The 69,767-nt window shown below is 45.0% G+C and overlaps 6 protein-coding genes across 7 annotated transcripts; 2 read left to right on the forward strand and 4 right to left on the reverse strand.

The window, feature by feature from the left end:
• The first annotated feature begins 2,073 nt into the window (after positions 1-2,073).
• Positions 2,074-16,261, forward strand: emilin1b (elastin microfibril interfacer 1b). Its single transcript, XM_037491184.2, has 14 exons — positions 2,074-2,578; positions 6,206-6,331; positions 7,025-7,524; positions 7,830-8,092; positions 8,550-8,723; positions 8,844-9,770; positions 10,283-10,589; positions 10,783-11,028; positions 11,119-11,367; positions 11,871-12,062; positions 12,985-13,101; positions 13,262-13,279; positions 13,473-13,607; positions 14,754-16,261. The coding sequence occupies exons 1-14, from the start codon at positions 2,445-2,447 to the stop codon at positions 15,074-15,076; spliced, it is 3,711 nt and encodes a 1,236-aa protein (XP_037347081.2). The 5' UTR covers positions 2,074-2,444; the 3' UTR covers positions 15,077-16,261.
• Positions 16,262-16,556: 295 nt separating this feature from the next.
• Positions 16,557-18,702, reverse strand: LOC119196022 (membrane progestin receptor beta-like). Its single transcript, XM_037451387.2, has 4 exons — positions 18,460-18,702; positions 18,264-18,376; positions 17,311-17,677; positions 16,557-17,083 (listed from the first exon to the last, which is right to left on the reverse strand). Exons 1-4 carry the CDS (start codon positions 18,700-18,702, stop codon positions 16,799-16,801), a joined length of 1,008 nt encoding a protein of 335 aa, XP_037307284.2. The 3' UTR covers positions 16,557-16,798.
• Positions 18,703-19,174: 472 nt separating this feature from the next.
• On the reverse strand, positions 19,175-20,647 carry il17a/f2 (interleukin 17a/f2). The gene is made up of 3 exons (XM_037448042.2): positions 20,615-20,647; positions 19,826-19,980; positions 19,175-19,603 (listed from the first exon to the last, which is right to left on the reverse strand). The coding sequence occupies exons 1-3, from the start codon at positions 20,645-20,647 to the stop codon at positions 19,387-19,389; spliced, it is 405 nt and encodes a 134-aa protein (XP_037303939.1). The 3' UTR covers positions 19,175-19,386.
• Positions 20,648-26,744: 6,097 nt separating this feature from the next.
• On the forward strand, positions 26,745-27,970 carry il17a/f1 (interleukin 17a/f1). The gene is made up of 3 exons (XM_037447974.2): positions 26,745-27,065; positions 27,321-27,529; positions 27,608-27,970. The coding sequence occupies exons 1-3, from the start codon at positions 26,769-26,771 to the stop codon at positions 27,852-27,854; spliced, it is 753 nt and encodes a 250-aa protein (XP_037303871.2). The 5' UTR covers positions 26,745-26,768; the 3' UTR covers positions 27,855-27,970.
• A 509-nt stretch (positions 27,971-28,479) lies between these two features.
• Positions 28,480-32,168, reverse strand: LOC119194014 (stathmin-4-like). The gene is made up of 6 exons (XM_037448030.2): positions 32,026-32,168; positions 31,075-31,131; positions 30,876-30,971; positions 30,471-30,679; positions 29,772-29,930; positions 28,480-29,438 (listed from the first exon to the last, which is right to left on the reverse strand). The coding sequence occupies exons 2-6, from the start codon at positions 31,085-31,087 to the stop codon at positions 29,430-29,432; spliced, it is 486 nt and encodes a 161-aa protein (XP_037303927.1). The 5' UTR covers positions 31,088-31,131; positions 32,026-32,168; the 3' UTR covers positions 28,480-29,429.
• Positions 32,169-34,987: 2,819 nt separating this feature from the next.
• gpn1 (GPN-loop GTPase 1) lies at positions 34,988-43,430 on the reverse strand. Of its 2 annotated transcripts, XR_009956051.1 has the most exons (15): positions 43,208-43,430; positions 42,483-42,576; positions 41,043-41,149; positions 40,123-40,160; positions 38,892-38,970; positions 38,717-38,811; positions 38,320-38,365; positions 38,096-38,242; positions 37,782-37,864; positions 37,195-37,234; positions 36,983-37,073; positions 36,800-36,904; positions 36,380-36,557; positions 35,641-35,713; positions 34,988-35,410 (listed from the first exon to the last, which is right to left on the reverse strand). XR_009956051.1 is itself a non-coding variant. In XM_062561944.1 (13 exons), the coding sequence occupies exons 1-13, from the start codon at positions 43,373-43,375 to the stop codon at positions 36,451-36,453; spliced, it is 1,200 nt and encodes a 399-aa protein (XP_062417928.1). In that variant the 5' UTR covers positions 43,376-43,429; the 3' UTR covers positions 36,291-36,450. The 2 variants fall into 2 exon arrangements, 1 of the variants encoding a protein (XP_062417928.1); XM_062561944.1 differs by lacking the exons at positions 34,988-35,410; positions 35,641-35,713 and having other exon boundaries at positions 36,291-36,557; positions 43,208-43,429.
• Between the last annotated feature and the right edge of the window lie 26,337 nt (positions 43,431-69,767).

Below are 69,767 nucleotides of genomic sequence, written 5' to 3' on the forward strand. Positions count from 1 at the left end.
GGCGGTAGAGGGTTCAGCGTGTTGCTGGAAGGCACTAGGGCAGTCTTCTGTCTTCATCAGGTCCGTAATCCAACCCACCAGACACCTGAATGTGCAGAAGAATCCACTGAGTCCACATGACCACCATCTCAGCCGTGTTCCCAGTGGAGCACTGGAGTCTGAGCAGGTTCATCAGCTGACCTTTCATCTCATATCTACATTTGTAAAATATCTTTTTTTTAAGGTTCACATGAACCATGTTTAAATTTGTCAAAGAACCTTGACCGGATTTAGTGATGGAGAAACCAGGACTTTCTGGTTTGGGTGATATTTATCTCTACAACACAACATTTAGGAGGCAGAAACCTTGTGGAGATCCAAACAAGAGAGGTCATCAAAGAGAACATAAGCAATGTATGGACAAACAATAAATGTGTGTATGTATATACAGTATATATATATATATATATATAATAAAGACCATCTACCTTTGGAAGCTGAGTTCTGGTTTTCTATGGTTTTCAGGTGACTCACCTGAGGCTCCCACTGTGGAATGTGACTCTGTTTAATACAAAAGCTTCTTTTAAAAGCCGCCTCATAAAAGAGAAACCAGTGGTTAGTGTGAGTGATGAGTCTGGGTGGTCTGAGGTGGGCCTGGGAGGGGGGGGTTCACCTCATTATTTATGAGGTCTGATGAAGCTGATTCCCACTGAGTCCTGTTTTCGTTGTCTCGCTGCTGTTTTTAAGGATGAAAACAGCAGAGCTGTTATCAGAGTTTTCTCAGGTGTTCGCTTGTGTTTCCCCTCCAGAGGCGTGTTATGTTTCCACAGAACAAACGTGTGATCATGTGATTGAATTTTGTCCGCAATGATGTCACCTCAGCCAGCGCATTTCTAACAGGAATAAAGAGCGTTGGTGAAACACTACGAGTTGGAAAAGTGATCATATCTGGAGTGCTGGAGCTTCAAAGAGGTGCACTGTGGGTAATGTCGGAACCAGGTTTTGGAATGTAAGAAGAATGTGCTGAGTAGAAAAGAACGGTTTCTGGTTCTGCTGCATTGATTTTACACATGTCATCGAGTCTGAGGGGGTGTGAGGAGGTCTAAAAGGGTCTGAGGAGGTTGGAGGAGGTCGGATGAGGTCTAAAAGGGTCTAAGGAGGTTGGAGGAATCCGTGCGGGTTCCATTCAGTTTGCCAACAAACAGGATATTATTATTAAGGCTCCACCCATTTATCATGCACAGTGACACAAATCAAACACACCCACAAAATGAGAAGCTCACAACGTTATCATTCAGACGGAAGCTTCTTCAGTTATCTACTGAGTGTGTGTGGGGGGGGGTTAGAGGTCATCTAGGGTGGTTTATTTTAGGGAGCAGCAGATACGAAGCATCCTTTGACCCCAGGATGTCTGCAGGATGTTTTCTTCTCTGTGGCTCTCAGGGTTAGGGTTAGAGAGACTTTTCAAGGTTACGGCATTTCATCAACATCTTTAAGCGGTATCTCTTTATAATAAAGGTTCACATGTTTTTAATGAAGAATCTTAAAGAAATGCTTCTCTTCTGTAGACACTCACCTGTATCTGTATATATACTTACCTGTACCTGTAGATACTCACCTGTACCTGTAGATACTCACCTGTACCTGTAGATACTCACCTGTACCCGTACCTAGTCACCTGTACCCGTAGATACTCGCCTGTACCCGTACCTAGTCACCTGTACCCGTAGATACTCACCTGTACCTGTACCTACTCACCTGTACCTGTAGATATTCACCAAAACAAATAATCCTGCTAAACCGACTTAAAGTGAAAATGAAAAGAAGTTTAAAGTTTCAATCAGATTAAAGTACTTTAAAAGTACTTCAAGTACTGTTGTTACAACATTTTAATTACAGAACACGCTTTCATAACATGTATTAATACTTGTAGTACTAATACATCTTTTTATTTATCTGTATTATGTACTTTTAGGATCCTGTCGGTGTTGGCACGCTGCAGGAGTGGGTGCGGAGCTGCACGTGTCTGGTTTCTCCTCCGGGAGGGGCGGGGACAGGGGGGATGTTGGGGGGGGGCGGTGATGAAGAGGAGGAGCAGCTGGTCTCGGGTCAGTCTGTCGCAACATTTTCTTCGCTCTCTTTGTTTCATATGAAAGATTCTGATGGACAAACCCCATCGCCTTGTACCGGGTTAAACCTAGATTAAAGCCGGATTAAAACTGGGCTAAGGGTGAATGAGAAGCGGGACCCGGACCCGGTGCCGGACCCGAAGCGGATCAGTGGAGACTTCATTTCAGGTTTGGCTTCTGGGTGTTTGGATCATGGGTCGGTAGGACGGGCGAACTTTCTGCAAACTTGTATTTCTTCGTCTCCATGGAGATGGGACTTTTCTCCGCCAATTGAGGAGCTGATCACTCTCCGATCCAGTATCCATAACCTGTATCGATCGCGTATTGATCAGCGGGATGGCTGCGCTCCTCCTGCTGCTGCTCGCGCTCTGCACCAGCGGGCATGCCAAGAGCGCGTTCCCGCAGAGATCCTCCTACAGCCTGTACACCGGCGGGAACGCGCACGGAGCTCGGGTCGCCAGCAGACACAGGTAGGCCGACACGTGCACGGAAAGCACGATGATGACGATGAGGGTGGGGATGAATGATGAGGTGACGTCAGGGTTTGGTCACCACCACTTCAGATGTTTTGGACACAAAGAGTGGAGAGGTTGCTGGTTTGAATCTCGGTCTAATCTACAGGTTTGAGCTGAGAGCAGTGACATCACACTGTGACATCACACTGTGACATCACACACATCTGTGTTGTGTTCCCATGGTAACGAAACTCTCAGCAGCAGCGGATGCTTTTCGGTTTCCTTTAATATTAGTTTGGGCATGCATGAGGTTTAAAATGATACTTTGTCTTATTGTTCATAATCAAACAACTTTAGCAAAGTTCTATGGATCCATAAAGAAGTTATATGGATCTCTTAAGAGGTTATGCTTTTCCTTTAAGAGGTTCTTTGGGTCTTCATAAAGAAGTTGTAGAGGTCCTGTAGGTTCTCAGAGGCTCTAAGGATCAATGAAGATTTGCAGATTCAGTTGAATGAATACTTTGTGGGAGTCATTAATTTTCTTGTGTTGATTTTACAGCCTCACTGATGATGTCACTGATGATGTCACTGAAGATGTTAGGAAGTGTATTGAGGTTTTACCTCGTAACCACTGAGGCTACTGGAAGCAGCTGACTGGTCTCTAAACTGATGTGTTTGACAGTGCCGTAGCCGTAGATAACCACTAGTAACCATCCTCTGTGATGTTTACTGAGCAGTCCGAGGGTCTGGCCTTGGTGCCCCGACCTGCTGTTGCCGTGACAACCATCCTTTCTCTAGGAGAGCACTTCACCGGCAGGTCGTGAAGGCGCCGAGGGCTTTTATCTTTAAAGGGCTTTTTGTACATGGTGAACCCCCAATGTAAACGTTCAGATGTCAAAGATCAGACACACACACAATGGGACGCGTGTTTCTAGCTAGCTTGCAGCTAACGTTGGTATAGTTGTATGTGTCTTTGTAACCAGATACTGCGGATGGAGACACATCTGTTAAATATATGTCAGACCTCTTTTTTCACAGTGGAACAAAACCTGCAGTCCGGCGCATACGAGATAAACAACAGAGCTAGAAACTGCCCTGGAAACCTGGTGAAGGACAGCGCAGCAGCTGTGATGTCATCAGCAGCAAACTGGCACAAACATCTGATTCACTCACTTCCTGTACAGAGAGTGACATCACTGTGTGTGTCTGGGTGGGAGTCCTTAACCCTCCTGTTTAATCGATGGACTCTTGTTGTATTTCCTCAGAAGTGTAGAAATTAATCCCTGTGCTGAAAACCATTTTAAGTTCCTCACCTATCTATCTATCTATCTATCTATCTATCTATCTATCTATCTATCTATCTATCTATCTATCTATCTATCTATCTATCTATCTATCTATCTATCTATCTATCTATCTGGGCTGTGCGGGAACAGCACGAGTTCTCCGCTCGCTGGCCAACTTGCTCATAACTGACCGGCGAGTTTGCTTGTTAGTGTGTTAGCTTGTTAGTGTGTTAGCGTGTTAGCTTGTTGTGGCTGCTATAAATCGTTTTCTGATCTAACGTAACTTACGGCAGATTTTTCAAAACTAGAACCCCTCCAAACAGACACAGCTCGTCTCCTGGACACAAGTTGTGTTTGTGCATCTCTGGTCTCTCGTTATTCCTCCTGTATCGCTCTTTTCCGTGTCGTTCTATCTATCTATCTATCTATCCTAGAAGATTATCTTCTTCTCTAATACAGTAATACCTCCTGTTTCCATGATCAATGGAGATAAATATTTATTCTGGGTTTGGTTTCTGTCTCTGATGTCACTCATGCCTTCAGCATTATATCATGTTCTTTATTCTCCGGGGGTGAGGGGGTTGGACTTTATCGGAGGTCTGCCACTGTAATCTTTTTAAATTCACTTTTTTTTTCATTATCATCGGCCATTTTTTGCCTTTGCTGTTGTATTTTTGTTAAGTTTGGAGCAGAAACTTTACCCAGAACACCTAAGGAGTGTTCTTCTGGCTCCATGTACTGCACATTCAACTTTTTGTCTCTGCAGCAGTAGAATTCCTGCTTGTTGTTCTGGATTCCAGAAAATAACAAATCAACATAATTAAATTAAAACACAAAGAGTCACCGTGAGTCTGCTGCTGATCCAACATGGCCGACACCGTCACACTTATCACACACGGACGACATCTTCACCTGACACACACACAGACACACACGCGCATGGACACACATTCATACAAACACACATGGACACATGACACGTGTTTTCAGGACTTTTGGGGACATTTCATTGACTTATATTCATTCCCCTCACATTAACAGCTACCACGGCGAGTCACTATCTATTGTCCTCATGAGGAGGGCGGGCCCCCACAATGTGACAGATCTATGTCCCCATGAGGGGGGACGCTCACTTCCACACATACTGTATAATAAGTGTGTTGCTGTATGTATTATTATAAACTGAATCTATAAACAGAACACATTACATGTCATTTAGCTGACGCTTTTATCTAAAGCAAAGAAATATGAAGCTTCAAATTATTTTTTTTCTTTTGTATAATAATATCATATTATATGTTTGGGGTCATTTTGGGCAGCGATCAGCTTTTCATCTGATGGTTTAGCAGTTTCAACATGTTTTCAATCAGGAGATGCATTCAGCAGAGCATGGATTTCAAAATAAAGCATGTCTAACGACACTAAAACGTAGTTTCAAAATGATTTTGCTTTGCTGTTTGAATGTAAACAGAATGTTTGAAGACACAGTTCGTTTTGAAATGTTGTGCCAATGGCCTGTAGCATCAGCTGGTTCTTTAAACTACCCGAAAACATCTGCACATGCTGTTTTGACTTCAATCGACCCAAACAGATGTTTACGTTAAACCCTACGGAGCTGCTGCTGACTGAGAAAAAACCTGCAGGAAGCATCGAGGAAAGTCGGATCGTTAAAGTTTTATTAACCCACTTTGTGTTCTCTTTAAAAGGAAGATTGTGATGTGTGAACCAATCACACGTGCACAGTAGTAAAGAGTGAGACCTCTGAAACATAGCTGGTCACAGAGCTTGTGCCGCGGGGTTGGCCGCTCTGATGATGTCACAGGACAGGAAGTGGAAAGTGGAGAGTTGACAGTGGTTTTAATCTGATGTCTGAGGTTAAATGTTATTATTTGTTGACAGGAAGTTAATGACCGGTGCTCCTAATCTCTGTGTTTACTAGTCGTGTGACTTAGGCCCTTGTGTGTGTGTGTGTGCGTGTGTGTGCGTGCGCGTCTTTGTGCGTGTGTGTGTGTGTACATTTATGTGTGCGTCTTTGTGTACATGTATGTGTGTACATGTGTGCGTGTCTTTGTGTACATGGGTGTGTGTACATGTGTGCGTGTCTTTGTGTACATGTGTGTGTGTTGTGGTGGAAGATTTTGCACAGACAATCGTAAAGTAAGAAACAAAGGCTCCGAGTCAAATATGTCTTTTCTCCGTTTATTTCCTTGCAAGGCAAGAGAGGTCACAACAGCTACATGCTCTGCAGACTGTCATGAACCAACTTGCCCCCTAACAGAACGAGGCAGTTCTTATACACAAGTTCAGTTGTCGGTGGCGTCAACAGAAACCTTGACCACCTTGTTGTGCCAAACAGGAACTGGTGTGCGTTCGTGGTGCAGAAGACGGTGAGCTGTGTGGTGGAGGACGGGGTGGAGACCTACGTGAAGCCCGATTATCACCCCTGCAGCTGGGGGAGCGGACAGTGCAGCAGGGTGGTGGTGTGAGTACACACATGCACATGTATACACACTGGTTGTGAACACACACGTGGCTACATACGCACACACATGGACAGTGTTACTGTCGGTGACTGGTACCGGTGTACGATGGAACCCAAAAGCACAAATCAAACAACGGTGGGGAGACTGGTAGCTTTAATCAATAGTTCAGGCAAGGTCACAACCGGGAGATCCGTCAGCTGGCAAACAATCCCAGATCCACGAGGGCGGACGAGGGCGATCAGGAGTCAGAACCGGGATGGCGATCAGGGAGGCAAACAAATCCGAAAGGGAGCAGGCGGGGAATCCGGGGTCGAAAGGCAGACGAGGTCAGGACGGATGTAAATCAGGGTAACTATGGAAACGCTGGAACACTTGGCAAAACACACAAGACAATCTGGCAGAGAACAATAGAATGTGACGGGGTAAAATAGTGAGGGGCTGATGAGGGGGGCGCTGCAGGTGAGGGCAAGGAGAACCAGGTGAGGGTAATGAGCTGACGATGTGGGAGGATCTGAAATGACAGGAGAGTTAGATACCATGCAGTGAAGATGATGTGTGACATCTTCAGTCACATCTGCTTACTGTCTATCACCAGAGACTGACCCAGGATCATATTATACACGGCATTGTGGGTACATGCTGACATCTCAATGGATTGTGGGTAATTTAACTGTTCTCTCGTGTCCCTGCAGCTACCGGACCTTCATGAGGCCGCGCTACAAAGTGGCCTACAAGATGCTGACGGAGATGGAGTGGAAGTGTTGTCACGGTTACGGCGGAGACGACTGCAGCAACGGTCCTGTCGGGGGAGCTGGAACCCAGATTTCCACCACCAGACCTCAGCCCAAACCAGGGGGACAAGGCGGAGGAGGACAGGGGGGAGGAACTAACTATGGACAAGGCGGAGGAGGACAGGGGGGAGCAACTAACTATGGACAAGGCGGAGGAGGACAGGGGGGAGGAACTAACTATGGACAAGGCGGAGGAGGACAGGGGGGAGCAACTAACTATGGACAAGGCGGAGGAGGTCAGGGGGGAGCAACTAACTATGGACAAGGCGGAGGAGGACAGGGGGGAGGAACTAACTATGGACAAGGCGGAGGAGGACAGGGGGGAGCAACTAACTATGGACCGGGCGGAGGAGGACAGGGTGGAGGCAGTTCTGGAAGCGGACAGAGTGGAGGAGATGGCGGTGAGTGGATTCCGTATGTAAGTGACTCTATCCAACAATCGCGAGCTCCAGGGACAGAAGCCAACCGTCATCCAGAGAGAAGATTAAAGAGTAAAATCTTATTGATCACTGAGATATAATTCATCTCAATTGCCTTCTCTGTGATCAGATTTCATTCAGCAGGTACCAGGAAAATGTCTATCTCTCTAACACCAGGAAGTAAGCTTTGACCTCTGCCGACCTCTGCTGGGGACCAGGAGGAGCTGCTGTACTGTGTCGCATGTGGCTGTAAAAGCTTCTGACCTTGCTGCTTCCCTCTCTTCCAGGACGATCGGGGAATGAGAAGACGAGGCAGCTGGAGGAGAGGATCCAGAGTCTGACCAAAAGCCTTCTGGACCTTCAGATCACCGTGAACGAACACTTTAAACGGGAGGACAACAGGCCGGACGTCAGCAGTGGAGGAGGAGGAGGAGGAGGAGGAGGATTGTCTTCAGGGGGAAGGAACCCTGCTGACGCGGCTCAGCCCGAGATTAAAGAGACAATTCACATCATTCAGACCAAACTGGACCAGCTGGACAACCGCACACAGGTGAGTCCATGTTTTAACTGTGAGGACTGGAGGTCACCAGGCCATGTCTCATGGACAGTAATTGTTAGTTAGTTAGGTGACCATGAAGAAGGTCTAGATGGATATCACGAGGATGTACCAAGTCCTGATCAGGCTCAGCCACGACTGCAGAAGAACCGATCCACTTAATGCAACTTATGTGAGCAACGATCGGTTTGTTGCTCTTAACAGAATCAGAATCTTGCTTGAAAACAATCTTCTCTGAAGGTGTCTGTAGCTCGAGTTTTATGAGTCAGTGGAGAACATTTATAAACATTATAACACTTTTATAACATTTATAACACAATAATGAACTTAAATGTGTCCAGTAAACCAAATCAGACACATTTCTTATAGAAAATAAAATATCTATACCAAATATATAGTTTTATTTTAATGTCATGATGAGGACTGAGGTGAGGATTCTTTGTACCAACAGGCCCATGATAAAACCCTGGTTAGCATCAACAACCACCTGGTCAACGGGAAGGACAACGACCTGGACGGAGGTCCGCCTGGAGGAGGAGGAGGTGGAGGGAAGCTGAATTCGCTGAAGGAGGAGATCCTGAGGGAGCTGGAGAGGAGGGTGTCTCTGTCCTGCTCCTCTTGTCAGGTATCACTTTAACTGTCTAAAGCGACTCGTCCAGATTAACACAACATCATTCTGAAGTGTGTGAAATAGAAAGCATAAGATTTGTTTGTCGGTGAGATGGTTTGCCGTGTGTTCTTCCAGGCAGGTGTGGAAGATCTGCGCCGACAGCAGCAGGAGGACAGGGAGAGGATTCGAGCTTTGGAGAAGCAGGTCAGTGCCATGGACGTCCGGTACCAGCAGGGCCTGGACGGAGTCCGGCGGGAGGTGGTGCGCTCGCAAGGCTGCTGCACATCTGTCAACGACCTCCAAAACCGCGTCACCGATGCCGAGCGCAAGATCAGCTCGGCCTCAGAGAACTGTGACGCTCTGCAGAACCGTCTGGACAAGGAGCTCGGTGGAGGAGGCGGCAACAAGAAGACCGGCGGCTTTGTAGGAGGAGGGCTCGGCGATGGAAGCGTTGGGAGGGATGCTGTGGTGACGGAGGACCTGCTGGACAACCGGTTGAGGGACCTGGAGCGACGTGTCAATGCCACCGTGCAGCAGACCGAGCAGAGCTGCTCGTACCTGGAGAACGACCTGAAGGACTACTTCCACAGGGAACTGGGGGACCTTAGGACCGTGTTCCTGGACCGCTTTGACGACCAGGCCTTCAGGATCGCAGACGTGGAGCTGGACGTGGGGCCGTTGAAGGACGGCGCCAGCGAACACGGCAGGAGACTGTCCAAACTGGAGAACAACACATCCCTCATTGGCCAGAGGCTGGAGGAGTGCAGCTGTGGAGGGTCTGAAAAAGGAGAAGGAGGAGGAGGATCTACAGGAATACGATCTACAGTGTCTACAGGAGGTGGATCTACAGGAGGAGGATCTACAGAAGGATGGTCTACAGTAGAAAGTCCTACAAGAGAAGGGTCTACAGGAGGCAAAAGGTTATCTGTGACAGGAGGTGAAGGAGAAGGTACAGCAAAGAAATCACTGGAGTGGAGAGTGGTTGCCAACGAAGATCAAATTCAACACTTTAACACTCAACTCAAAGACCTGTCGACGTCAGGAGAGTCTCTGCTCGACAAGGTGAGCTACAGATTCCCCACAACTTCTTATATGAACTACTGTGCTGTTAAATCCTGTATTAAAAGAAAATGTTCTGGGCTACGAGGTCACCTGAGGAAGTTACCAGTGGGTTCGCATTAGCCATCCAGGAGGAGCAGGATGCTGGCTAGTAGCTATGTTCGTTAGAGGACAAGATAGAAGACAAACCGTCACGCGTGTTGCCTAATTGATTTGTTCAGTAGATCTTCAGAGCTATCTATTAGGCTAGCTAGTATTCTCCTTCCTGCAAAATGCTCCTCAAGCATTGAGGAGTGGGGCTGAGGGGCTGCAGGTGGAGTTAGCTCGGGTGCTAGTTAACTCGACGGCTGCTAAATCAGTCAAATGTAACAACTAAATGCTTCCGTTCCATGCAGCGTACGACAGACGGATGCTATTCTGATTCATTTGTTATTATGACCTGAATGAAACAGTTAAAAGCGGGAACCATGTTGCATGTGATCTTTATGAATATTAACACGTGACTCGACACCGAGGTCGTGGACCTGAGCCTCGATGTCCGGAGGATCCAGGCCCTGACCGGGGATCACGGCGAGCACTTCAACCAAATCGTGACGGAGGTTGAGATGCTGGGGCAGCACTGCGAGGTGTGTGGGAAGGTGGAGGCGGAGCTGCAGAGGCTGAGGAATTATTCCCATGATGCCCTGGGGCGCATACAGAGTCACGTCAACAGACTCCAGGTCAGACTGGACGTGGGGAAAGAGAGCTGCTTCCAGATGTGCCCGCAGCTGGAGGACGAAGTCCGCCTGCTGCGAGACGACGTCGGGAGGTGCACCAGCCGATGTAAGATCGACCAATGAAATGGCTGCTAACCTGTTTATGACCATAACATCAGAATTCATATTTATTATTCATCGTTTGAGTCCAGACTTCCATCCAGGAATGTTCCAAAGTGCTTCATACTTTCAACTGTTTTATGAGTCTTTTTGCTTTAGTTGCACTCCTTCATGTTTAATGTAAGCCAACTGCTCTGCAGGTGGTGGTTCCGGTGGTTCCGGTGGTTCTGGTGGTTCTGGTGGTACCGGCGGACTCGGACCCAGGCTGGACGCTGAGAAGCCTCTTGACGGCCACAGCGTGATCGGAGGTTCCATCAACAACAACCAGCTGAAGACGCTGCAGGGCGAGTTGTCCGAGGTCATCCTCACCTTCAGCTCCATCAACGACACCCTGAAGGGGCTCGAACACACGGTGCAGAAACACGGCAGCGTCATTACCGACCTCGGTGAGGCCCAGTGACCGACTCTGCGCTTTTATCGCCTCTCTCTCAGCTAACGTTCGACCCGTGACCCCCCTCCACCCTCCCTCCCTACAGGAAACACAAAGGACAAAATCATCTCCGAGCTGGACAAGATCCAGCAGGAGGTGACGGAGCACGTGGAGGAGAGCCGCGACCGGCTGGACGCGGTGGAGGCGGACGTCCGGCGGTTCGAGAGCACGCTGCTGGTGGAGACGGGAGACTGCAGGAGGTCCGGAGACGGGCTGGAGAAGAGGCTGTCGAAGCTGGAGGGAGTCTGCGGCCGGCTGGACGGCGTGTCCGAGTCCGTCCTCAAGATCAAAGACGGTACCGCACATTTGGTCTCTGTGTCTCTTTGATCTTTTAATTGTTTCATATTCACATGGTCACCGTGGGAACCAACAAGCTGGTTCAGCAGCTGGAGGTGTGTTGCTAATGGTAACGTGGGCTCACGTCGCTGCCGGTCCAAAATCAATTCAATAATTCGTCTTGCTCGACCATTTGTGAGATTTTTCCGTAGTTAGCAAATACTTGTTATACATGTGTTGTTCATTAACCATTAACGTTTTAGTAATTTAATCTAAAGCAGAAACCTCCTCCAAAGCTTCATGTGTTAAAGCTGCTCTACTCTGTAGTGACCACCAGTATCCTAAAAATCCTAAAAGCTAAGCTATAAATAAATAAAATCAAGCAAATAGCAGACACAAAATGGATTTCCCTTAGTAACAAAATGTCTCATTTCATCATCCTCCCTGCAAAAAAGTCTGCAGCTTTCTCATTGGTTGATTCCGACAGAAATGACGGACGTGGTGTCTCGTCTTTTGACTCAGGTCTGAACCGACACGTGTCCGGCCTGTGGACCTGTGTCTCCGGTCTGAACGAGTCGGTGGTCCGTCACGGAGGAATCATGGACTTGATCCAGAAGAACCAGGACGAGGTCTACAGCCGTGTGAAGAACCTGAACTCCAGCCTGAACCAGGTGCTCCAGGACCTGCAGGGTTCTTCTGAGCGCAACCTGAGCGGTGAGCTGTTTTACTCGGTGCCCCCCCCCCAGTCCTTGATCTCATAAATCAGGCTTCATGAGATCTGCTTCACAGCTTTACTTTTCTTTCTTTTTTACACTTTTTTCAGTACATTCAGTACATCTTGTCATCGTCTTGTCTGCTGTGACTTGTGTCTCGGTGTCGTTCTGATGGACATTATTACTTTCATGCACATTTATCCACACCATCACATACTGCGGTCTGCTGCTCCGTAAAGGCCTCATATTGTCAGTGCCATCTGTAAATGAAAAGCATGAGAAGATTCTCCTCAGCCTTTATGCTAGCCACATGTGGGATGTATTAATACAGTAAAATAAGAGCAGCAGAACCTACTGCTGCAGGGGTTTCTCATTGTAAATGTTGAGCTGAAGTGCTGCTTAACAGAGGTTTGACTTGGTGGCTTTTAATTTTATGTAAACTCACTCATTCCTAAACGAAAAAGTGTTGCTTTAACACCAGAGAAGAAAAGTCCATTTAACAGTTGGATGTGAACTAATCAGCAGATTAAAAATCCATCAAAAGATCAAACTAACAGAAACACAAATACCTCCTACTGCTAAGAACATAATCACAATGTGTCCACATAATGTATTATAATAATATAAATAACCTAGTTAATGTGTATTTATGTTATATATTGTTCACTATAAATAAGTAGTGAACTCTTTAGCTGCCTGCTAACATGCTAGCAGAGCCCCTTGTCAATAGAAAACAGCGTGGTGTTAACAAACAGAAGGAATTGTGGGTAAGAACTGCTTTTAGTTTGGCTCCAAGCTTTTTGAACATTTTATTATTATATTTATTATATTTGAGTAAATCGACACAACTTACTCCATTCAGGTGTCCCCCAGTCAGGGTTAAATGCTTTAATTTAATGTCCACCATTCACATCTTAACACAGGCCTGCCCGGCCCCCCAGGACCCCAAGGAGAGAGAGGCTTCATCGGGCTCCCGGGTCCACAAGGGCCCCTCGGGCCCCCGGGACGACAGGGGGAGAGTGGCTTCCCAGGTCTGCCTGGTACGACCCGTGCTTTGTGTATTAATGCACATTGATATTCAACTCATTCTAGAACAGAGACACAGAGCAACACACACTTTTATTTTTCCACTCCTAAGTAACTAACTAATGACTTTCAATGCTTTGCCTTTTCTAACCGCTGATTCCTTTTCTTTCACAGGTCCTAAAGGTGAACCAGGTACGGGGTTTATTTCAAGAATACCGATTTGAGAAATGGATTCTAATTCAGTTAATTGGTCACATTTCTTAATCTGAAGATCATTCGTCAGTCTTGCTCCTTTGTTCCATCATAGCGTTGTTTTGTTAGACGTCTGCAGAATGCCACCTGCTTGAGTTGTTATTACACCTACTGTTGTCATTGTTGTCTTCAGGAGTGGCTGGTGTCGGCGCTCACGTGCCCAGACTCTCTTTCTCTGCGGCTCTCACCGTCCCCATGGAGAGGGCTGGAACTATCCTCTTCGACAAGGTCTTTGTCGAAGAAGGGGACTCCTACGACCCGAGAACAGGTCGGCGGTTCGATACCGGTCTCTTTGGGTCTAATGCATACGCTGCGCACCATGAGCACAAATCAATATGAAAACCTACGAGCCTCTCGTGTGTCAACAGTAGGGTTGGGTATCGTTTGAATTTGAACGGTTCCGATTCTTTGTTTCGATTCCGGTTCCCAGCGATTCTCGATTCCGATTCTTTTAAGAGGCAGGGTCAAAAAAGTTTAAGTTTAAGATATTTAAAATGAGCTACCTAACCAAGGGTCTTTCTGAAGGAAATAGTCTGATCTTCTCCCTCAATGTTAATTCTATCAACTTTACTATGAATTTCTAACAGGGCTGTTTTCAACTACAATATAAATCTCAAACTATGAACTTGCTTGCTCCCACTGATGGGCCCTTGGAGCCAGAGGAAGAGGCAGCGCGTCAAACACGGGGCCAACTCTCCCAACCCCCCAAATCCTCACTGCTCATTCTAATAGACAGGACCGCTCCGCTCGGGCCACCCGGCACCCGCGCGCACACTGGTCTGATGCGTCACAAATTCACAACAACCGGGACGCTGTCCGTGTTCGATCGCGCTGTTATGCTAACACTTCCGGTGGACACTTCTTCGTTGGCGTTCAGCGGTTTCTATTTCCGGTCGGCGCCGGCGGACTGAGAATCGAAACTAGGAAACGAATTTTAAACTTTTGAACGATACCGGGTAAATCGCAAAGCTAGTCCCGATTCCAATCGATTCTCGATTCTCGATACCCAACCCTAGTCAGGAGGGAACCGGAACAAGCGTTCCACACATAACCTCAATGACTTGAGTCAGCCACGGTTGCCTTTGTATGAAGTTAAATGTGTCTGTCAGTAAGCAAGGATCGATCACTAATTAGCACCAAGTGATCCGTTAGGCACCTTGGCAATCAACCAGTCGATCGCAATCAACCAGTCGATTGCAATCAACCCATTGGTCAGCGCTGGTTTTAATCGTGGATTTATAATTATGAACATATCATACAAACTATGATCCAAGCAAAGACATGAAATGTCCACCCGGTGCCAGAATGCAGTCTCTCTCCCTCAGTGGGAGTTCTCTAACGGGCTCGTGAGTGCTCCATTTAGTGCATGTCATTGCGTGGTAGTGACTCCAATGTTTCCCGGTGTCACGCTCAGGTATCTTCACCGCACCCCTGAACGGACGTTACTTCTTCAGCGCCATCCTGACGGGTCACAAGAACGAGAAGATCGAGGCGGTCCTGTCCAAGTCCAACTACGGCATGGCCCGGGTGGACTCCGGGGGCTACCAGCCCGAGGGCCTGGAGAACAACCCCGTGGCCGAGGCCAAAGCCACCCCGGGGTCCCTGGCCGTCTTCAGCATCATCCTGCCCCTGAAGACCGGGGACACGGTCTGCATCGACCTGGTGACCGGAAAACTGGCCCACTCTGTGGAGCCCCTCACCATCTTCAATGGTGTGCTGCTGTACAAAGACATTTGACAAGGGGGGTCAGGAGTCATTCTGAGCTTTGCAGAACTTTCTCACTTGAACTGAGTTGTGACTCCATTTCCGAACCGGCCTCATGAAGACAAACTCTGTTAAGCTGGTTTGATTTTGTTTTTCTGAAGAGAGTTTGTGGATTCTCTGCTTGCTGACCTGACGTGGTCTCGTGATCTGAACCGCGAGGGCGGGGGTCTCAGCGGCTGCGAGGCGGACCTGCTTCCTCTCGCAGCTTATTTGAAACACAGTAAATCCGTTATCAATCGTCTGAATGGTTGATGTTGGACAGACGGGGGAGACGCTCGTCGCCATCCGTGAGTCCCTCATGTGACAATGTGACTTTCAGTATGATGAACAGGTCTTTGCTCTGAGCTTTATAAAAGCAGAATGTTTTTTACAGTTAAATTTCACATTGTGGATGTTTTGTATTAAGCTTTAACTTTCCCTGTTTTATTGGTGTTTTTATGTCCTGCCAAGTACTTAAACCCTTAATATCACTTTGATGCACAGATGCTGAAAAACAAAGCTGTTCTGCATATGTGTCACTGTCCACAAATCCCATTTAAAGTCCAATGGCAAAAGACAAATTCAAATGTTCAAATCATTTGTTCAAGTCAAGACCAAAATTCCGCATTCAAGATGTTATTTAAGGGGAAAGTTTCATCATCAAAATGTATAAAAAGTATGTAAATGGAGGTCATTACACACACAATGTTTTCATGGATGGATTCCTGAACAGGTCCTCCCTCTAAGAGACATGTAACCACCAGCCACACCATGAAGAAACAACAAGCTACTAAAAAGAGACACCCAAAACAACGATGAAAATAAAACCACTAAAAAGAGATTTAAATAACTTGAAGAAAGAAACTACCTTAAAGAAACACAAAACTAGACTGGAATTAGACCGAATGTGACTTAAAAGAGACACGAAACGACTACAAAGAGATACAAAACAATAACAAAGAGCCAGATTATGACGACAAAGAGACAAAAGACAACCACAAAGAGACACAAAACACCATTAAAAAGGCAGAATATGACTTCAAAGAACCACAAAACGACTTCAAAGAGACAGCTTGTGACTATGAAGAGACACAGGACGAGAAACAAAGAGACACAAAACAACAAGAAAGAGCCAAAATATGACAAAGAAACACAAAACGACTTCAAAGAGACACAAAATGACTCCAAAGAGAGGCATAACACCTGTGTGGAAGACTGTGGAAGTGGACTTCACTGTCTCCGGTATCCAAGTCTTGGCACATTCACTGTCGGTTTGGTTCTAAACATGGAATTTATTAAGGAAATATGAAAACATTCAGAATCATCAGACATATTAATTTGGGGATTAGGACGACACACAGTCAGACTAAAGATCAGGTTTGTTGTGAGGATACCTCTCGTTGACATGACAACTGCTTGAAAAGGACATTTTGACGGCTAAAGCGGATCAATACACAGGACGAAGTGATGCTCTGTAAACCTGTTTCCTCACTTTGTATCGACGAATAAATGATTAAAGTAACACGAGTCATCACATCGAGGAGGTCGTTCAACGGGAGGATCCTCGGTTTGGAATCAGATAATAAAACATTTATTGAATGAACTTTTACACATTAAATTGTATTAATTCATACTTAAAGTATTATTATTTTTTAACAAGATGTCTTTATTTGGCAAACGTTTTCCAGTTTGTGTCCGTGAAGTTGTTGCTTTCTTTTATATTTGCTGCGCTTGGGCCCGCCTCCTCATGGCAAGCGCGGTGGTGGCGCAGCACATTGCCAGGCCAGGCAAGGAGGCGCAGGCCAGCAGGAGGCGCTCCTCTCCCAGCTCCCTGACCAGCGCTGCACGCCTCCACAGGAAGTCCCGGAAGAGCGCCTCCTGCTGGGCCAGCGTGCACAAGCTCAGCAGGACGTGGGAGAGCTGGAGGGCGAGGCGGCCCGCGTAGAAGCGCACGGAGACGTGGAAGGAAAAGAAGAAGGCTGACAGCAGGAACAGCACCACCTGGTGGAGAAGGGGTGCAGGAATGTCATTGATTTTCAGGGGCTTACTGTTATTGGTAGTAGGATTTGACTAATTCCGTCTGACTAAAGTGTTAAAGAGAACCACATGCCACAGCTGCACCAACTGTCTCATCACCACCCTCAGGTGCATTTATGTTACTGGAATTATTTGGACCCTGTGAGTATTCATTGGGACATTAATTAGAATACGAGGGTGAGAATCGCCACCTGCAGGAAGTGCAGCGCCGAGCTGCTGGTCCAGCTGTGGGTGGCGAGGCGCTGTGCCACGGGGCTGATGTCCAGCAGGGAGGCGGCGGCCACCGCCGCCAACAGGCACAGCCTCCGGCCGAGCGGGTACGGCCGACGGGGGCGGAGCTCGGCGTAGCAGCAGGCGGTGCAGGACAACCAGGCGAGGAGGGCGGCAGCCGGGAGGAAGGCCTGTCCCAGCATGCCTTGCGCCCAGGCGGCGTCTGCACTGTAGAGGCTCAGAGCCAGGGCGCAGCCGTACTGGTAGACGGTCCCGGCCACGTAGTCCAGCAGGAACAGGGAGCGGTGCCGGAGCTCCGAGTGGGACTCCAGCAGGTGGGCGGCGGCGCTGCAACACTCAGGTCATCAGTCAGTGCAAAGGAGCAGCTCAATGGCGTTGCGTTAGCGTTGTGTCTCTGCGCTGTTTCTGCTGCCCCCTGGTGGCCAGAGGAACCTTCTTTGAAGGCTTCTAAAGTTGAATAGTGGATCTGAATCTGAAAGGGTTTGGTGGGCCACGTGTAATGGTACGTTCACACCGAACGCGACAGGATTACATAGAGATTACAGAGTCTATGCACAGTGATGAGGCTGGAGGGACGCAAATCTGCGATTGGGCACCGCGTTTCTCACGTCGAGTTCACGCCGAAGTCGATGTGATTTTGGGCAAAGTCACCCATAGCCTCTCAGCACCAAGATGCTCCCCATCGTCACTGACGTCCTGCAGACACCGGCATCCCGAGCTGTACGACACGTCCTGGTAGAACTAATGTTAAGTTTCCATTTAACTGCTATATCGTGACCGGTCTGGGAAAGACGATCTGTAAAGGCCAACAAAGCAATGACTAATGGGAACATGAAGAAGAACCTGACCTCATCAGAACCCATCGCACGCTTCTTCAGTTCTTACAAAGGGCGGAGGTCTCACTTAGGCTCACCTGCAGCTTAGGTAGATGACAGCAGAGAAGACGTAAAGGACCAGGGGCAGCGAGGAGGCGTCCAATGAGAACCCCTGACCTTCAGGACCGCACAGCCGAAAACCCAGGATCCCCTGGAGAGGTCAAAGGTCAGACAGCAGGAGATCAGACTGACGGCTTCGGGACACCAGACCGTGTGACACAGTGACCTGCGTACCCCTCCCTGCAGGACGGTGAACGCGGTGAACCTCAGTGCCACCCAGGCGGCGGCCAGTAGGACGCTCCACACGTGGGAGAGGCCGAGCACGCAGCTCCGCCCTGGCGGGTACCCCCCCGAGATGAAGCGCTCCCCAGAAAGTCGGCGGGCGCCTACATCGTGGATGGTGGGGGGGAGGATCCGGTTCAGCGGGGACAGGGAGGGGAGGCACAGCGGGGGAGGGTCCAACGTCACCCAAGGCATGATGGGATAGGTCAGAGGTCGGAGGTCACACAACAGAGGAAACAAACCCTCTGAAGGAAGCTTCTTCTCTCCTTCAGGGCTTCAGAAGCTCTGCTGCTACGGTCCAGCTGGTCCTGTTCTACTGAGCGCTGTCACATGGTGACACACACACTCTCACACACACACACTCACACACACACACACACACACACACACACACACACACACAATGTGTTCTTGTCTGCTCATTACAGCTGATTCAGGCTGAATGAGTTAATTTTGAGGATTCTAGACATCATGAGACTCACTCACACAAATTACAAAGAGACAAGTAAACGTAGTAATGATGTCACAGGTCACATGGTGTATTTTATATATTTTATTGTTAAAGAAACAGAATCCCAAAACAACAACAGGAAACACATAAAACAGTTAAATCTAAGGAACTTTGGTCTCTTGTTTCGACTCAGGGATGGATCCACCTCCACATTTACCAAATTCTGATCCAGGGTTTTTTGGTTCCGGTGGTTTTGTTTCAGGTGGTTTTGAGTCAGGTGGTTTTGGATCAGGTTCTTTGTTGTGGATGAAAATTAATGTAGTTAAGGTCAGATGGATCTAGTTCAGATTGTTCCGATTCAGACGGTTACGGTTCTAGTTCCGATGATCCGGGTTCAGGCGCGCGCCTCAGATCCAGGTAGAGCTGGTTCAGTCCTGGGCGGTTCTGGCCCAGACGCAAGTGCAGCCGACGGCCACCGAGCGGTACGAGGCGGTGAAGCAGTGTTCTTGCTCCTGCCGGGTCAGCACCAGGAGGTTCTGGTAGATGGGGACGGAGTTCAGATCGCGTCCGCCGCCGGGACCGGAGCAGGAGCCGCACTCTGCCTCCCAGATGGTGGAGGGGATCTGGTGGGGTTTCGTGGACGGCCTGATCCAGAACAACAACAAACTGGGTCGTGAACAGAACTCGTATGTTGTACTTTCAAAAAATATATTTTTAATCTCACAGAGAGTTTGGCCCTGTAAAACGCTCTAAGTGAAGGATGGATTAGCAGAATCCAAGGATATATGGACGCGTATCTCGTGCTAGCTGTGTCTTCCAGTCGTTATGCTAAGCTAACATATTCTCAATTGATTACAAATGTCTGACCTCCAGCTCCATGGAGACAAAGATCTCAGGTGGATGTCCCCGTTCCCGTCAGAGGAGGACACCTTCGAGTGAAACGCCAGCCTGGAGTCACATCGAGGAGGAGGAGGAGTTTGAACCCTGGAGGAGCTGACTACCCATAATGCACTACAACACACCTGTGGATAGAAGAGGTTATTACTGTCTTTTAAAATAACCTGTTCCTTCCTAAAAAGTAAAGTTCTATTCAGGAGAATGTTAAAGTCATTCATATTTCATTTAATTACAAACAAAAGTGTACATTTCAATATTTCATTAAGTAATTCTTTACGAACTTAAGTACATTCTCAAGCGGTTTTACTTTTGACCTTCTCTCTCTCGCGTTGACTTTCCACATTAAATCATCTAAACATTACAGAAAAATGAATGAGTAACTCAGGAAATGTATTAAAATATGATATTGTATTTATTAGCAAAAGTCCAAATGTGTACGCAAATATTAAAGTAATATATAAACGTGTAAAGGTATTTGTTTAAAGGTATTTGTGTATATATATATATATATATATATATATATATATATATATATATAGAGAGAGAGAGAGAGAGAGAGAGAGAGAATAGAGAAAGATATATAAATACATATATATATATATATATATATATATATATGTACATATTTGGTGAGCAAAATTATTACTCAAATTTAACAAAAATAGAACATATTTTACAAAAAGAGCTTGTAAAAACGTAGAACTTTATCTCGTGTGATCTGCGTTAAGGGCTCTCCTAGTCGATAACGTTTTTGCTCACCAGCAAAGCTCCGACGGTGCGTCCCGGCTCCATCTTGTCGCCGTGGTGATTGTGTGTGGCCTCTGTCACTCGCTCTTATGAAGACGCCTTATCTCTGCCATCGAGTGTCGGGAGACCAGAGCGAGCGAGATGAAGGTCTGATAAGATCTGATGGTAAACTACCTGCTGACGTATCTGCTGATCTCCATCGAGATAAAAGGACCTGCTCTCCAGAGAGAGACAGAGAAACATCTGCAGAGATCATCACCTCTGATTCAAATCAAGAGACGGACTGTATTTACGCTTCAATTATCAAATCTTCTTCTATGCTCAGCAGTTAAAGTCTAGCAGGCCTTAGCATGCTAACAGCACGCTGCTAACACCCATGCTAACAGTGACACACAGGGTGGACTCGAAACATCAAATGTTCTTGGGAAGGTTCCTCACTGAGTGAAATGAAGTGAAGTAGTGTATGTGGTGCCATGATAAGAGCTGTTGTATTCTCTAATGATAAGGAAAGGAGCCACAATGCTTCCTTACTTCACTCCTTTAGCAAAGGAACCACTGGAGCATCCTTCACCAAAGGCAGCTCAGTGGAAGTGGATTCCACCCTTAAACACAGCGACCACATAGACTTGACCCTGTGACCTTTTCCACAGAGGTCAAGGTATATTGGTCAAGAATAGACGTTAGGAATAGACGTTAGGAATAGATGTTAGGAATAGTGGTTAGGAATAGACATTAGGAATAGACGTTAAGAATAGACATTAGGAATAGACGTTAGGAATAGACATTAAGAATAGACATTAGGAATAGACGTTAAGAATAGACATTAGGAATAGACGTTAAGAATAGACATTAGGAATAGACGTTAAGAATAGACGTTAGGAATAGACGTTAGGAATAGATGTTAGGAATAGACATTAGGAATAGACGTTAAGAATAGACATTAGGAATAGACGTTAGGAATAGACGTTAAGAATAGACATTAGGAATAGACGTTAGGAATAGACGTTAAGAATAGACATTAGGAATAGACGTTAAGAATAGACGTTAGGAATAGACGTTAGCAATAGTGGTTAGGAATAGACATTAGGAATAGACGTTAAGAATAGACATTAGGAATAGACGTTAAGAATAGACATTAGGAATAGACGTTAGGAATAGACGTTAGGAATAGTGGTTAGGAATAGACGTTAGGAATAGACGTTAAGAATAGACATTAGGAATAGACGTTAAGAATAGACATTAGGAATAGACGTTAGGAATAGACGTTAAGAATAGACGTTAGGAATAGTGGTTAGGAATAGACGTTAGGAATAGACGTTAAGAATAGACATTAGGAATAGACGTTAAGAATAGACATTAGGAATAGACGTTAGGAATAGACGTTAAGAATAGACATTAGGAATAGTGGTTAGGAATAGACGTTAGGAATAGATGTTAGGAATAGTGGTTAGGAATAGATGTTAGGAATAGACGTTAGGAATAGACATTAGGAATAGTGGTTAGGAATAGATGTTAGGAATAGATGTTAGGAATAGATGTTAGGAATAGACGTTAGGAATAGTGGTTAGGAATAGTGGTTAGGAATAGATGTTAGGAATAGACGTTAGGAATAGATTTTAGGAATAGTGGTTAGGAATAGATGTTAGGAATGGACATTAGGAATAGATGTTAGGAATAGATGTTAGGAATAGACGTTAGGAATAGACGTTAGGAGGTCTTTCTTTTGACTATTCGAATCCAGCCACAGCTGAGCCCACAGCGAGGGAGGAATTTGGCATGTTAGTGGTCAGGTGTCTCAGGAGGTGACAACGTAACAATCAGACTGGGACGCAGTGGAGGACGTATGAGGGGGGAGAGACACCCTATCAACCCTATTAAGTCATAAATGTAAGAGATAATTTCTATTACTCAGGATGAGAATCCCTTCAATAAGACGGCGTCGAGCGTCGACTTCCTGCCGTGTGGCTCTGACCTCGTTAGGCTGAGACAGGAAACCAGCGGGTTACAGTCAGAGACATCTTACACACAGACCTTTGATCCTCATCTAGTGCATCACCGTGGAAACACTTTGACCCCTTTTCCCTCCAAACGTCTCTGTGCCGATTGTTGGCAATCTCTCTCATTACAGTACAATTGCTAAGAAGCATTGTTTACTACTCACAGGGTTTGCAAACACTTTTCTACATTAGACATAGAAATTTTAGATTATGTCACTTTTTCTCAATTGCTAAAACACAAAACCTGGTTCCTGTAGCAAAAACACCCCCAAACCTTTTCGTCATTCCCAGAAGCACACACACATTTCCCATAACCAAAAACACAATTCACCTCTGTCCACACATGTCTCAATATTCAAAACACTTTCTGCAAAACCACAAAAGTGATCAAATAAATCATTCATTGCATGTGTTCATTCAGCAAACACATGCTCTCAATATAATTACCTGAAGTTACCATGAACTCAGAGACCACACCCTTCTCAAGGTGAAAACACTCTGAAGGTGGTAACACACCAATCAGAATTGGGGGTCAATAAGTAGAGCTTAGAGTGCATGCTCACGTCCTTTGGAACAATGGATCCCAACCATGCAGAGGTTGAGAGACGAGGCAGAGGACAGCAAAGACAAGTATTTCCTGATGAAATCCGTGCCACAGTTGTTCATCGTGTGGTGGTACACGGGAGCACAATGAAAGAAGCTACTAGTCTAGCCAAACTGTTGCATCCATTGTTCGTACAGGTCATTTCCCTCATTGTCACTATGTGTTGTATCACAGTACATACTATTCCAATACACATATGTTTGAAGTAAAATTTGTCTTTTTGATTCCTGTAGGCAAAGGCTGACTCACACCAATACATCTTTATTGATGAAGCAGGGTTCAAGCTCACAAAAAGCATCCACAACATCATTGGACACCGTGCAATCATCCAAGTTCCCGGTCAGAGGGGGGGGGGTGGGGGGGGGGGCAGCCATTAGCAACCGTGGCATCCTCCACCCCATGCTGTACTGGGTCCATACAACACTGCACTACTCCTTCAGTTTCTAGACCAGTGGCACAATAACCTTCTCCAACAAGGAGAGCCACGGTAACCAAAGCAAACCCAATATGTTGTCATTTGGGATACGTCAGCTTCCATCGGGCTGCTCTGGTTTGCACCTGGTTCAATGACCACCCCAGGTTCTGGGTCCTTTTTCTGCCAGCATACTCTCCTTTTCTGAATCCAATAGAGGAATTGTTCTCAGCATGGCGGTGGAGTCTATGACAGAAACCGATGGTGAATGCATGTGGGATATTTCCCTCTCCAGGGTTGGATCAGACACACAAGGGGATATCCCACGCTGCCTAGCGAGAAAAGACATAATGTGTGACGTCGATCAAATACTATGGCCTGAACCTGACCTGAGACAAGATCATGCTGACATTGATGCTGATGAACGTGTATCTGTGCACAATCTCAGTGCTGTGAATAAACCCTATTGACATTTTAGTGGCAGTGTGTTGAATTGATCCCTCCTGTGTGTAACAAACACTAATGTAGTCTGTGTTTTGACAGCTTGTGTGTATTGTCTGAAGGTAAAGACTGATTGGGACCCAGAAGTTAGATGTTTGACTGCTGGGTGAGAGTTTTTAAAATTGTGTGTGAAGATGGAGGCGGTGGAAGGTTTACGATCTCCAGCCCCTCATTCAAGCCATGGAGGAGGCGTGCAGCCAAAATGCAACCAAGGGCTCTGGCCCCATCCAGCGAGGCCAAGAGATGATGCCTAGGAATTCTTCTTTTTGTATTTCATTTGCTGTGTTTACAGTATTCCATTTGAACAACAAAATGCGACCTTTACGTAGTGTACGTAGACATGCTTACAATGTGGAGAAATACTATATATTTACATTTGAATTAGTGTGCTGTACTGGTGTGGTTAAGTCAACATATTCATGTACTCTACTGTAAATATCTGACAAAATCAAGTAGGTTATATCATTAGAAAAGATAGTGTCAAAGTGTGTTAAATGTTGCACAGCAGTGCGTAACTGGTTCAAGCAGAGTCCAATTTTATGAACCGTGTGGCACACAGTGATGGAAATGCGGTTTTTATACATGATTGTACCATTTTGAACAAAGAATTTCATTTTGCAAAAGATTTGAGGTGTTCTGCTACTTGTGTGTATCGTTGTGTGAATTGTGTGTTGTGTTTTGACAACTTGAGAAAATTGTGCTTAAGCAATTGGAAAAAACTGTATTCAGCAGAAGAGGTGAGATGGTACATGTTACAGTGCAATACTGTCAGGCTGGGGGGTACAGGTAGAGGCAGGACTCAGACGCAGGGTTTTTAGGTGAGAATTTAATAAATCAAATTAATAAATACAAAATCCAAGAACTCAAAAATCAAAAAAACGCCAAGGGGGGAAAAAACCAAAGACACGATGACACCAACAAGCCAACAAGCAAGGATGAGACAAGAGACATGGCTTAATTACACTGGGGGGGGGGGGGGTGATTGGACACAGGTGGAAACAATCATCGAGGTGAATCACAGGGGAAGACAGAACAAAGCAGGAAGTGAAGTTACCCAGGGACACGAGAGACATGAGACAAAATAAAACAGGACATGGACCCAAACCGTGACCAATACATGGTCTACATTTTTAAATGACAATACAGTAGTTGTTTCACTGTAGGATCCGGTTGCCTCAGAGAGGAGGGAGAGGCCGAGAGCAAAACAAATCATTTCGGATTCATTCTTATCACATAAATATTCTTTAGTACATTCAATAGACTAATAATGGGTTATTCTGTAATGAAATAATGTCCGTGTGAACTTTCAATAAAAGTTCATAATTGCTGTGATGCTCCCTGTTCTTTAGGTCAGTGTGTTATGAGTCACATGCATGTTTTTTTCAATGAGGATCGGTGGAACGCTCTCATTTTCGTATGAAGTGTTTTGTAGGTTTGATTAACTGTTTGGATAAAATGAATCATGGTAATGCAGACTGTGTGAAGAGTTTAGAAAATGTGGTTTCAGTATTAAACAATGCTTGTAAATATGCAAATGAGGCGTTATCTAATGGTGATTTCAGGAGGAATCTACAGACACAAAGAGGTAAATTACACACAACAATAATTCTTCGTCTCGTTTAATCTCTGTTGTCTATTTAGATATATTTTGTCTTCTGTCTTGCTTTTTTGATATCGAAGCATTTCATGGAGATTCTCGAGGTCACGCTTGAAGCAGGATGTCTCTCAGATTTCACTGATAATCACACGTCAATCAAACCAGTGGGCGCGAAAACACACACACACACACACACTGATAGTGATGATGCCGCCGACCTGAGTCACAATGTGACGGTAAACAAGGTCAACAAACTCATGGCTCACATCCTGCATCACAGCACTCTGAAAGAAAGGGGGGGGGGGGGTTTCCAGGGCCCCTGGGGTGCACTATGTTGTCTTTATTGTACTGTCTTCATGCACCTTCCGCCAAGACAATTTCCATGTATGTACAACATACTATGGCAATAAACGTTTCCTGATTCCTGATAGAGGGCCCCTGAGGAGACTAGAGGTCCTAAAGAGAGGATGTGGTCTCAATGAAGTTTCTCCTGTTGCATCAGACCCCAAAGCGACAGCTGCGGTGACGTCATGTGACGTCATGTGAGGTAATATGACGTCTCCATGAACAGTTCGAATCATCATCAAAAATAAACGTGGAGTGAAACATAATAAAGTGAAAAATGAGGGTTTTATAACAGTAAAAAGACAGTAAAAATCGTCACAAAAGGCTTTGCAATAAAAACACTCTGAATAGGTGACTGATACATTTATGTCTTATGTCACTTCTTTATACAGGAAGAGAAATGGCATTTTAAGTATAACATGTTAAATGCACATGACATAGAAAATATTATCATCTTAGTATGGACGTTAATGCACGAAACCTTTGGGGAGGAACCTCCAAAAAAGCTTTCAATGTCTCTTCTTAATCATCTGAAGACTTTTCAGGAAATGTAAATTTGTGTTTTGGATGTTTGGAAGTGATTACAGCAGCATATCGAGATATGAAGTCCTCACTGCTGGATCTTCACCTCTGTTATTTGCTCATTTATCCCTCGTGGTTCTTTGACCCCGAAAAGAGGCGCTGTGTATAATGAAAGTGGGTCGACCTGGATGTGGTTTGGAGAGGTGGATCAAAGCGGAATGCAAGCAGTGACATCACCGGAGGGGGCGTCGCAGAGCAGCATAAAGGCCGGAGCTCCAGCCGAGGTCTGGCAGAACAGCAGCGGAGAAGAGGAGGAGGACCACCAGCATAGGTCACATCCAAACATCTGCAACTTCTCACCTGAACCTCCAGCGGAGCCGGAGAGCCTGCAGAAAGACAGTGAAGAAGTGAAGATCTGTTATTCTGAACAAACAAAAGTCAAACGCGGCAGCATGTTGACGACAACAAAGTCCTCCAAAGTAATGGTAAGATTAAACTCATAAATAATGTGAAAAAGTTGTCTCCTGTGCCGATGTGAGGGTTTCGGGACGAAGGACGTTGCATCATGTGCACAGACTGCAAAGCCCTCTGAGGCTCATTTGGCATTTTATACTAAATAAAATGTATTGAATTGAATGGAATTATTGTATTCAGTCATTCACGTGTAATCAGAAATAAAAACACAGCTAATAAGTAATGACAATAGAAGAATAGAATCTGAGTCTCCTCCTCTTCCTCAGACTGTCTGTGTGATGATGACGATGATGATGATGGCGACGGCCATGCCGAAAGCAGCTGGCCATACGAAACACACGGCGAGGTCACACAGGAAGTCGACTGACGGCGTGGCGGTGGAAACGGTCCCCCTGCATCTGGACCCCGGCGCAGTGGCTCCTCCCACACACACGAGGGCGCTGCAGAACGCCTCCGTGTCGCCGTGGACATACAAGTAGGGGACCAGAGCCGCGCGGCGCCCTTTTGGTCCTTTGGCCCCGTGCTCACGCCTGTCTTTGGTCTCCATCCTCAGCGTCTCCCGGGACGACGCCCTGTTCCCCCCCATGCTGTCCGAGGCGCGCTGCCTGCTGCGAGGCTGCCTGGACAAAGAGGGCCGCGAGGACCTGAGCCTGGAGTCCAGACCCATCCTGCACCAGACGCTGGTGCTGCGCCGGGTCAAGGCCGAGGGGGTGGGGCACAGTTACCACTATCGGCTGGAGTCCCGCCTCCTCGCCGTGGGCTGCACCTGCGTCCGACCCGTCATCCGGCGCCAAAAATGAGGAGCAGCTGCTAGGTGAGTCCAGTGGTTTCATAAGTGGGACACGGCATGGAGCGTCTGAATTAAGAGATGGGAACTGCCCCAAATAGAAAGTATATCATTAGAATAATTATCCAATGTTTGCTTTCTACTGCACAGAGTAGAAAACAGTTTGTTTAAATCTATTTGAAATAGTAACATCTATTCTGGACAAGATGAAGGAAGACAATGCTATTGATAATTAAAGAAGTTATTTTTCTTAAACAATATTACACATTAAATATTTTGACTTATCAATATAAACAAAGTCAAGATTATGAAATAACTCTTAGATCCTTATTTCAAACTTTGTCTCTGTGTATTCAATAGAATTTGCCAGTTTTCATATTTGCTGTTTTTCCATTTGTTTAATTTGACATTTTACTTTTATTTGTCTCCAAACAGGAAAGTACTGTAAAGTATTGTGGAGCGGAGAACAAAACGTGCTGGTTATTGGATGTGTGTTCATACAAATGATGTTCTATTTATGATTTCACTTAATTTAAAATGACTTTTAGTTATTTATTAATAATATTCTATTTATAATGGTGTATTTATTCAGAACCTGAAATTGATGTTGAAATAAAAATAATGTTTTAACAACGAAGTAAAGACTCATTCTTTTATTTTTAAATTTAAAAAAGAATAGATTTTCGCACATCATCATCATCTCAATCTGTTTCCTTTACATTGATGAGAAACATACACAAACACACCAATGCAGCTGCAAACACATGTACACAATCCCCTCGTGAGCGGGGGGGTCCTTCAAGTCGACTCTTCTTGGTTTAATGAGTCTTTTGAGTCAGACTGGTCTTAGATTTCTGGGATTTTTAATTAGAACTCGTCTTTGTACCAAATTTAAGTCTTTAGAACTCACTGAGTCTCTGACACTCATTTCTCTCATATCAGTAAACCGAGTCCACTTGACCTCAGGTCACGGTCTGGTCCTCAACCCTCCAAACCGTTCGCCATGTACCACTAGACGTTGCTGTGGAGCCAGATGGTACCGGCTTACAGTAAATGTACTGATCCAGAACAAGCTGGTGGACTCAGAGTGTTTCCAGGAAGCAGAGACCCCACATTGAAGCCTGATCGGGTTCACGTCCCAAGTCCGCTGGACCAAGTCTATTCTGGACCAACGGCTCCATCGGCCCAAGTCCGGTTTCTGATTTTTGGTTTGGTCCAACTTGAGTGGTTGATCCGTGTACAATCACACTCACACATAAATACATTGGCACTGTTGGCAGCATGGCAACAAAGCCCAGTAAGAGCCGCTGTGGTCTAGTGATGAATATGCAGCGTCCTTCAGGAGTTTTTTGTCTCATTATCAAGAGTTTATCTCAATAAAAAGAGCCCTGGTCATAAAGCGGAGATCCAGATGTTGGACCCGCCTTCGGTCCGCCTCCTTTTCGCCTTCTCTCGCTCTTTTCGGAGGCTCTTCCTGTCGGTCTTCCAGTCGGAGCCGTGGCCGGGGTCTCTGGCAACTCAACCCTCAGCTTGCCAGTTCTCCAAAATGGCTTCCAAAGAAAGTTCAGCTTGTGTTGTGATCAGGCCGTCAGGACACCTGGAGGAGGAAAGAGGGGCGGAGTCAACAAACATGAAGATGCTTCCTGCCTTTATGCTAAGCTAATGCCGTCCTGATTCCAGCTTTGTCTTTTATCACACATTCAGAACATGTTTTGAGGACTACTACATTGAATAAATAAAAGGAATGAAACATATTTAACATATTTTCATATTGGGGGGGCACAGACCCCGTCAAAGAACTGTTGGTCTCATAGTGACTACCCAGAATCCCCTCCTACTCCTTTTTGTCCTCACCTCCACACAGCGGAGACAAACTCCCACCAAACAGAATCTGGATGCGGCGTGAAAGCTTCCCATAAAACCCGCTCACCTCCACGTGCAGCCGCTCCTGCGCGGCGTTCATCTGGCGCTGCTCCTTGTCGGCGTCGGCGCGATGCTCCTGCCGCTCTTTGGTCAGGGCTTTCTGTGCAACTTCTCGCTCGTGCTCCCTCCTCTCAGCCAGGTGCCTCATAAGCTCCGCCTCCTGACACTTGGGGGAGAAAGAGGACGAAGTTTACAAAGTTGCTTCTGCAGGTTTTCAACCTCAAGAATCACAAGATCATTGGTTCATCTTCTGAGTCTGATGAGCTTTCTGCTGTTTAATTTCACTGCTGCATGATTTCTCAACAAAGCGCTCTGTCTTTGCTTGATTTTTAATGATCAATATTCAGAAATGCATTAAACTGAAGCCAAATTAATTTCCATAATGTTGTTGTTTTCCTGAATTCCTGCACACTGTAATTAACTCCCTCAGGGATCGATTGGTGGCGCCTCCCCTTCAAGCTACATTGAAACATCACAACTATTCACTGGATGTTTTGAGAAACTAGTTTCAGATATTATATATAGTTAAACTTTGTTATGACCTAATACCTAAAAAAAGAATGATCTCCCCTCTCTGTGCTATTTGTAGAGCTGACATTAGCATGCTAAGCAGGTTAGTGTCATCAGTGCCAGGATGCTGATGTCAGCATTAACACCACAGTGAGACATCACAGTAACGAATAGCAATCCTCTCATCATCACCCACCTTCCTCCTCTCCTGAGCGGCGTCCAGTTTCTTCTGGATTTCCTCCAGAGAGGGCTTCTGGCGAGGGGGTGTGGTGGCCCGGAGCTCGGGGCCGCCGTCGAAGGAGGGCGGCTTCAGGATGACCTCGAAGGCCTGGCCGCTCGATCGCTTGCTCAGTTCAATCACCTCCATGTGGCGGATGTTGCACAGGTTCAGGTCCACCACGCCTCCTGGGAGGAGAACACGAGAACATGAGACCTCCCGCGCTGTCTTTGCTCTGGGTTCAAACAGGACAAAGAACGTTCCCTCTCATGTTCTCTGCACTCTGTGCTTTCTGCTGCTGCTGTGAACCTGCGACTGAGTGATGGCATTGAAGCCTCATGCGGAGCTAATGTCATCGCCGCGTCACTAAAGGGGGCTGCTGACCTTCCTTCTGGTCGGCCGAGGCGTCGGTGGGTTGGGGGAGGATGCAGGAGCAGAAGAGAGACACCAGGGGAAGCTCTCGCATCTTCTCTCTGTATGCTGGACCATGGAGAGAGAGGGAGGGAGAACAGCTGCTGATGAGCAACAGATCTGCAGCGGCAGTCAGAAGGAGCAGAACTCGAGTCCCCCAGAAGAGGTTTACCTGCTAGAGTCATTCTGCTGCTCCCTGTTGAAGACACTGTGGTGAGGTAGAGGGTTCCTGAGGAGAGACACAGCCACAGTCACAGCAGGCTCACGGACCACAGAAGGTCACGTACAGAGGAGGAACGGATCAGAACACGCCGCGAGCGCTTGTGGTGTGTTTCCCAGAAATCTAGTTCATTATCTTTGATGCGTCTTTTGGAAGATTTTGCGTTGTGTTTTGTGTATAAAATACACGTAAAATACACCTTAGATTCAGTTTGGTGTTTCCTCCCATCGTCCAGTAGCTTGCCAGACTCCGTTTAGTAGCTAAACTGAGTCTCATTTAGATTTAAAAGTCAGCATATTCCTTCATCAGATTCCAGATTTTCTGGATCAACCTCAGAAGACTACTGCAGCACAAACAGCTAGAGGCTCCTTCACAAAGCCTCATTTTCATCATTAACTCTCCAAAGTGAAAACAAATACGTGAAAATCTCAACAAACAGAATTCAGATTCAGGAGAGAGACTCAAAAGAAGCAAATCATGAATACATGATTCAGTTTGCTGCCTATTTAAGAGGTGATCCTGTCAAGATGTGTGCGTGAGTGTGTGTGTGTGTGAGTGTGAGTGTGTGTGTGTGTGTGTGTGTGTGTGTGTGTGTGTGTGTGTGTGTGTGTGTGTGTGTGTGCAGCGACTAAGCGATGATGTCATTGTTGCCAGTGAGTGCATCAGCTTCTGCACAGTGAAACTCAAACACTAAACCGCTTTATGAAGAAAAAGATGAGCAACAAAAAAAAATAAGATTCAGGAAATAAAGAAGCAACTGAGACGGAGACGCAGGAAAAGATGAAAATAATTGAAATGATTGAAATAAAAGACGGCCGAAGGAGGTAAGAGAAGCTGCTGTGATGAGTTTGGCTTTTAAAGCTCAGAACATGATGAAATGCTCACAAACAGACGTGTACTCACCCTGCAGTGATGCTCGGTCTCTCTGCTCAGAGTGAAGATCTGCGGCTCCGCAGCATCAGCACCAAACAGCAGCTCACTGCATGACATCACCCACCAGCCATCCCATTGGCCGCCAGGGATGCCCGGCTGTGATTGGTCCAGCAGAGCAGAGGGAGGAGGAGGTTGGATTTCAGAGACTGAAAGCTCCTCATCACGGTTCTACTGGAGTTTCACTGCTTTTTTAGTAGTGATCAATACAAGAATTTTATCAACCATGACATTTACCAATTTACCAATATATTGTTGGTTTGTTAAAATGGTCGGTTGTGGTTCAGATGGTTGGTTCTGGTTGGTTGTGGTTCAGATGGTTGGTTCTGGTTGGATCCAGACTGTTGGGTCGGTGTACTTCTGCGAAATTCAAGTCATCTCTAAACGTGACGGCTGCCAGCGAGTCGTGAGTCATCCTGTCTCCTTCAGCGATGGGACTCTGGTCATCAACCATCTGCCGCTGGGCTTCAGAACTCATCATAGCGGCTCCAGCAGAACGTCCTCGGCAACAGCAGCAGAACTTTAATCAGGTTCTCCCAGCTCAGTAGCTTCTACTTTGCTCCACTTGTTTACAACACCATCACGCATCAGCTGAGAGTTCAGTGCTACACGTAGAGAACCTAAAGAAGCTCCACACTGAGGAACAAGTTCACATCCTTCTAGTGCCTCCAACAATCCGCCTGGGACTACAGTTCCCATCATGCACCACGGCAGAACACATTGTTCCCACACACGCTTCCTCGTGTCTCCTCACAATGAAGCAGATGATGTAATGCAGCGGCAGTGTGTGAATGTGGTTGTGTGTGTGTGTGTGTGTGTCTGTGTGTGTGTGTCTGTGTGTGTGTGTGTGTGTGTGTGTGTGTGTGTGTGTGTGTGTGGAGGCAAGAAGAGCAAAAGGCTGCAGCAACAAGGAGAGGAACCGCCTCCACATCCCAACTGGTGATGTCATCTCCATCCAATCAGCTATTAGCTCTGGATGCCTCACAGCCAGTGTGTGTGTGTGTGTGTGTGTGTGTGTGTGTGTGTGTGTGTGTGTGTGTGTGCGTGTGTGTGTGTCAGTTTAAAGCAGAAGAATCAAAATATCTGATTCTTAGAGGAGCTTCATGCAACAAATATGAAACAAAATAACTGAATAAAGTAAAATACGATATTAAAGTGTTTTACTTTCACTTTGATACTATTTCAAGAACCTTTATGTCATTTTTCAAAACTCTAGGTACAAAATGTGACTGTAATACAATAAAATCACAACAGCAGAAATAAAGCAGTTAGCTGCAAAACATGAAAAAACTCTTCTGTTCCTCAGCTGGATCCCCTACATGAACATGTTCCTCAAGCCGGGCTGGTGGATCTGGCCACAGGTTCTCATCCACATCACCAAGGAGGCTTTCATCAGCCAAACACCATGGTGAATCCAGGCCTGACACTGGTCTGCTGTGATGTCATCGCGTGCTTCACCAATTTGATCATTGGTTGTGAGTTTTGTATCAAGAGGTTTAAAAAATGGCATCGAGATTCCCAGGGACCGAGGACGGAGCCCTGAGGAACTCCAGTAGTAAGAGGACAAGGTTCCGACACAGATCCTCTCCAAGTTACGCGGTAGGTGCGACCATCAAGGTAGGATGAGAGAAGAGAGAGAGCAGAACCTGAGACACCAAGTTCCTGAAGGCAGGAAACAAGGATCTGGTGGTTCACTGTGTCGAATGCTGCAGAAAGGTCCAGAAGGATGAGGACGGAGGAGAGAGAGGCTCTAGCAGCGTGGAGAACAGTCTCTGTGGAATGCCCCCTTAAAGCCTGACTGGTGGGGGTCAAGGAGGTTTAATAAAATAAATAATGAATAATAAAATATATAAAACGGAGTATGAAATAAAATACATTATGAATATATATATATATATATTTATATGTGATATAGAAAAACTATTTACCAATAAAAAGAGAAGACATGTGATATAAAGGGGCGGGGCTGTGCCCCACACACAGCAGCAGATTAACGGCAAGCAATGACATCATCTCTGAGTCCGGATGATGAGGTCACTGCACTGCTCTGAAGTGATGTCATGCTGAGTGAGGATACTCTGTTTAGTGTGTGTGTGTTTGTGTGTGTGTCCATTTGTGTGGCACAACAATCATTTGACACAGAAGATTTACAGCTTGATGCCTTTTTCTTCTGGATTAATGACACGTAATGAGGTTTGAAAACATCGATCACCTTGTAGTTCCTTTAGTTGTCTTGTCACCACTGAGGAGTCCTTCTCCATCGTCACCCAGGACCCGGAGTAACAAAATGGTCTTTATTGAAATGACGACATTTTGTGACTCCATGTGCGCTTTTATTAATAAAAGAATAAAGAAAATTAGGATTCACTTTCATGTAAATGCGATTGCTCCATCAGTGTCCTGTCTGACTGACGTCTCTCAGTGGAGGACTCCAACATCACAGCATCAACAGGATCCTGTAGGTCCACGCTCTACAACATCAGGAGAACACGACCCCTTCTCACTCAGAAGGAGGCGCAGGTACTGATTCAGGCTCTTGTCATCTCCTGGACTATTGTAACTGTCTCCTGGCAGGTCTCCCTGCTCCATTCCACCTCTGCAGCTCATCCACAATGCAGCAGCTCCACTGGTCTTCAACCTTCCTAAGTTCTCCTACACTACTCCACTCCTCTCTTCACTGGTTACCAGAAACCCTCTGGTGTGAATGAGCGGTCTGACACTCCTCCAGCAGTCGTGAGCTCGTTTGTGTCGGCGAGGCGTCGTGACTCAGTCTGTTTGTGCTCCTGGAGCCCACTGGGGGGGGGGGGGGGGGGGGGGGGGGGGGGGGGGGGGTAGAATGTCAACTGAAGTGAGTCACGGAGTTTTACTTCATAAATAAACACGTACAGACACGCTGCTCCAATTAAAATTAAATTAAATTAAAACACATGAGATCTCAATGTGCTGAAAAATGATGGATATTTATTGATGTGGACGGTTTAATGTCTTCATTTCAGACACCCTGCACATCAAAGTGAAAGAATGATGTGGGTTGATGATCCATTTGCTAAAATGCCATTTCTGAAACTCACAATGTGCTGGAAATCCCTGGTGGACATTTAGCTGGACATTAAGATGTAAGTGGACTTCTGTGATGAAACGGCACTTTGTTCTTCTGGGTTTGTTTCCGTGTGGGTGAAATGGACTTATTGTAAGTCACTTTGGACAAAAGACTTCAATGTTGGACATCAGTGGGGGACATCCAACGGCAGCATGGAGGAGTTGGACCATCTGAGCAGCTTGTGTAGGTCATGAAATGTCCTGAGCTTTTGGGTTTGCCTGAAGGAGGAGGGGCTAGCAGATGGTCCACAGGGGGCCTCTGATGACCAATAGAATTATATATAATTAAACAACCGTGTGTAAAAGACATTTTCTAAAACAATTGTGTTCATTTCAAAGATTGTCAATTTAGTTAATCGCAATTAATACATTTCAAAATGTGAGATTAATGATTTGATCTATTGACAACGCTAATACTTAGATATATATTAGTATTATACGTGCAAATACAAATAATAAAAGTACTTATGGCAATACATGTTATCGTACAAAAGTAGTGGTTCTGTTCCACCTCCTCTCCTTCCATGCGGGGGAAGTGACTCAGCTCTTCAGCTCCTACCAGCTGGATGCAGCGAGCAGATAGGGACAGAGGGACAGACAAAGACAGAGGGAACGTGGGAGAGGGGGACAGAGACAAAGAGTCAGCAGGAGACACTCCAGAAGCCCTTCAGAGAAGCGGAGACGTGAATGAGGACCAGTAGGACAATCGGACAAAAGGGAGGACGTGGAGCCTTTGATGAAGTTGACAGAGACCACGTTAGCAGAAATAAAACTGAGGAGGCAAAGCCACCCTCCGCTGAGCTGTAAACTAAATACAATCACGTATTTAGATGCCAGATCGGCCTCTTGGTCACAAATGAGTCCGATTGCAAAAAGATGGACGCAATTAAAGTGTCTTTAGAGTCTGATACGCAGGAGGTGACGGTGGATCCCAGTGAACTTGAGTTGAGAGACGGATGCACTTTGGTTTAGTTAGTTGGGTTTGTCAAAGCATTCCAGATGTTGGTGTGCTTCTGATCAGAGGTGAGCAGCACATCGGTTTCTTTCTCACACACACCTAAACTGAAATATATTTTAATATATAAATCCCTTCAATGCTTTTACAAACAATCGTCAACAGGAATGAGGAACCCAAGACAAACAGAATAGCCTTTTATGATAAAAAAATAAATCCTTTTTCCTCAGGGAGAGGAGCAGCCAATCAGGTTCAGTGAGGTCACAGGGTCACCTGATCAGACAGGAAGTGCAGCTTCATAGAGTTCAGATGTACAGTCAGTGTCTTCGGTCCAGACAGTGAGGTCAGGGGTCATCGGGCACGGCACACTTTCTGTTTCGGACCTGAACCACTTCCTTCCTCTCCTTCAGGAAGTTTCCAAAGGCGTCGACCTCTTTGCTTTCCTCCGTTGCTGCAAAACATTTTACAAAAACGTGTTCCTTCACATCTACACTCGTCTTTTAAAGACATTTCTCTCATCAATAAATATCTTTGTAAAGATGTAGAGGAATAAAAGAATGAATGAAGTCTGTTGATGTCAGTCTTCTCTTTACATTTAGTGCATCTCATTGATTGCTGTGACAGCGTTGTCATGGAAACACGGCACCCGCCCTGTTTTTTTTTTTCTTCGATGCGAAATCTCGCTCAACTCACCGCTGTGATCAATGTCGTCCGTGTCGCTGTCCTCGTCCTCCTCGCTGTCGTCAGGGTTACCGCGTGACATGATGAGGTCACTGGAGCTGGGCGTGTCAGCTGCCTCTGCAGAAGAACACAGCGTCATTACGCAGAGCAACAGGCCCGGGCGTCGCTGGGTGAGCGCTGGTCCTCAGGCCGCACCTGTTGGTGCTGCGGTCGCCATGTCGACGGCTCCCAGGTCCTTCCTGAGTCGCTTCAGCTGCTCCTGCTGCTTCCTGCTCTGAGCCTCCGCCTGACGGACAGGAAGTCAGTTAACTAGAGGTAAAGAACTACAACACGTCTTTAGAGCACAACATAGTTCAAACCAATCAGAACACACACACACACACACAGTATTAAATACAAAAACTCACCAGCTGTTTGCGGAGTCTTTCGTACTCAGGTCGATACTCCCTGAGGAATTAGGAGGAACTTTAAATATCAGCCAGTAGAATCAAACATTCCCGTCTTTAACTGGTCAATAATCCATTACATTTATTCACCTGCATGTCCTCACTAACAGGTCTGAGATCTGCTTAGTTTATGCTGCGGTTGGTGAAGTAAAGACAGGAAGCCACGATATCTAAAGCTAAAGTCAATATTCACACGTCACACTCCAAGAGGCCCGGAGAGGTCTGTTGGTGCCTGAACGCATCGCAGGGCTCAGAGGATGTCAGACTGGTATCATGTGTGTGTCATAACAACGCACGAGGCCGGTACTACAAGTCCCAGAAGGCCCGGCATGTTTCATCCTCTAGTTACTATAGTAACGAACAGCCCAAAGCTTCAGGCCACGTGGTGCAGAGCAGACCTCTGAAGACTGAAGAAGCTACAAGTACCATTTTGCATATGTTTTAGTATTGAATTGACTTTGGGTATTTGGGAATCAGCCCTCAGCGCGGTCCCACCGGCTCTTTCCTGAACGAGATGAACGAGTGACACGCAAGGTCTGAAGCTTCACCTCTCGTATTCATCAGCGGCGTCCTCCACCTGGACGAACAGCTCGTCCAAGCCGCTCCCTGTCACCGCGGACACGCCCACCACCTGCAACAGGAGGGGGGGGGGGGGGGGGGGGGGGGCTTAACAACCGGGTTCTACAAGCGAGGCGCAGGCGTGGATTCAATGGATTCATTCAAGCTCTGCTTCAGCCTCCATCCTTTAGATCAGCGGTGCCCAATAGGTCCACCAGTCGATCTCAAAGGCAGTACGAGTCGATTGGGTGCCATCGATAAAAAAATGACGTGACGCATGTGCGTTGTACCGCGCTCCTCTCACCCTCAGGTGGGCGTAGAACTCGTCCAGCACCAGGCTCATGGAGCGCGTCAGGTTGCTGACGTAAGACGTCTCCTGGTTCAAAGCGTCCTGGAACACCTCAAAGTCCTGCATCCACTCCACCGCGAAGCTGTGGTCGATGATGTCGGTCTGCACAAACAACCACAACAACGACGACGGGTGAGCAACGAGCGGACGAGCCGCCAGCAGACAGGAAGTGACCTCACTTTGTTCATGGCGACGATGAAAGGCAGCTTGGTCTTGTAGAGGATACTGGAGGAGAGAGAAAGACGGAGCACTGTCACCTGAAACCGTTCAGAGAGAATCCACTGTGTGCAGTTCTAATGGATCCACTAGCTCCCCCTGCTGGACATCCTCAGTACAAATACGCTTTTATATCGATTGTGTACGTATGAGGGGATTTAGATGTTTTGGGGAGACATCTGGTATTTAGTTACACAGAAAGTCAACAAAGGAGAGACATTTGTATTTCACATAAATAATATACTTTACATTACTTAAGGTAATTCTATCAATTTAAAATGTTTTTTTTCTACAATTGTGATACGATTTGAAGTTGACTCCTTGTTCTATGTTGGTTGGATGATCAGTTAGAGCTCCTACCTGCAGGCATACAGCATGTTGGACATGAAGGTGACGGGGCTGACGCTGCGGGACGTGTCCATCACATAGATCACCACGCAGGGGAAAGACGAGGCCTGAAACAAAGAACCAGTCTCAGCACCACTGAGGAGGCGTAGTTAAGGTGCTGCGGTGTGTGATCAGGAGATGCACAAACCAGAGTCTCTGTGATGATGGTCCCAGACGCTGACCAGGTGAAGACTTCGATCTGACCCGGCGTGTCGATCAGCACGTAGCTGCAGAGGACAGGAGGCATCAGAGGGGGAGAGGTGGAGCCTCCAGGGGTCCGTTTCTAGAAGCAGGTTCAGTGGAAACTCAGTTTGTTCACCTTGAGATGAGTTTCAGAAAGGGAGGTAACTAAAGCTCAGGGTCAGTCGCTATGGTAACGGAGACTGTGAACCCCACCTGATTCTTTCACAGGCTCCTCCCCCTGACAGCAGCCAGCCAATGACACGGCACGCTTTCATTTCCTCATTCATTCATCCTCTGAATCAGTTTCCACATATGAACAAAATAAGATCCTGTTGCGTTAAAGACTAAAGTGTCTTCTGGAACGTGGACGTCCTTTTCTGGACGATCCTGTTGATGAAGAAGCGGTTTTACTTCACAGGGTGTTAAACGTTGGAGAGTATTGACGCCTGATTAAATATATTGTCATTTCCAGATAAATACTTGTTGGAACGGAATCGTTTTTCAAATATGTCCAAAACCTCCCTGTCCTCATATAACTAACGTCCCCCATCGTGGACGTGCTCTCACATCACATCACATTCTTTGTGTAGTATTACGTTTCCTTTACAACGTGATGGAGAATATTAGTAAAGCTGCGGTTTGCAGAGCTGTGAGGAAACATCAAACCAGTGAGCCATTAAAGAAGAATAAAACACATTATAGGTTCAATACCATTGGACCAGTTTGTGTTGTAGTGGTTAAATATGAGCATGGTGTGTGTTTCCAGCCTGTGTGTAGTGTGTTCTAACAGTGAATTAGTCAAACGGATGTTTTATGATTAGTTTGTACATTAAATATTACGCCTTGTTTCTCTGTCTTTTGCTGCAGTAGCGTGTTGCTTTGGTTCTAATCACGGTTCAAACTCAGTGCTCTTGCATTAATATTTACACCTCGACAGGGGTGACGTGTGCCGACCGATTGTTGGTGGTCGTTGCCATGGTAACTCGTTGTATCATGGCTCCATTCATGCTGCCTTCAGTGCACGCGCTCAACTCTGAGTCAAACTACTCCGAGTAGATTGAACGACTCTAAACAGCTGTTTCCCATCTCAGGGTAAATCAACCGAGTTTGTTGAACCTCCTTCTTGAAACGGACCCCAGGGAACATGAAGACATCACAGAGACACAGAAAATAAGTCTTCCTTGAGAGTCACTGACCGGTGGCTCTGCTGCTTCTTCTCCAAGAAATGCATCACCTGAGGAACAGAGAAACTCAGTTTTAGGGCTGGAACAACAAATCGATGAAATCAATAAAATTAGATTTTTAAGTGTTGGTAACGAATTTGATTATTGATTGGTTGTGTCACAGGATTATTACGTCCCTCAGCGTTGTGGAGATGAGCGCGGACGGGGAAAAAAAGAGAGCCGACCCGTCGCAGAGGAAAGAGCAGCCAGCGGCGCCAGCAGTTGTTGTGAGTCACATGACGCAGGCAAAGACGTGACGCAAAGAGCATTTCACATTGAATAAACTAAAACAAGAATGTCAATGGCAAAATATGCCAAGTCAACGTAACGTGGTACGAGAGCACCACGTGAGGAACGTAAAGAGCCTCCAGCAGCTCTTCTGTTTACTAGCGTTAGCTCGCTAATAACAGCAGCAAAGCAGTTAGCAAGACTAAAGACACGTTCTTATTTACTCGCCTTTTTGGACCATTCATTTTTCAATGAGTTGTCTTGTATATATTTCGTGCTTTGTCCCATTTTGGTTATCGAATATATTTCTATGTATTTTTTAACGCTGTCATTAGCGGCACGGCCGGGGTTCACTGACTGACGCATGTAGCCCGCGGGCCGCGAGTTTGACACATGTGCTCTAGAGTAATTATGTATTATATCCCTCCTCTGGCTTTCTTCCTTTTTTCTCCCCATTAAAGGGATTCTGGAAGGCGTTTTTCCTGTGTTGATGACAGGGTCAGAGGTCAGGATTTCGCATGTGTACAGATTAAAACACCATCGGAGGCAAATTTGTAATTTGGGGCTGTACAAAATTAATTGAATCATCCAAACTTTACGAAATACAGAAAGAATTATATCAAATTTTGAAGAAAATAAAAGGAGGCGGAGTCAGACCGAGTCACCTGATCAAAGCGTGTGGCGAACAGGTTGAGTGATGTCACGATGCCCCCGTTCGGTCCGAGGCCGTACTGCTTCATCACCTCCTTGTAGTTCACAGTGTCTCTGATGTCTGGAGGACAGAAGACAGATCAGCATGAAAAAAGGAATGTGCTGTGAGTACTATTTGTTTTTCTATTAACCAGTGAAAAGACCATATTTCATCCAAGGAAGAGTCAGACCTGTCAATCAGCCTTTAGCCCCGCCCTAAAATATCCCCTCTTCATGGTCTGTGTGACTCTACATGGACCATCATTCACTAAATGAACATCATGCTGCATTGAAGAAGACTTGAAACTAGAGACTGAGACCATAAACTCATGTTTACTGAGGGAATAAATCAAGAGAGAAATAGAGTAATTTCCTCATAGACGTCTGAGGGAGCAGAGGAGTCGCCCCCTGCTGGTCACTACACAGAAGTAGAGTCATTTCCTCATAGACGTCTATGGGAGCAGAGGAGTCGCCCCCTGCTGGTCACTACACAGAAGTAGAGTCATTTCCTCATAGACGTCTATGGGAGCAGAGGAGTCGCCCCCTGCTGGTCACTACACAGAAGTAGAGCCATTTCCTCATAGACGTCTATGGGAGCAGAGGAGTCGTCCCCTGCTGGTCACTACACAGAAGTAGAGTCATTTCCTCATAGACGTCTATGGGAGCAGAGGAGTCGCCCCCTGCTGGTCACTACACAGAAGTAGAGTAATTTCCTCATAGACGTCTATGGGAGCAGAGGAGTCGCCCCCTGCTGGTCACTACACAGAAGTAGAGTCATTTCCTCATAGACGTCTATGGGAGCAGAGGAGTCGCCCCCTGCTGGTCACTACACAGAAGTAGAGTCATTTCCTCATAGACGTCTATGGGAGCAGAGGAGTCGCCCCCTGCTGGTCACTACACAGAAGTAGTCATTTCCTCATAGACGTCTATGGGAGCAGAGGAGTCGCCCCCTGCTGGTCACTACACAGAAGTAGAGTCATTTCCTCATAGACGTCTATGGGAGCAGAGGAGTCGCCCCCTGCTGGTCACTACACAGAAGTAGTCATTTCCTCATAGACGTCTATGGGAGCAGAGGAGTCGCCCCCTGCTGGTCACTACACAGAAGTAGAGTCATTTCCTCATAGACGTCTATGGGAGCAGAGGAGTCGCCCCCTGCTGGTCACTACACAGAAGTAGTCATTTCCTCATAGACGTCTATGGGAGCAGAGGAGTCGTCCCCTGCTGGTCACTACACAGAATGCAGCTTTAACTCATGGAGCTCTGACTCCACTTTCAGAAAGCAGGTGTTTGGAGGGAAAGTCAAACCACGCATATTAATGACACATATTTACACTTAAATATCAAATCCAGGACCCAACAGCAACATGAAATGTCAACACAGTGAAATGGCGCAGCTCGAGGGGTCCGTTGCTCACCGATGTTGGCGGGGAACGGGACCTCGTGGACGGCCGGGTCCAGGTTGATGACGTACGGGGGAGCTTTCACAGAGTGGAGATGAGCAGTCAGCCGCTGGAGGAAACAGACTGATGTCAGAACGCAGGAGACGAGGATACTTCAGGGGACTCAATCAGGCTCACGTGGACGTTGGATATAGGTTCATATTCATGGTACCCAGAGGAATAATCAGGTTCCAACATGATGTGAATGTAATGGAAGAATAGCTTTGAATATTCAGTGTGCATCACGTGTCGAGCTGGTTTTATTATAACTCCACTTGTAAGCATTACAACATCAAACAATTGTTGAATGAAAGGATATTGGTCATCATAAACTAATGCACTAAACTAACGTTTTATGCAAGATGTTTCATTAGGAATCAGTTGAGCAGGAATCTGAGGCCCTTGTGCTTCACCAGACTATGGATAATTGTGTTCCAGCTCATACTTCGAGTCCGCTGCATTTAATTAGGTTTTAAGACACCGTTCTATGACGCTGTGTTCCGCTAAAAGAGGCTGACTAATGTTAGCTAAATAATTAGCTAACCAGCTAGCCTCCCATGCGCGTTGCGTGCCTGAAGAAACTAGCCTTAGCTCACGCAGTTAGCTGCAGTTAGCTCACGCAGTTAACTGCCGTTAGCTCACGCAGTTAGCTGCAGTTAGCTCACGCAGTTAACTGCCGTTAGCCACACGCGCCGACTCACCTGGACGAAGGTGGTCTTCCCGGACCCCGCCATGCCGAGGACGATGAGACACACGGGCTTGTCCCGGGGGGCGGCTCCCGGTGGCCCGGCATCTGTCTCCGCCGCAGAGCTCTCCTGGTTCTCCGCCAACACCGCTCCAGCAGCGGGACGCGGCTCCGCAGCAGCCATGTTGTCTGATGTTGTGAGAAAGCGGCGGCCGTAAAGACGCTGGTGCTGTCGTAAAAAGGGCCGCTTACAGGGATGATGTGGAGGAGACTTAACTACCCTTACGTCCTATTTTGTTCTTTGTGGAAAACATCAGAAAATCTATTGAAAAACAAAAAGGATTTTTAATTATATTGGAGAACAACCATACAACGCATCCACTTTAAACTCTTCTCCTCACTCACCTCACCGACCTGCTCCAGCACCACACTCCCTCCCGCTCCGGTCCTCTGATGCCAACCTCCTGTCCACCCCACTCAGGAGAAAAGCACTAAACAAATAAAATGTATTATTGTTATTACAATGAAAATAATTTCATTAGATTTTTATTTCACGACTTAAAATATTTTTTTCAAAATATTTTTCACTGCAAAACCAAATTCTACCTCATATCTTATTACTTTCTTTTCTGTGGCATTTGTCAAATATATCAAATAAATTTGAACTAATATATTTTTCCTTTTTTTCCATCAAATTTTCCAACATATTCAAGACTTTCTCTCCCGCAACATTTTTTGAGCTGATTTTTTTAGACTATTTTCCATGACAATTTTCCACTTATTATTATTTGTGTGGAATGGGACTCCTTAAGGAATGAAGGTCAGCACACCATGAAGACCCCGGAGTCAGAGGGTAGAATCACTATGAACCATTGTAGAAAGAAACAGAACTCACCGGTGTGTAAGGTGTTAAAGGTGCATTATCTGTTTACTGGTGCTCTTTACTTTTATTTGAATTTAAATTCTTTCTTATCCTTTATCTTAGAATTAACATGCCGTTTACTTGCACAACGTTGTCTTCTCTGTCTCGTGGTTCATTGTGTGACTGTCTGCTGTCATGCACAAAACGCAAAGTCAAATTTGTATTTGTATGTCTGACATATTCTGGTAATAAATGTTCCTGATTCCTCATCATTAAACAATAAGTTGTATCTCCAGTCTGACAATCCAAAACCTTGTTCCTAGTGCTGGTTGAGGGAGTCTTGGTTAAGGAGTGAAAGGTCAGAGGGCAAAGCAGAAAGTGCCAACCAGGCAGACACAGATCTGATAAGGATGAGAGTTAGAGACGCACCGAGCACCATCCAACCCTCACGCTTTGTTCCTTATGTTCACGTTAATGTCAGGAGACACACGTTGGATGTGATTGGATCTTGTGTTGAGGGGGGAGGACCCGCGTCCCCAACCAGGCTTCACATTTTTGATCCCGTTCGATCAATTCATTCCTTCTCTCTTTCAAGTCTGTGGTTTCCCAAATAAGTCAGAAATGTTGTGGTATCTTCCTTCTTTTTCTCCCTGAGACTCGCTCTCCAAACCGGCTCTGAGTGATGCAAGTGTTGAGTAGAGAGCAGAGGTGTCCAATCAATTCAAGCACAGCCATGAATATCAAGATACCCGGTGCTATGATACCAGAATTGAATAGAATACCTCCTTCATGTCTCCCCTGCGATCCCTTGCTGGGAAGCCGCTGATAGCAGACTGAACATTCGACATCCTCAGGAGGATTCTGTACTAATGTGAAGCAGAGTGTGGTTCAGCTTTGCATTTCATACCGACAGGTATATTGATGGAAGTTGGGTAGTAGATGAATGAAGCGTAAAAGTGCATTTTAAAACCCACCCTGAGTGAACGCTGTGATAATTCTCTGTGAAGGACTCTAACCGTAACCCTCGTACCTTCAGATGAATACGAGCAAACACTCACTGGTCGTTGCCAGGAGACAGGGAGGAACCGTTGGTTTAAGGAAAACCTCCTATTGACATTGAAACTACGTTTGAATTATAGTGACTGTTTTCAGGGCGTCAGGCCTGAGAATTTAACTGAAGAAACGACATCTGAAGTCAAAGGTGATCTCTCAAATGATCTTTTCACCTTTGTCCTGAAACACATAGACAAAGACAGACCTCAGGTGGGACAGAACTCTTCCTCCTCCGTTTGGGTGTCAGCGGGATCTTTCCCACAGTAATATGAATAATAAAAACGCCTGTTGACCAGTTAAACACAGTAGCAGTAATGATCCCGTAGGGCAGATGAACATGAGCTAATACACAGTGGTCATTACCTGGAGACAGGGAGGAACCGCAGTTGACTTAAAGAAAACCTTCTATTGACTTTTTAACATTTAGCCTTTGATCATCATGAACTCCCATGTTTTCAGGGCATCAGCTCAGAGTATTTAACTGTGGAAAAGATCGCACTGACATCCAGACGGAGGAGGAAGAGTTCTGTCCCACCTGAGGTGAGTCTTCTTGGTCTCTGTCATCAAAGGAAACTATTGACTAATTGACTAATCCAAATGAAATGGACTGATACCAATTGGCTGCTCCTGTGAATACCTTTGATGTAACAGTCGTCTTGTTGTTGTTCTTATTTTAACCTCATCACTCACCTTCAGTAATGAAGATGAATATTAGCAGTTGAAATTGTTTCTATTAACATTATTTTTCCCTCTGTCAATTCTCATATCTCTACATAGATATATATATTCTTACACTGCGTCAGTGAGCCTTGCACCATGCGTCCTGCTGTGATAACCGCCGGTCTTCTGCTGGTGCTGATGCCCATTTTGGCCACTAGAGCGTGTAAGAACCAAACAGTCTTTAAATGATCTTCTACCTGCACTGTAAAAAAACAACAAAAACAACATTAAAATTAAGGTAAAATAACTCAATTCCAGTGCAAAAACCAAAATTTTTACAGAGAAACACATTCATTTTATAGATTTTCTCTGTATTATTACGATCAAACAACTTCAATACAGTAATATCACCAAAGGTTTTGCAGTAAAATGTTATTATTTTTACAACCATTTACACTCACATCCACACACCTACAGGCAATTTAGAGTCACCAATGAACCTGATCCCCAGAGCATGTTTTTTGGACTGTGGGAGGAAGCCGGTGTACCTGGAGAGGACCAAGGCAGAAACAATGAGAACATGCAGACTCCACACAAAAAGGCCACTGGACAGATTCAAAGTCAGGACCTTGTTGCTGTGAGGTGACGGTGCTAACCACCACACCACAGTGGAGCCAATAGCTATAAGCCTGCATTTATATATTTATATATGTATATATACAATTCCTCTATTAAAGATTTTTCAACACGAACAATCTATAAAAAAAATCTGTTTCTCTGTAAAATTGTTAAGGGAAACTCCTTTAAATTTATGGTTATCACACCTTACTTGAATTAAGTTATTTTACCATAATTTAATGGTTTCTGTCATTTGACCGTTATTTTACCCGATCTGAATGTAATTTAAGAAAAGGGTAAAATACAGTATTTTTTCCGTAAAAAAATATCTTCATTATTTTTCATTGAGAGTTAGGTTTAGCGTTATCATCATCATCATCATCATCATTTAATTAAACTGAAACATTACTGTAAAAATGTAAAGTTATTTTCCATAAAAGCAGGACCTTTTTTTACAGTGTGCACAATAGAAACAAAAACCTGACAACAAAAACATTTGTCTTTGATACAGGGACACCTGAAGAAATGTGCAATACAAAATATAAAGAACCATGTAGAAATGGCATGGGTAGAGACTGGTACTACATGGGTGGATACCGCTGTGTGAAGGCCTTCTTCCACAACGACCATCTGAGTTTTGAAGACGCAGAGGTGATGAAACCAAACACAGTCACAGACACAGTGTCACAAACCCAAGATTCATGGTTAACATTTAAAAGCTAAATGGAATATTCTCATGACAGAAACATTTTTATTAAATATGAATCCTTAGAGATAAATTCTAGAGTTTGATCTAAAAAGAAATAGTTACAACATGGAATGGCAGCAATAACCGATTGATTTATTTCATCTTTTCATCCAACTTTCCTCTTTCCAAACAAAGCGAATGTGAACTGCCTTCATGATTCATTTCTGTCTGATTACAGAAAGCCTGTCAAAAGTATCCAACTGGACATCTGGTATCAATCAAGAACATTGTAGATCTGTCTGTAGTGGAATGTGCCATGTACAGAGAAACCACTGGAAAAGCTCATTACTGGATCGGCCTGAGAAGTGATTCGGTAAGCGGAGAAAGTTACACTTCAGTTTGTTCCTGTGGTGAGTTCACAAAGACGGTATTTCCCATATAAGAACCGATTCTAAAAGGTGTGTGTAAATGATGCTGATCCGGATTCCTGATTCCTAAAGGTAACATATTTACTGCAGATGTGTAGTTGTGCTGTTGATTGGTCAAAGTGTCGTACTCAGGAAGTAATTCCAGTTTAGAAAAATAGGATTCTGACTACTTTGACATTCAGAAAGTCCCAGTCAGGAAGCAGCAGTCCAGCTGACAGTTAATGTCATGATAGTTGGATGAGAAGTAGAGAACTTAAGGATCGGTGGACTCTGATGTTCCGTCCATGTGAGCTACATCTGCATTTTGTTGTGTAACCTTTTCTTTGCATGAAAACAATAAATTATTGTTGAATCCTTAAAAAGTCACCATGAAGTAATTATTTCTTTCCATCAATATTTTAGAACCCTCTTGTGGAGAGAGAATTTACCTGGACTGATGGAAGTGGACCCGTCACAGGATTCTCCTATTGGGCTTCTGGGCAGCCAGACAACTCCATGTGTAGAGAGCACTGCGTTGAGATGAACTACTGGAGTAAGTCAACCACAGGCTCAGGAGGAGACTTATTGTAGATAAATTTAGACTTCTGAGAATAAAAGACACTTTTATTGCAAGAGGATGATTATCAAATAGAAAACAGACCGGATGAATATTGTGGTGGAGATTTGTGGATTAAGCCCTTGAAAAATCGAAAGTATCCTAAACTTGTTTATGATTAAGTATTTTTTAACACAAGCCGTAAGTACCAACAGAAGTCACTCAATTCAGCTGAAAAGGGACAGATTGTTCCTCTCTCAGAGGAGCAGGAAGATCTGAACAAGCATCTTGGGGAGACTAGAAGCTTTAATACACTTCAGAGAGGTTTGTATTGTCCAATCGGAAGACCACCCTCCACACAGGAATTTTAGGAAGAAACACAGATGTTGTAGGAAATCACATGACCACAACAAATCTTGTCCCAGGAAAAACAAAGCAGCGCGTAGAGGACGCCGTGGAAGACATATGAGAGCTATTGATACAACCAAACTATGAAATCCCACTGAATCACACGTCTGTTCTGTTGTGTTTTCCAGGCTGGGGACTCTGGAACGATGAGCGATGTGACGCAAAAAGGCCTTATGTGTGTGCAGTGAAAATCTAGTTCAGCATGAACATGAAGAGCTGCAGGTGGACCTGTCTGCTTTCACATCCATAGCAATAAATATTCAGCATCAGAAAAGCATGTCATGCTTCCTGTTTCTTTTCTTTTTGTACAACCAATGATTCATCTGCCTTCATGTTAACAACAGAACACAAAGCTTCATGGTGTCACTACGTCAGGACTAACTGAAGGCAGAATATGGACTAATCTGGAAAAAACAAGGATTTTACATAGATTGAACTTGATAGTTTCATGTACAGTCACGCCGTTAATATTCATGTTTTGATACCAATGATACAAAGGTGGGGCCATAATAATTCTTACTTAAAGCCAATTTACTAAATGAACATTAATAAAATAAAGTTGGTCATCATTGATTAACTAAATACTGCTCAAAGAAAAAAGTGGTTAGAATTGGTAAAAAGAAATATAGGAGTCGCCCCCTGCTGGTCACTACACAAAAGTAGAGTCATTTCCTCATAGACGTCTATGGGAGCAGAGGAGTCGCCCCCTGCTGGTCACTACACAGAAGTAGAGTCATTTCCTCATCAACGTCTATGGGAGCAGAGGAGTCGCCCCCTGCTGGTCACTACACAGAAGTAGAGTCATTTCCTCATAGACGTCTATGGGAGCAGAGGAGTCGCCCCCTGCTGGTCACTACACAGAAGTAGAGTCATTTCCTCATAGACGTCTATGGGAGCAGAGGAGTCGCCCCCTGCTGGTCACTACACAGAAGTAGAGTAATTTCCTCATAGACGTCTATGGGAGCAGAGGAGTCGCCCCCTGCTGGTCACTACACAGAAGTAGAGTCATTTCCTCATAGACGTCTATGGGAGCAGAGGAGTCGCCCCCTGCTGGTCACTACACAGAAGTAGAGTCATTTCCTCATAGACGTCTATGGGAGCAGAGGAGTCGCCCCTTGCTGGTCACTACACAGAAGTAGAGTCATTTCCTCATAGACGTCTATGGGAGCAGAGGAGTCGCCCCCTGCTGGTCACTACACAGAAGTAGAGTCATTTCCTCATAGACGTCTATGGGAGCAGAGGAGTCGCCCCTTGCTGGTCACTACACAGAAGTATTGTCACACTGCTGCAGAAAACTTGGACGCAATCTCTCTTTATTTATTATATTAATATTATTACTATTACTAATTATTATTATTACTGAAGGATTTTGCTGACAAATGGTATTCTATCTTAATGTGCTATCGGCTCTGGATATACATTCTACACAATTGTCAGGGATCAGCCAGGCTCCTCCACCACCCTATCACTGAGATCGCTATCACCTGAATAATAATTAATCACCAGCACCTGCACGCCATTACCACAAACACTTAAAAGCACACACCTCACAAATAATTGTTTACTCCATTAAACTCTACTGATCTTGTTAAAAAAAAATGATTTTGATGTATTTACTGCCTGTTGTATTATGACTCACTAGATCAGTGATAAATAAAACACAGAGAAAAAATCAGTCATTTTATTGCTTTTTTCCATAATGTATCTGTATTAAAAAGTGGATATGGTTCATTGTGGGTCTACTTGGTAGGTGGGGGGGGGGAATTTAAGTATTGCCTAGGCCAGCCAATGGGCTAGAGCCAGCGCTGAACAGGGCACACAGACTGAGAATCAATGACTACAGATACGGGATGAAACTTTCTACCAACTTTCCTCATATAACAAATCTGTCAAGACGCATTTGGAGAAATGTGAATTGTCTCAAGGTCTCTGAAGGACCAGCAGCTCTCTGAAGGACCAACAGCTCCTTTTCATTTATACTTTGATCTTCTCTGACTCTACCGATTTTCTTCTCCTGCCTCAGCGTTTATTTTGGTTTCCCCTTGGGAATGATGTGGATACAAGGATTAACTTCACCTACCACATTGGAACTCCTAATCTCAGCCTGACGGCCCCCCTGAGAATTGACTTGATGCTGCCAGAGAAGCTCCACAACGACACAAAGGATATCGGCTCAGAGAAGACCCACGCAGTAAAGTCACAAATGCCACGAGCATGTGTGGTGTAATCCGGGCCACATTTCAAGCTCCACCAATCATATCTTTAGATAACGAATTGACCAACTGATATTTATACATTTGTATGCTTACTCTGAGGAGCTGGTGAAAACCAAAGCAGCTGCTGTGACACAATTGTAATAACATTACAAGCCAATTTACTAAATGAACATTAATAAAATAAAGTTGGTCATCATTGATTAACTAAATACTGCTCAAAGAAAAAAACAAGTGGTTAGAATTGGTAAAAAGAAATATATACAATCACACATTACCTCAATCTATTCAGCAATTAAGTACTAACTACATATCATAAAGGATTGCTTCTTTTATGTACATCAATTCATATTTTACAATTTTCTGAAAAGTTCTTTGCCATTTCATCTAAAAAGAATCAGGATCAGGAGTCAGGAAACGTTTATTGCCATATGTTGGACATACATGGAATTTGTCTTTGCGGTTGGTGCATGACGGGAGACAGTACAATAATGACAACATAGTGCAGCAATAAGATGAAAATAAAATAAATGTATAATAAAATATATATGCTATGGGTTAGTATGCTAAAGCTATGGGTTAGCAAGTTAAAGATAAAATTAGAAATAAAAATAAGAAAGTGCAGCAGCTAAACAAAGTGACGAGTGACAATGAAAGTGACAAAGTGGATGAATGAACATGGGAGTCAGAGTCAGTCAGGGGGGGTCCCGGGCTCTGTTGATGAGCCCGACTGCCGAAGGGAAGAAACTGTTAGTGTGGCGGGAGGTCTTAGTCCTGATGGACCTCAGCCTCCTGCCGGATGGGAGGGGCACAAACAGTTCATGTCCAGGGTGGGAGGGGTCGGCTACAATCTTTCTGGCTGCTTCAGAGTCCTGGAAGCAAACAAGTCCTGGAGAGACGGAAGATTGCAGCCAATCAGCCTCTCTTCAGAGCGGATGACACGCTGCAGCCTGCCCTTGTCCTTGTCCTTGGCAGTGGCTGCAGCGTACCACACGGTGATGGAGGAGCACAGGATGGACTCCATGATGGCCGTGTAGAACTGCACCATCATCGTCTGAGGCAGGTTGAATTTCTTCAGCTGCCTCAGTAAGAACATCCTCTGCTGAGCCTTTTTCGTGATGGAGCTGATGTTCAGCTCCCACTTGAGGTTCTGGGTGATGATGGAGCCCAGGAAACGGAAGGAGTCCACAATGGTGACGGGGGAGTCACACAGAGTGAGGGGGGAAGGTGGGGCTGCATTCTTCCTGAAGTCCACGACCATCTCCACGGTCTTCAGGGCGTTGAGCTCCAGGATGTTCTGGCTGCACCACGTCACCAGGTGGTCAGACTCTGTAGGCAGACTCGTCCCCACCAGAGATCAGTCCGATGAGGTGCAAAGTGCAAAATGAATTGATATAAAAAAAAAATATACAAGAGCCTCTAGTCTGTCAGAAGCCACCGCGTATGTGAGGGAGGGGGGGAGGAGCTGCAGAGATTGCGCTAGGAGAACTTCCCTCAGGAGGAGGTGGAGGGTTACCAGAGCAAGGTGCATTCACTGCCTGTGTCTCTGTGGGACACGAGGACACCGGAGCAAATATGTGCAGTCCATTTATAGGCAACCATGTCGCCATCTTTCTCTCCATCATCCCGCCCTGCAGCCGTAGGGGGTGATCTCGCAGCCGTGTGCTGTGAAGATCACCGAGGCCATCCGGCGTGGTGGAGTTACCCAAGCGCATCGAGGGCTTCATGGAGCTCTGCTAGAACAACCAGATCGTTCTGCTGAAGGCTGGTGAGAGGGTCAGACTCTACCCACAGCTTCACAGAGAGATCCATCCTCCGCTGGAAATAGTCCCTTCTTTTTTATGAGAAGAATAAGATGAAAACCTGATCACCTGGTTAACAGGGAGTTAGACTTCTGGAAAATACACACCCAGCACCTTTAGGAATAAACCACCAGTAATCCCATGAACCTTTACACAGAATGAATATAAACCTGAACTAGGACTTGAAACAGGACCAGAACCAGATCCTGGTTAAGATAACAATGAGCAAACAAGGTCTACTCATCTCTCTGGTGGGACTTTCCTTTGCCCCTCCCCTTAAGGGCCTCTGTTCTATCCTACGTTATCAACCGCAACTACAGGTTACAGACTCTCTGTAGTGACCGGCAGGGGGTGACTGAGTGTATGGTCTGAATTCTGGTTCATGTAGCGTCAAACAGACCATAAAGTGGGTGATGCTTTAGGCCGGGCTACATGCTGATTGACAGCATACTACTCACGGTCTCTATGTCCTTGTCAGTTCAAGAGCATGTTTACGTCCATGTTTCTATACTTGTGAGGACCGTTGTTGACAAATGAGACTCTCGATGAGTACCAACCCCTTTCCTCTCTGTCTTGTCTCTTTTCTCCTCGTCAACCCTCCTGCCGTCTCCTGTTCTCCTCCCCCCACCTACTCCTGATCTCTCCTCACCTTCCGTCCACCCCTGGTTTTCTCCCCTTGACACCCCCCTCCTGTCAAGGCGGCTGGTGCGGGTAGAGGCAGGGAGGACTCAGACGAGTTTTCCAAAAAAAAAGGTGTTCTATAATAGATCCGATTCGAGGACTGTCGTGCACCAACAATGTAACACTCAACAATGAAGAGACAGGGGACAACAGGCACACAGGGCTTAAATACACTACGGAGGTGCAGGTGATTGGACTGGAAACAATCAGGCAATCACAGGACAAGGCAGGAAGTGAAGTTACTCAGGGACACAAGAGACATGAAACTAAGAAATAAAACAGGAAGGAGAACCAAACCGTGACACCTCCCTCAGCTCAGGTGCAACGTGGATGCACTCGCTTTTCTGTCGGCACATGGAGAAGCTGTCGGCCTTCTGGACAGTGTACCCCGACGCGGTGAGGAGTCACAAGGAGCTGTTTGGGGCCGACCTGGACCTCCTCACCCTACAGCGACTGACCTCAGACCCCGGGTGGGGGAACGGAACTAGGCTTAGCTATAAACCGGCCACTCCACCTCCTCCTTCGTCTCTTCCTGCTCCTCCTCCTCCTGCTCCATGATTTTCCTCCTCTATCCTTTATTCCCCTCCTCCCCTCTCTACTCCTCTTCTCCGGACCTCATCTTTTCAATTTAAAGACTCTTTATCTCACTCACTCGTATGTAGCAGCTAGCATGTAGCACCACCTGGTGGCCTCAGGTGGAGGTGCAGGTTACCTTCTCTGAGGTCAGCAGGTCCAGGAAGAAGATCTGAATCAATCAAAAAGTGCTGTTCAAAGATGTCAAAGTAGTTCATAAATATATGATGTCACTGTTTTATTATATTCAACATTTGTGGGGAAGAAATGTGTGTAGTATTGATCGTATCAGAGTTTTGGTCCTGGGGAACCAAAAGAAGTTCATCTTTGGGTCTTTGAAAAGATAATCCTTCCAGATTTTCCCGAAATAGAGAAAACAAAATATCCAAACAAACCTTTTTCTGGTACATGAAAGCCATTCAAATCGGACTAATTGATTAATTCTATTATTTACATTTACATTACATTCTAAACATAGTTGAAAGAATAGAAATCGGAAAAGCTGAAATTAATTTTAAGAAATTGCAAAAAATACAGAAATAATATAAGCTGAGAATTAAAAAATGTATTTTGTAGTAATATAAGTAGTAGTACTAGTTATAGTTGTAATTGTGGTACTAGTGGTAGTAGCAATAGAATAAGTAAGTTTTAGTTTATTAGCAATAGAAACACTAAAAGTGTAGTTCTAGTATAATCAGCTGTAGTACTAATACTATTAGTCATAGGAGTACTTGTAGTAACATCACTAGTAGTTGTAGTATTAATAGAAATAGAAATAATAGTATTGATGGTAAAAGTGTTTTATTGGTAGTAGAACTACTAGTAGTAAAAGTATTAAAAGCAGTATTAAAACTAATAATACTTTTTTTAGTAGTAAGAGTAGTAATATCAGGTGCAGTGTCACTAGTACTGGTAGTAATATATTTTTAGTACTACTAATAGTGTTTTCAGTATTAATAGCAGTTGAAATAACTATTAGAAGTAGTATTAGTTAGCAATGGTGGAAGGGGTATCAGTTGTAGAAGTACTACTAGTAGTACTAGTATTTGATGGAGCAGTTTGTATTTTAACAAAACAGCTTCATTCTGTGCTTAATGATTAAGGTATAGATGATCATTGCAGCTTTTATTTTAAAAGATTTGTACAGCGCTTTTCAAGTCTTCTGACTACTCAAAGCACTTTAACACTATATGACATCATTCACCCATTCATACACTAATGACAGGACCTGTCATACACAGTGGCACCTGCCCATCAGTAACTAACATTCACACACTGTAGTCACAGCTAGAGGAACAATGCTGGGATCAAGTGTCTCGCCCAAGGACACATTGACATGCAGGTTAGCCGGGACTGGGATCAGACCAACAACCCTCTGATTGGAGGACGGCCGCGCTCCCCACTCACCCACAGTCGCCTTAAGCTAAGAAAACTAAAAAGTTATTAATTGATGGGCCTCATCAAACATTACAGTAAGAATTCCCTTCATGGGGGGTTGAAATACTAGAAGTACTAGAAATATTAGTAGTGGTTGTAGTACTATTTGAAAGCGCAATACATATTCAACGAAACAGCTTTATCCTAAGCTTCATGGTTAAATTGCAGATAATCATTCAGCTTTTATTTTGAAATGATGGTATTGGGTCAGTGGGTGGGGGGGTTGAGAGACAGAATATTTGTTATTCAAACTAAGAAACTGTTAATTAATAGGCCTCATCAAACATTACAGTAAGAACTCCCTCCATGGGGGGTTGTTTTGAGATGATGAGAGAAGGTGGAGAGAAGGAGGTCATGTCAGGCTGCACTAATCAGCTAATGAGGATCAGCTGTGAGTCGCTGTGTTTGGAGATGAACCTGCACAGATTGTTTTTAGCGTGAGACGTTGGATGTGTGGCGTGAGTACATGTGAAAACCGGGAAATCGTGAGAGTTGACAGCCCTGTAGGTGTGTTTGTTGGCTTCCTAAGAGTCAAACATCAAGCAAGTGCATCACAAGACAAAGCAAAGCAACAAATAAGTTGAATATATATAGATGCAAAATAACCTACAATTTCATTCATGTGGGCCTATTTGATCATGAGGTCAGAATGCACACAGAATTGTACCAAATAATACACATGTCGTTTTTCAGTAAAGGGGAGAAATTTCCCTTTAATTATGTGTCCATCTTTAATGTACCCAACCCACATAGCTTTAGGTTTTTTTACACTTTTCCAAGTGTTCAAAAAGCTGGGCAGAAACAAGCTGATAAAAAAAGGAACCTTTCCGATTAATTTATTACTATCATAGATAAATATTTCAGTATCTTTTTTGTGGTATCGTATCGTAAGTATCGGGAATCGTAATATTTTGGCAGGTATAGTATCAAAGTCATAATTTTGGTATCGTGACAACCCTATTAAGTATTCAACATATTTAAAATAAGCATATGTTGGTCCCCCTCAGGACAACTAGTGAGAGGTGAGCGCTGCACTGTGTCCCCTTCTCCCAGCTGCACTATTCTCATGAAGCCTTTTATCACCTTTAAGGTGTGGAGCTCGGAAAAAGAATACACGCAGCTAGCACACAGAGTGTCCGGTGTGGTTGAAAGGCGAAAGCTTAGTGGTTTAACCCCCCCTCGTCCCGCCTCGTCCCGTGTTTCCTCTGCTCAGCCCGAACCCCGCCGGTAATCACATGCCTTCTGGACAAAGGGGGGGGTCGATGAAGCGCTGCAGCTCTGAAGCAGCCATAGCGAGCAGAGGTAGTGAGGGGGGGGGGCTTCTGGTTTTTATTCAGCTGTTAATGGGTCGACTGAGCGGAGTAATGGCGGCCGATCGATGACCATTGACCCGCCTTCCGCCTGCCATTACAACGGGGCCTCGGGTGGGGCCCTAATCCGCTCCCTAAGTAATGAGGGTTACTGGAAATAAGATCCAGGAGAAGAAGAGCTGTGAACGTTGGGAGAGGAGCATCGACCCACAATGAACGGTGGACCTCCAGAGCGCTGTGATCTCCTGAGGGGTGGGTGCTCCCCCCACTCTGGTCTCACATGGACATGGATCCTTACACCTCAACTTATAATAGATGTCACTTGATGTTGATACCAGGGTGAGGAGCTCGGCCTCTGGACGGCTCAGTCGAGGAAGAGGAGGGTGGTGATCTTACAGACTCTGTTACTTGAACACTTGATTGACATCAAAGGAACTGCACTCAGCTGGATTAAATCGTATTCATCGGATCTATCCCAGTCTGTGTTTGTGATTGGTGAATCCTCGAGGACCACCAATGTTGATCACGGAGTCCCACAAGGTTCTGTGCTTGGACCGATTCTATTTACCCTTTACATGCTTCCTTTGGGCGACGTTATCAGAAAACACTGCATAAACTTCCATTGTTATGCAGACGATACTCAACTGTAACTTTCAATCAAGCAAGAAGACACCAACCAGTTTATTAGACTTCAGGATTGTCCTGAAGACACCAAAATTTGGTTGACTTGCAACTTCCTGATGCTAAACTCTAAAAAAAAGTTATCATGATAGGCCCAGAGCGCCTTCGAAGTCAGCTGTCACGTGATACAGTCTCTATGGATGGAATTGCTCTGGTATCCAACAGCACCGTCAAAAATCTCGGAGTTCTCTTCGACCAGGATGTCCTTCAACTCTCATATAATGAAGACTTCAAGGACTGCCTTTTTTCATCTACTTAATAAAGCGAAAATCAGAAACTTCTTTTGTTCAGAAAGTGATGCAGAAAAACTAGTTCATGCATTTGTTACTTCTAGACTGGATTACTGTAATTCTTTGTTATCAGGCTGCTCTTGTAAATCGCTTAAACTTATCCAGTTGATTCAGAATGCTGCAGCACGTGTATTAACAAGAACTAAGAAATGAGATCATATAACTCCTGAATTAACTTCTCTCCACTCCTGTTAAATCAAGAATAGAATTTAATGTATAAATTGAATTGTTGTTGATTGGTTGCCGCTCGATTTGTTTTCGGGTTTTGTGGATCTGCAGAGAATCCTCTGATGTTCTGACTCCCTGTGAGCCACCCTGGTTATTCAAAAGCATTTTCCTCATCAGATCACTCAGCAGACACATTTATCATTCCAGAATAATCACATGAATAAGTACATCTTTTTGAACAATTCATCCGCCCAGGTGGTGAAGCGACGTTGTGTAGATGTTTATGTATCATAACCAACAGGCATTTTATGTGGGTACCTCATTCCCATTAAGAAGCTCCGGGGCTTTAATGACTTCTTGATGCCGCTCCTGTGTTGCTGCAGTTTGATCTTGGCGAGTCATCTAAAAAACAAACGAGACGAGTCGCTGCCCAATGAGGCGGCCGCCCCGCAGTGCAGCGTGGGTAATTAGGCAGCCTGGACTAATCGACCAGCTGGGCGGCTCTTTAATGTGTTCCAGAGAATCAAACCGACGGCATCAGAGTGATGTTCACCTGAAGCGCGCGGCTGTTAAACACCATGAACCGTGCTGGCCTTCGGCAGGTCGCCGTGGTGACCAGACGCTCGGAGCTTGTTCAGAGAGACAACCACCATTAAGATAACATTAAGTACTTGCATTGCATTGTGGGTAATGGGCTGACCACCCCCCAGCAGGATGACCTTCACCACATGAGCCTCACAGAGACTCGGTGTCCGTTATTAGAATATTAATATCTAATTTTAAAGGTGTTGCAGCCTCCTTCCCGTTTGATGCTCATTGGTTATCAGCCGTTTGAAATCAGGTTCAAAGACCATTTCAGCTCTGGATGATTTTATTTTTGTGAAACTTAAAACTTAATACATATACATAACATTTGTATCGGTTAGTTGTTGTTATCTATTTTTTGACATTTGGTAATTGACATCGTCCTACAATACACACAGCCTCACTGCTCCTCTCCCTTGGAAACAAAGGCCTGGAACTTCTCCAGCATGGGATAAAAGCTCCTCAAAGACGAGCATCCTGGTGAAGAGAGAGGAGAGATCTCTTCTTCACTGTCCTCCTATGTCCGACTGGTCCATGTTGTTGTCTTCCTCCTCTTCCTTCTCGCTTCTCTGCTGCTCCGCTGGGAAAGGAGAGATTCTGCTCTGACGTTTCAGGAGTCCTCGGTGTCCCTCATAAAATCAACTTGAAACATCAAGTTGCTTGGACATGAAGGTTTTCAGAGAAAAATGTTCTTGGATTTTTAAATGCTTATCCTAAGAGAAAGTTACATAGTTTGTATGTATTACGTGGAAGTAGTCATGGTGACGTCACCCATCGGCTGCTGAACTGACTTAAAGACCCATATATGTCTCTAATAGAGACCTGTCAATCAGCGTGTAGCCCCGTCCTAAAGCATCCCCTGCTTTATGGTCTGTTTGACTCTAAATGGACCATAATTCACTAATCATGCTGTGTTGAAGAAGACTTGGAACTAGAGACTGAGACCATAAACTCATGTTTACAATGTTTACTGTGGGAATAAATCAAGAGAGAAGTAGAGTAATTTCCTCATAGACGTCTATGGGAGCAGAGGAGTCGCCCCCTGCTGGTCACTACACAGAAGTAGAGTCATTTCCTCATAGACGTCTATGGGAGCAGAGGAGTCGCCCCCTGCTGGTCACTACACAGAAGTAGAGTCATTTCCTCATAGACGTCTATGGGAGCAGAGGAGTCGCCCCCTGCTGGTCACTACACAGAAGTAGAGTCATTTCCTCATAGACGTCTATGGGAGCAGAGGAATCGCCCCCCTGCTGGTCAGGACACAGAATGCAGTTTTAACACAAGCTGTGGAACCAGAGGCTGTCTCCTGATTTGAATTTCTAACTGGTGCCATAGGACATTGGACCTGTCCCTCATCCATCTGCAGGACCACCCCACCCCCCCGACCCCCCTGTCTAACCCTCATGTTTTGGTATTCTGTTGTGCTGTTGCTTGTCACCGATCGGTCTGTGCTTGCTGTCTGAGTGAAACAAGCGGCGATACAGCCTGGCTTTGTGAAGAGATAAGAAGCTAAAGTCGAGGGTCACCATGAAGGAGCCAAATGTCAACCTGTCTGAGCGCTGATGAGTCACAGACTGAAGGAGACACTGACATTTCACCATGGAGGAGGTGTGACCAGGAACACAATTCCTTTTCTACTTCTTCCTGTGAAAGGAAGACATGCTGCTGTTGTATTGTAAGGAGCCCAGTATAACTTTGACCTGTATCAGCTGTATTGTGGAAAACATATCTCCTAAGCGGATTTGTTTCATTATATTTCTTTTTTTCTGATGTGCTGGACATAGCAGACTTTCCACTAACTCCGTTGCAAGTGACTTGATTAACCCTTTAGACACTAGACACTTTATTGGCCTTTGCTTCTTTAAATGGCATACCCATGATAAAAGGTGTAATAACTCTAGAACCACTTTGTCTATTCGTACAATTTATGTTTTGGGGGTTAAAGGTAAACTCCTGTGAGTGCTACAATGTGTAACATCAGTTAATATGTTACTGTTTTAATATATATCTATATACACTCACCGGCCACTTTATTAGGTACCCCATGCTAGTAACGGGTTGGACCCCCTTTTGCCTTCAGAACTGCCTCAATTCTTCGTGGCATAGATTCAACAAGGTGCTGGAAGCATTCCTCAGGGAGTTTGGTCCATATTGACATGATGGCATCACACAGTTGCCGCAGATTTGTCGGCTGCACATCCATGATGCGAATCTCCCGTTCCACCACATCCCAAAGATGCTCTATTGGATTGAGATCTGGTGATTGTGGAGGCCATTTGAGTACAGCAAACTCATTGTCATGTTCAAGAAACCAGTCTGAGATGATTCCAGCTTTATGACATGGCGCATTATCCTGCTGAAAGTAGCCATCAGAAGTTGGATACATTGTGGTCATAAAGGGATGGACATGGTCAGCAACAATACTCAGGTAGGCTGTGGCATTGCAACAATGCTCAATTGGTACCAAGGGGCCCAAAGAGTGCCAAGAAAATACTCCCCACACCATGACACCACCACCACCAGCCTGAACCGTTGATACAAGGCAGGATGGATCCATGCTTTCATGTTGTAGACGCCAAATTCTGACCCTACCATCCAAATGTCGCAGCAGAAATCGAGACTCATCAGACCAGGCAACGTTTTTCCAATCTTCTATTGTCCAATTTCGATGAGCTTGTGCAAATTGTAGCGTCAGTTTCCTGTTCTTAGCTGAAAGGAGTGGCACCCGGTGTGGTCTTCTGCTGCTGTAGCCCATCTGCCTCAAAGTTGGACGTACTGTGCGTTCAGAGATGCTCTTATGCCCACCTTGGTTGTAACGGGTGGTTATTTGAGTCACTGTTGCCCTTCTATCAGCTCGAACCAGTCTGGCCATTCTCCTCTGACCTCTGGCATCGACAAGGCATTTCCGCCCACAGAACTGCCGCTCACTGGATGTTTTTTCTTTTTCGGACCATTTTCTGTAAACCCTAGAGATGGTTGTGCGTGAAAATCCCCGTAGATTAGCAGTTTCTGAAATACTCAGACCAGCCCTTCTGGCACCAACAATCATGCCACGTTCAAAGTCACTCAAATCACCTTTCTTCCCCATACTGATGCTCGGTTTGAACTGCAGGAGATTGTCTTGACAATGTCTACATGCCTAAATGCACTGAGTTGCCGCCATGTGATTGGCTGCTTAGAAATTAAGTGTTAACGAGCAGTTGGACAGGTGTACCTAATAAAGTGGCCGGTGAGTGTATATATGAGTGGTAATCAAAACCCACAATAGTAAACTTGACACATAGAGACCTATCAATCAGCGCGTAGAAGTTGAAAAATAGCCTGCGAGCCTTAAAAGTGTGAGCGTCAGTGTGTCCATGTGAGTATGCGTGTGTGATTTTTACTGATCACCATTGTGTAGAAGCTCCGCACAGCCTGCCGGTTAGATCTGCAGAAATGACATCATCTCCACTTTTTTCTTCTAGTCTTCTAAAATAGTTTTCAAAGATTTTCAATCTACACAACTAAAGGAAAAAAACATCTTTATTTATTTTAAGTGCTGTCTGTCGCCCTGAGAAGCAGAAGATGCTATAGAGAAGGCCTCGCGGCCAAGAGGGGGTTGGGCGGAGGATCTTCTAATCTTGTGTGCTGCTGACAGGTCGTTTTAGGATTCAGGAATCCGTCATAAGAACTCGAGCACTGGGGATGACATGAATATCTGATTCTGTTGGTCAGATCATTTATGTGATAACTAACTGTTGTCTGATGGATTCTGAGCCTCACGGCCTGTTCTTTATTTAAGAATTACAGTACAGGTGTTAAGGTGACCAGCAGGGGGCGACTCCTCTGCTCCCATAGACGTCTATGAGGAAATGACTCTACTTCTGTGTAGTGACCAGCAGGGGGCGACTCCTCTGCTCCCATAGACGTCTATGAGGAAATGACTCTACTTCTGTGTAGTGACCAGCAGGGGGCAACTCCTCTGCTCCCATAGACGTCTATGAGGAAATGACTCTACTTCTGTGTAGTGACCAGCAGGGGGCGACTCCTCTGCTCCCATAGACGTCTATGAGGAAATGACTCTACTTCTGTATAGTGACCAGCAGGGGGCGACTCCTCTGCTCCCATAGACGTCTATGAGGAAATGACTCTACTTCTGTGTAGTGACCAGCAGGGGACGACTCCTCTGCTCCCATAGACGTCTATGAGGAAATGACTCTACTTCTGTGTAGTGACCAGCAGGGGGCGACTCCTCTGCTCCCATAGACGTCTATGAGGAAATGACTCTACTTCTGTGTAGTGACCAGCAGGGGGCGACTCCTCTGCTCCCATAGACGTCTATGAGGAAATGACTCTACTTCTCTCTTGATTTATTCCCTCAGTAAACATTGTAAACATGAGTTTATGGTCTCAGTCTCTAGTTTCAAGTCTTCTTCAATGCAGCATGATGTTCATTTAGTGAATGATGGTCCATTTAGAGTCAAACAGACCATGAAGCAGGGGATGCTTTAGGGCGGGGCTACACACTGATTGACAATATTTCTTCCTTTGTGAGGGTGTTGAAGGCATGGAATCTATATGATACAACAGTAAACAAAAATGTTGTTGACATGAATAAGCTTTGATTTGTAATGAAAAACTTAGAGTATGAAGACAATAACATTGATATATTCATAAATATACATACATGTGTATGAATATTTATTGTATACCGCAGGGTATATACATGTGTACATATGATGTTTGACAAAATGTGATGTGTCATGGCTCACACTGTGAGAGGAGAGCTTTGATTGGATCATCAGAACGGAACCTCTGCAGCACTGTTACCATGGCAACGTGTCCCCCATGTCATGATGGAGGGAGAGAGACAGGCAGCGCTGGCTTCAGGCCGGGACTCTCACAGGGACCACCTGGCTGAGGATTACCTTCATTCTGCAGATCACTGCAGCAGGGTCAAAGGTCAGTGGCCAGGGTCTGCTGCTATCCGTGGTTCTTAAAGAGAGAGTTCTCCCGCTCTGCTTTCTGTGTGTGTGTGTGTGTGTGTGTGTAACGTCTCGGGCTTCCACCCACACACAGCAGCTGAAGAGCCTCATGGACGTAAACAGAACGGCAGGGTGAACGTCTCCGTAGTAACAAACCCCGGTAGTGCTTGTTAAACCTCGCTCTCGTGCAGCAGCTGTCGGCGCCATGACTCCACAGCGACTCCAATCGTCATCAGGGACCCCCCCACGGGAAAAATGACTCAATGCTGCTCCCTAATGAAAACCGATTCACTCAACCGGCTCGCTTCTCCTTTCAATTTTCCTCCGACCTAATAGTGGATGTGAGGCCCCCTCCTTCTCCACCTCCTCCTCCACGCGCAGCGAGGCCAGCAGGGGGGCTGCACAATCCCATCATCATGTCACACATCGATGCATGCTCCCCGTGGGGCGAAAACTCATACACAGTTTAGCTCATGCAGAGGAGGTAAATGAAGTCAGGGCAGCTCCTTATCAGATCTGGTTATGGGGGGGGGGGGGGGGGTGCGCAGTGCAGGAATCATATGAAACTCAAATAACATCAAGTTTCTCCGAAGATTTGTTCAACCCAGTGCGGAGGTGTTGATTCTGAGCAGGTTGTTTTATTCTATAGGAGCAGAAGAGACGTTCATTGAAGTTCTCTGGTGTCTCCCAGGTGTCCATCATCACTCTGCTCTACCTGGCCTCACTGACTTATGTAAAAATGATGAATTGGTGCAGAGGATTATTGTTATCATAATATACTGTTAAATTATGGCTGATAAGGCTTTGAACATCTAAGCTTCAAATAGTATAAATGCAGTGCATGTCTCCATCGCTGTATCAGCGTAAAGGGTCTATTTGTTGAGGGGGTTTGTCTGGATTTCAATCATTATTTTCCTTTGTGCCAAACATTACAGACTGAAGAGCGTTGACTAAGGAGACGCTTGACTCCTCATTCCACTGCAATATTTTGGATTCACAAAGAACTCCCTGATATTTATCTTGTTGTCCAATGTCTCATTGTGTTACTGTCCAATGTTATGCATTCCTTGTATGTTAAACTTACTTTGGCAACAAATGTTCCTGATTCCTGCAGAGAGAAAGAGCAGGAGCCTCTCAGCTCAGAGGTGGATCGGACAAAAACCAGAGAAGCACTTAATAACCTGTGGACTTCATCTCAATGTGCAGCCAGATTATTATTTGAATAATCTTCTATTCGGTCCTATCACAGACACATTATTGTGAGTAAACTCAAAAAAACACCAGCAACTCTACACAGGGTTGGTCCAGTCTGAGGCCACGAGGACCACACATCAATTAACTGAAGACAGAGACTTTTATATATGTGACACACACTGTCACACAGTTTAATCTTTCCTTCTAAAGACGGATACAGATCGCGTTTGTTCTGGGTCTCTAATCATGATGCGCATTATGCAAATGACCTCTACTTTCCCTTGATGATATCAATGAGTGAATACACTTTCTAAAATATTATTACATGTTACTTAGGATAACTAATAGTCATGGAGTTGGTTTCAATAAATATATATCTTACATAATCCTAAACATATTCTCTCCTCTTTCTTGGGTCTTGGGTCCTCAAAGAGCAGATGTCTCCTGCTCAGATCTTTGTGTACACAGTACCTGCAACACCGCTTGATATTCTGCTGTAGCTTCATACCCTCTTCTCAGAATGTGCACTTTACTCTGGTAAGTGGTTCGTACTAATTGTGTTCTCATGAATGCCGTCACATGGCTTGTCGTGTAAATGGCTGACCAGTGTGGTGATGAAGGTTGAGTTCTTTTTGCCCTTTTTTAAATGGATGTTGAAGGCCTGTCACTTGTTCCCTCACACTGTTATTTGTCATCCTGCAGAAAAGTCTTTTGTCAAAAACAATTATTTAGAATTTAGTCGTCACTAAAAGGGTTTTCCAGCCTTTTTGTTACTGTTGCCAATCAAGACGCTTCATCTACATCCTTGCAAAGAGGTTCTCATTGAGCCTTGGTCCTCATTCATTAGTCCCTTTGTCACATCTGCCATTCATTATTCACCATTTCGGGTCAAGACCAATTGGGGACCAGAAATGGTGAACGAGGAAAGTAGCACTAAACTTACATGTAGCCCTTTGTACTTTAATTTTCGTTTTGTTCTGGGTTTGAACCCTCGCAGGGGAATGCACTTATTGTGAGTCGCTGTGGATAAAAGCCTCATATAAATGTAATATTTGTTGTCATTATGCATTAGAACAGTGATCAGTTAGCACAACAAAGACAACAGAACAAAACTAATCCATGGATGATGGAAACATGGCGACATTCAGAGAGGCGACGCTAAAAGAAAAGACAACTAGAACCCATATTCCAGTGAGGCTAAAAGACACACACGCTGCTCCCATTGATTAGACTCCATTGTCTCCCCATGGTTTACCACTTCATGGGGGGGGGGCATCGCTGTTATCACATTGAACACATACAGAATCCCTGAGTGTTCATTTCTAAAGCCTCTCATTGAGACACACATCACTTAATTGTTTTTATTTTAAGACGCTGCGCTACTTAAAGGTCAATGTGTTGATTCTCAATAAAGTTAGAAAAAAATGTGTACGACAGACCCATGTTCATGAAGACACTCGTGTAACGTTACATGGACTTTGCATGGGGAGGAGGAGGCGGGTTTATGTCGCTAAACACCAACTGAGATCAACTTGTACCGCGACCACTGAGCAGGAACCTTGCACCACTTTACATTACATGTCATTTGTGAGTCACTGTACGCACCCAACGTCACTGAGTGGTTTCATCTGCAGGCTCATCGCGCAGAAAACCAATAGGGTGTCTGGATGGTAAATGTTTACACTTCTCATCCAACCACAATCAAATTCACTCAATCTGGATGCCGCCGTTTATCCGGATAGGTTACTTTTTTTGAACGACGACAAGCCGGAAAACAAGCCAAAGCGAAATAAGAGTAACGAAATGTAAGAATTTAAGAATTAAGAATTAAGAATAATGTAAGAAAGTACAGATATTTGCGTGAAAATGTAAAGAGAAGTAAAAAGTAGTCTGAAAAAATGAATACTCCATTTAAAAACAAAGTATTTGACACCTCTGGGGGGGAGGGAGGCAGAAACAAATCAGAGGACCAGTACCTCATCCAAAGAATATCAGAATGTGCAAGATTAAATAATTTAAAATATTAACCTTGTTCTTTGCATGGGCCTGCCGTAGATTGCAAAATATCTTTTGAACATATGCAGAATTAATAATTGATGTCCAGATTTGTACAGGAGACATTATAACAGATTTCAGTAATGGGATTCAAAATCAACTATTTTATTTTTCAGTTTTTATTTGATGTGAGATATGCAATATTTGAGGATATTTTGTGGCTTCTCCTTCAGTCAGTAACAGTCAGCAGCTAAGGGCTTCTCAATGAAATCCTTTGATAACCAGTGTTAATTTTGTTGATGAAACCTAACAGACATTGACAAAGTACAGTTATTAAAGTGTCATGATGACATCATCCACGGATCCAGACCGCTCGTCACTGTGGGGGCAGCGGTGGTTCTTGTCACCAATACGGACCGTGACGCTTCGGTGAGTGTGGGTGTGGCTTCCTTGGTTTAGCTCAGCTGTCTCAGTTTAAGGGTTAACTACACCCTCAAACTGTTACATTATTGAAGATAAAGTACTGCCTCTTGTACCATATTTCTTAAATCTATCGCTCCCGACCTTCTTCCTTTCCTCACCTGTCTCATTAACAATGTTCTGTTATCTGTTATCTGCCTCTGTCTCCTCTGTCCTCATCCTTCTGGACCTTTCTGCAGCATTGGACACAGTAAACCACCAGATCCTTATCTCCTCCCTTCAGGAACTTGGTGTCTCAGGTTCTGCTCTCTCCCTTCTCTCGTCCTACCTCGATGGCCTCACCTACCGGGTAACTTGGAGAAGATCTGTGTTGGAACCTTGTCCTCTTACTACTGGAGTTCCTCAGGGCTCCATCCTGGGTCCCCTCCTCTTCTCTATCTATACCAACTCTCTCGGCTCTGTCATTCGCTGGCATGGTTTCTCCTACCTCAGCTACGCCGATGACACGCAACTAATTCCCTCCTTCCCTCACACGGATCTCTGCCTTTCTGACCGACATCTCTCAGTGGATGTCCGCTCACCATCTGAAGATCAACCCCAAAAAGACTGAACAACTTCGCTTTCCCGGAAAAGACTCTTCCTCCCAGGACCTGACTGCTAGGAACCTCGGTGTTACACTTGACTCCCAACTCTCCCTGACTCCCAACATCACAGCGACAACACAATCCTTGGTTTCTATGAGCTCTGCATTAGCTCAACATTATAGAAGTACACAAGGCTACAAATCAATCAATGACTCAAATAAGTACACAAACGTTCCTCCAGCATCTGAGCATCATTGCTACAATTTGTTTGTGGCTGGTGGAACAAAGCTGTTCCTGTTTGTAGTTCCACAGCATGGCACCACGTTCCTCTGTCCACACACACTGTGAAAGGGATGCACTATAACGTGAGCAGATGATTTTGATAATTCACAGCATCATTTATGTCCCCAGGCTGCATGTTTAAGAGTTTTGGTGCAGTGAGTAACACACGCTGAGCTATTTACCATCCTTGAAGGAACATTTTATGCTTATAATAAAATATAATAAAGCAAATGAGAGAAAAGATAAACATGGAAGGTTTAGTTTTTCAGATATGTTCATCCACATGCACAGATGTTGTTTGTTGTTGTAAAGTTTCATGACGCTGTGATTATCCTAAGAGGTCCAAACAGATCACTTTATGTGCCAAGCCAAATGGTTGCCATGGGAACTGACACCATCATGCACGAAAAAAATCAAGTCTGCTCTTTGCTCGAACCCAATAAATGCAATTTGAAAACTGTGTAGTGACACCAGTATGCAGAAATATTCAAAAGACGAGTTCATACAGAATGCAGAACACGTTTTCACACGATTGTGCTCATGAATACGTTATATTCTGTGTGTATGTAGGTAAAGTGCAGAAAGAACCAATCATTTATTCGTGCTTTATATCGTTTTTAATTAAACCTTGAGGGTGAACAGGAAGTGACCATTTATGGGGGACTGAAGAGGACATAGAGACCTGTCAATCAGCGTGTAGCCCCGCCCTAAAGCATCCTCTGCTTTGTGGTCTGTTTGACTCATTAAGGACCTGGCATACCCGGCCCATCAAACAGATCCGGTCAATTCGTCGATACGCTGGATCACAAACACACTGAATGCTCTGCACTCTGAATGTGTGTGAGTGCAGGTTCAGATGTGTGTAGGGTGTATGTATGTGATGGGTCTGCAGAGGGGTGCAGAGCTTCAAGGGTGACGGGATTAGCATTTTTAAAACAGAGGGGAAACGCGGCTGCTCACAGGTCTGATTCCCACACCTCACGAGGTGGAGGACGCCCCCCCCGCTGGGTCTGATCCACAGACGTTTACTTAGTTTGATCCCAGGTGAACGTGAGGACTTCAGAAACTCTCTGAATATGTTGTTGAACACATCATGCGTGAAACTATGACTTTGTTTGTTGGTTGATTTTGTTTGTCCCGAATTTCAAAACCCCTCCCGAAAATCTCCCGGACCGACCTTTCTCCCAAATTTCTCCCGATTTCCACCAGGACAACAATATTGCTGCACCATCCGTCACTGGGCGCGCCGTTTCAGACCGAACAATAATAAAGGTTACACCTTGAAGTCAAGCGGGGCAATTAGAACGGAAAAAGATGAGGCTGGTGCTGCAAAGAATTTAAAGCTGCTGTGTAAATAAAACATATCACAATCAAACCACGTTTTTCTACTCATCAGGTGAAGATTAAATTCACCCACGATATATATATATATATGATGTGATGTCACAGAGAGTAAATGCACACATCCCAATGAATTCGACAAAAGTAAACGGAGTGAAGGCAAAATCAGGGAAAAGAATGCATTGAATAGTTCAGGCAGAAAGTAACAGCAAGAATGAATGATCAAAGGATACAAAGAGAGCAGTGCAGCAGAATCCATGATTAGTTGTAATTATACAGCAAACATCTGTAAAATTAAATCTGCACTTCATATGAATTAAGATATTTCTTTTCGTTTTTTCGTTTTGCAAACATAGCAACATTGCTACTAGCCATTTAACAGTTTATTTTTACAGTGTATGTCATATTAATAAAAACATGAATGATAATATATCATATATCATATGTCATAAAAGATATATATTTAGAAATATGTATATTATATGCATTACATCCCCCTGTGTCTACATTCTCGTTTCATTCAGAGCTCTTGTTTTTTCTCTGGAGGGTTTTATGACATTTCACATTTCCTTCGTTCCCCGGAAGGCTTTAAAACCTCAGAGGAACCAAACTGCTCCGTCAGCAGAAACCACAAAACACAGTTGACAACCGTGTCGCTGGTTCTGCAAACGGAGGAGAGGACAACAGCCGAGTCCTAATTCATACCTTTCTCTCTCTCTAGTGTGACCCATCCATCCAGACAAAAGAGAAGTTACCGTACCCCCCATCAGGGTTTTTTCAGGGTGAAACCAGTCAATCGGTGGA

The sequence above is a fragment of the Pungitius pungitius genome, chromosome 4 (genome assembly GCF_949316345.1).
Source record: "Pungitius pungitius chromosome 4, fPunPun2.1, whole genome shotgun sequence".
Classification (NCBI taxonomy): domain Eukaryota; kingdom Metazoa; phylum Chordata; class Actinopteri; order Perciformes; family Gasterosteidae; genus Pungitius; species Pungitius pungitius.

Excerpts from the sequence above, each read along its gene's own strand:
- emilin1b (XM_037491184.2), top strand. The coding sequence starts at position 2,445 with ATGGCTGCGCTCCTCCTGCTGCTGCTCGCGCTCTGCACCAGCGGGCAT. Across the intron at positions 8,093-8,549 it reads AGCTGGACAACCGCACACAG|GCCCATGATAAAACCCTGGT; the intron begins GTGAGTCCATGT and ends TTGTACCAACAG. Across the intron at positions 12,063-12,984 it reads TTCTGAGCGCAACCTGAGCG|GCCTGCCCGGCCCCCCAGGA; the intron begins GTGAGCTGTTTT and ends ATCTTAACACAG.
- LOC119196022 (XM_037451387.2), bottom strand. The coding sequence starts at position 18,702 with ATGCCTTGGGTGACGTTGGACCCTCCCCCGCTGTGCCTCCCCTCCCTG. Across the intron at positions 18,377-18,459 it reads TCACCGTCCTGCAGGGAGGG|GGGATCCTGGGTTTTCGGCT; the intron begins GTACGCAGGTCA and ends TGACCTCTCCAG. Across the intron at positions 17,084-17,310 it reads CGGCGCTGCACTTCCTGCAG|GTGGTGCTGTTCCTGCTGTC; the intron begins GTGGCGATTCTC and ends CTTCTCCACCAG.
- il17a/f2 (XM_037448042.2), bottom strand. The coding sequence starts at position 20,647 with ATGGAGCCGGGACGCACCGTCGGAGCTTTGCTG. Across the intron at positions 19,981-20,614 it reads GCACCGTCGGAGCTTTGCTG|GTGTGTTGTAGTGCATTATG; the intron begins GTGAGCAAAAAC and ends TTCTATCCACAG. Across the intron at positions 19,604-19,825 it reads TTGTCTCCATGGAGCTGGAG|GCCGTCCACGAAACCCCACC; the intron begins GTCAGACATTTG and ends GTTCTGGATCAG.
- il17a/f1 (XM_037447974.2), top strand. The coding sequence starts at position 26,769 with ATGTGGTTTGGAGAGGTGGATCAAAGCGGAATGCAAGCAGTGACATCA. Across the intron at positions 27,066-27,320 it reads CAAAGTCCTCCAAAGTAATG|ACTGTCTGTGTGATGATGAC; the intron begins GTAAGATTAAAC and ends CCTCTTCCTCAG. Across the intron at positions 27,530-27,607 it reads GTGTCGCCGTGGACATACAA|CGTCTCCCGGGACGACGCCC; the intron begins GTAGGGGACCAG and ends CTCCATCCTCAG.
- LOC119194014 (XM_037448030.2), bottom strand. Across the intron at positions 30,680-30,875 it reads CTCGGCCGACCAGAAGGAAG|GAGGCGTGGTGGACCTGAAC; the intron begins GTCAGCAGCCCC and ends TTCTCCTCCCAG. Across the intron at positions 29,931-30,470 it reads CCGCTCAGGAGAGGAGGAAG|TGTCAGGAGGCGGAGCTTAT; the intron begins GTGGGTGATGAT and ends TTCTCCCCCAAG.
- gpn1 (XM_062561944.1), bottom strand. The coding sequence starts at position 43,375 with ATGGCTGCTGCGGAGCCGCGTCCCGCTGCTGGAGCGGTGTTGGCGGAG. Across the intron at positions 38,971-40,122 it reads AAGAAGCAGCAGAGCCACCG|CTACGTGCTGATCGACACGC; the intron begins GTCAGTGACTCT and ends TGTCCTCTGCAG. Across the intron at positions 38,366-38,716 it reads AACATGCTGTATGCCTGCAG|TATCCTCTACAAGACCAAGC; the intron begins GTAGGAGCTCTA and ends TCTCTCCTCCAG.